The 72,089-nt window shown below is 39.0% G+C and overlaps 2 protein-coding genes across 3 annotated transcripts; both read right to left on the bottom strand.

The window, feature by feature from the left end:
* Positions 1-35,562: 35,562 nt before the first annotated feature.
* Positions 35,563-52,731, bottom strand: lacc1 (laccase (multicopper oxidoreductase) domain containing 1). 2 transcript variants are annotated; one of them, XM_018091670.2, is made up of 6 exons: positions 52,610-52,720; positions 45,726-46,320; positions 43,282-43,463; positions 41,969-42,134; positions 40,024-40,249; positions 35,563-35,946 (listed from the first exon to the last, which is right to left on the bottom strand). In XM_018091670.2, exons 2-6 carry the CDS (start codon positions 46,306-46,308, stop codon positions 35,772-35,774), a joined length of 1,332 nt encoding a protein of 443 aa, XP_017947159.1. In that variant the 5' UTR covers positions 46,309-46,320; positions 52,610-52,720; the 3' UTR covers positions 35,563-35,771. The 2 variants fall into 2 exon arrangements, with proteins under 2 accessions (XP_017947159.1, XP_031752991.1); XM_031897131.1 differs by lacking the exon at positions 40,024-40,249 and having other exon boundaries at positions 52,610-52,731.
* Positions 52,732-55,940: 3,209 nt separating this feature from the next.
* Positions 55,941-62,625, bottom strand: ccdc122 (coiled-coil domain containing 122). The gene is made up of 4 exons (XM_031896365.1): positions 62,457-62,625; positions 60,156-60,554; positions 57,270-57,386; positions 55,941-56,568 (listed from the first exon to the last, which is right to left on the bottom strand). The coding sequence occupies exons 1-4, from the start codon at positions 62,565-62,567 to the stop codon at positions 56,416-56,418; spliced, it is 780 nt and encodes a 259-aa protein (XP_031752225.1). The 5' UTR covers positions 62,568-62,625; the 3' UTR covers positions 55,941-56,415.
* Between the last annotated feature and the right edge of the window lie 9,464 nt (positions 62,626-72,089).

Genomic DNA, 72,089 nt, shown 5'->3' with positions numbered 1-72,089 from the left:
CAGAAGTGTCTGTGCCTAGGCACCCCAAAGGGCCTTAATACAATAGTTTATACATCATTGATATATGTGGCTGCTGATAAGGCCACTATAATCTCCAAAAATGCAAGGCTTAATATACATACTCTGTTTGAAGTCTTGAAGCCTTCCCCCTCCCCCTTTAATCAATGACAAATAGAAAAGAGCAATATGTAAGAAGAGGCACAAAGAAAAACTGTGAATCCGTATATCAATAGCAGGGAAGCAGAGTCCCTGCGGGTCACAAAAGTTGGCACCCATTTTGAGTGACTGGGGGATTGCAAAATATGGTGTTGCCCAAGATACAGCCCTTTAGCTGTTATTGAAGTGCAGCTTCCAGTCAGCTCCAGCCAGCAGCAGTTCCTTAAGTACTGTGTAGTCATAAATCATTTGTCTTAATTTGCTTCTACATGATTGGTAGACCTTTTGCTGCACATGGAACACACAGCGCTATCTCATATATTTCCATTCTGCACTTCTTCTGTTGCCACAGAAACAGGAAATGGGTTACACAAAGTCAGTAAGGACAGGGCAGGTTGTTACAGACGAGACTTAATTAAATCCATTGTGGTCCTCGGTCAACATGCTGGTCGTGCATTTTATTGTTGATTCCTGTGTGCTTGAGTACAGGGGCACAACATTTACATTCACGCTAGAATAAGAAGTCATTTCCATAGGAGATACACCACTGGCTGAATGCAGTTCTTATTGCACAAGCACAGGCGTAGTCTTGGTGATTGCTAAAAGGCCTTTTATGTCAAACCCTTAATGTTTGTAACTAATAATTCTAATACGTACAAAAAGTTATCCTCTACTGATATTTTTATGTAGCAGTGCTCCTTTATAAGTCACTAGTGCCCCCTAGGTGCATTATTGACTTTTCGATCAGTCCAGGCCAGTGCTGTCCAACTGCTATGGTACCTAGGGCCGGCATTTTTCTGGCTTACGTGGTTGAGCGTCAGTAATGGTAGTCAGTTTTGACTTTTTCTGCCAGTTTTTAAAGGTGCAAGGGGTCAAAATGAAGTCACAAGTAATGCAGCATAAATAAAGTAATGCTTTGCAAAAATAACGTATTAAAGAGAGTGTCAGAGTGTGCACACCCTGGGTCATTACAACTTTCTCCACAGGTAGCACTAGTGTACAGAAGATAGTCCGTAGACCCTATTCTAAAGTCATGTTTTTTCTTCACCACTGAACTTCGCCTTTAGAGGTGTGGGAACACAGAACATGGTATTACAAGGCCCACACATTGGTTACAATGTGTGGGGGTCACATAGTCATGCATGTAACTTTATGGATCCCTTTAAAGAGTTTATGGGGAATTAAAACTCTAAAAAATATAAGATTCCTTTTTATGCCAACTTTTTCTAATTGGACCAGTGTGGTTAGTGGAGTACCGCAGGGGTCAGTCCTTGGTCTTTTGCTTTTGAACTTGTTTATTAATGACCTGGAGGAGGGCATAGAGAATACTGTTACTATTGTAACCCTATTTTGGCTACGGTTGTACTTTTAACACGCAATCACCTGCGTGTGGCGCTACAGAAGCCCTGAGCCCCCGCTTATTATGGGGGACAGGTGTAATATAAATGAATGGCGTGCCTCCACCCAGGGTAGGTATAGGTAGAACTATATGTCTCCTCCCAGGGAAAACTCTATGAGGTCCTCCTTGGACCCGGATTCCCAGCAACTCCCGGTACCTTGCCCCTCCCTTGGGGTAGCTGCTTACCAGGCAGTTGAGGATCCTCAGTATATGAACCACCAAGACACTGGTTAAAATGGTGAACCAGATGAACTTGTTTATTGATGCAGGCAGAACACTTCAGAGGATGTTACACAGACGGCTCAAGTCACACACTCTCTCTTTAGGCTACCCCCGGTACTCCCGCCGGATGCTTCCACCTAGGAACTCACCCCGGTCCACGCGTAGGGCCCCTTCACTGGGAACACTCCCAGGTGCTGACTTGGCTCCCCTTACTACACACTACAGGTCCTGAACTCCAGCCATGAATGCTGGGGGGTCTTAACCCCTCTCTCTCCTGTTGGGGCTATCACTGCCCGTTCTCTCTAGCCTGCCTGTCACTCCTAGAGTGACCTATTACAGTACCTCCTGTACTAGAACACAAGCCTGTTATACGCTTCTTTACAAGAAGCAGTCCCAGGACTAAGACCTGCACAAAATGGGTGTCAGCCCTTTTTATACTTTTAGCACAGCGACATCTAGTGGTTGCTGTTAACTTGCAGGGAAACTCCCTTTTCACACATAAACACCTAGGACCACCTTTAGGTGTCCAAATCTCATAAGGCCACCCTCATGGTGCCTGTCTAAAGGGGAACTAATCCTGGAGGGGCCCAATTCTTTGGGGTCCCTACACTATTTTTGCTGATGATACTAAATTGTGCAAAACCAAAAGTTCCATGCAGGATGCTGCCGCTTTGCAGAGCGATTTGACAAAATTGTTAAACTGGGCAGCTAAATGGAAATTGAGGTTCAGTGTTGGAAAGAGCAAAGTTATGTAGAAATAATATAAATGCAAGTTATACATTAAATGGGAAGGATCTGGGGGGTTTTGTAGATAACAAGTTGTCTAATTCCAGGCAGTGTCATTCTGTGGCTACTAAAGCAAATAAAGTGCTGTCTTGTATAAAAAAGGGCATTGACTCAAGGGATGAGAACATAATTTTGCCCCTTTATAGGTCCCTGGTAAGGCCTCACCTTGAGTATGCAGTGCAGTTTTGGGCTCCAGTCCTTAAGAAGGATATTAATGAGCTGGAGAGAGTGCAGAGACTGCAACTAAACTGGTAAAGGGGATGGAAGATTTAAGCTATGAGGTTAGACTGTCGAGGTTGGGGTTGTTTTCTCTGGAAAAAAGGCACTTGTGAGGGGCATAATTGGTTATTCGGCAGGCATGGATTCAGGGCGAATTTCTGCGTTTCGCCATTGGCGGATTGTTTTGTGAAATGGGCGACAAAATTTGGAGTGTAAAAATTCAGTGCGCACCAAAAAATCATTGCCTGGGTTAAAAATGTGTTGCGCGCGACACGGTTTTTTCATGTACAACATTTTCGCCATTAATCGATTTTTTCTTTTACAATGTTACAATTGTTTTGCAATATTACAATTTACAATATTAAATATGTTTGCCCGTTGTGATTCAATCGGGCTCATTTACAAATGCAAGTGCACTGTGTCTATACAGAGAGATTTAACAATAGGCAGAGAAATATTCTAAGGTCAAGTGTAGAAAAAGTTCAGTTTTGAATTTTTGTGATGCAAAGACAGTAATAAATGCTACAGGTGCCTGTCTTCTGCATTTTTTTCTTCTTATATATTTATTTCATTCCTGCAGTTGAAATGATCTTAGCTGTGTTTGTGCATTAAATAATAAGGAGTGGACCAAAGTTTTAAATAACTATGCTCCATTCAACTTTTAAACTTTTATTATGGCTATTGGCATTTAACCAAAATATATAATCTTTGGCTGTATCGCTGAGAGACAGCTGTATTTTCATGCTTCCTTCATAAACGGGAAAATATTTTTATTACTTTTTGGCAATGGATGTCAAGTGCTTTGAGTCCTCTAATCTTCGTGCTGTTGAGCTCTGGCTCTGGATCATGCTTTATAGCCCACATTGGCCCTGCCAAGGAGAGTATAGAAAGGGAAAAGTAGATTCTCTTTGCTAAGAAATCCTTCACTTTAGCTTTACTAAAGTCTACTTTATCTTTTAACATTCTAACCTTTATTGATAATGAAGGAAAGTTGCAAACAGGCATTGTAAGACAGGTTGTTGCATTACAGAGAATCGATCATACAATGAAGAACGCAGTAGATAGGGTACAGAATCAATAGAATCAACCATTGTAACCCTTCCTTTAAAAAGTATGATTTAATACCATTTTTATATGCTGAAATCCAGCTGCAAAGCAGTCCTTCATTTTCTGCATCATTTGAAATCCTGGTATGGGAGGAGGGACTAAAACATTGATGTTACAAATTGTTACAACTTCTCCACAGCTTACAGACAGCATGCAGGAACTACATAACCCACAATGCATTGTGCTGATTGTTAGAATGCATTGATGTTCATCAAGTGTGCAGGGAATTGTGGGATTTAGAGGATGCAGACTGAGGCTAATCTACTGTAACTTTTTTTTTTGAGTCCTAAAGTAGTCAATAAGATTAGCAGGAAAACAGGGGGGTCAGGCTGATGTAAATAATTCAAACCATATTAATATATTGCATATATAGACTGCATATTTTTTAATTGATGTAAATTGCAAAGCTACATGAAACTGAAAAAACATTTTTTTTGACTACAACAAAATATGAAAAGGCTTCATTTTTATTAAGTGACTGCAGTTGAAAGCTGCAAAATAATCCTGGCAAATGAAAGTGGCTGAAAGCAATGTAATGGCTTTTTGGTTTTGGACTTAAAAGAGCTTGACTGTACTGACTCCAATATCAGAGAATGAGGTCACAGATCTCCCCAGAATCTTTACAGCTCATTGACATACCTGGCTTATACTACTGGCACCAAGCAAGAAACTAAGTGGAAAAAGTGTGTTTATTGTGTTTCTATAGCAACATTATGGGATAAAACTCATTAGTCTATTCTGGCTTTTTTTTTATTTTAGAATTATTTTTTTCTCCTTCAGTACATAAAGTGACCAATAAGCAGTTGTATAGTATTGGCAGTGGATATTTGAAATTAGCCCCAGAACTGAAAACCGGTGACTAAAGCAGAGAAATATGCATGAAACTACTCTGTTAGTTCTATTAGTACTCTATGAGGTGGGATCATGAAGTAGCGGTGCTAGAGGTGCTCCAGCCTCAGCAGCCCATAGCATGCATATGTCCATAAATTTCACTTCTGTACAACCCTATGTTGATCTGTAGGATGGGAAATAGTTATTTTATTTCAAAACACCTTATTCCCCATCCTAAAATAATCATGAATAACTCACTTGGCAGAAAATACTTCTAACTGTCCATTCTCAACCTGTAGTCATAAAGAGGCAAGCAAATATTAGACACATCCTTGAAAATAATTGACAACATTGTCTACCCTTTTTTTGTAAGATAAACAAATGCAGACACACTCCATACTCAGGGTGTGGTTAAAGCAATGATAATGCAATAAAACAATAAATAACAAAAATGCATCAAGTTTTGCATAGGAAACAATGAACTTCTCTTGAGAATTTATCAATTTGTTATACAGATATTTGGATTCCAAAACAATAAAGGTGAATGCAAGGGTTCAGGGTTAATGACATGTATTCCTTACTAATCCACTCAGCATTATAGGTGCAACAGAAACTAAAAAAGAGTAGGAAATACTCTGAGTGAAAACAGGAGTGAGACAGCCAAGAAAAGGCTGAGCAAGTTGAATAAAGCCTTACTTTAATGGGGTATATTGATAAGACCTATAAGCACAATTTTGGTCAAATTATAAAATAAATACTCAGTGGTCATTTAATATCCAGCGCACGTACACTAATTTTATTTAATAGCAACTAATTTAAAACCAAAATGTCACAGGAGCTTCATCTAATGAAAATAGGAAACTTTTAATCTATCTTTTAATAAAAGGTGCCAAGTTTTAATTAAACAATTGCACTATCTGAATATTAAATGATACCTGATGATTGGTTGCTATGAGTAATTTGACTAGTACAAGTATGGGATCCCTTATCCGGAAACCCATTATCCAGAACGTTCCAAATTACGGAAAGACCCTCTCCCATAGACTCCATTATAAGCAAATAATTCTAATTTTTAAAAATGATTTAACGCAAAACAACCCTATTGGGTTTATGCAATATTTAAATGATTTTTAGCAGACGTAAGTTATAGAGATCCAAATTATAGAAAGACCCCTTATCCAGAAAACTCCAGGTCCCAAGCATTCTGGATAACAGGTCCCATACCTGTAGCAAACTTTGCACTTTTTTTTACATTAACCCATTGCTGTTTCAGTTTTATTTTTATGGACAGTTAGGGGCTGATTCACTAAAGGCCGAAAAAACAAGTGTTATTTTTATCACTTCTTATATTTGTAGAAATAACGATCGATTCACAAAAAAGACACTTGTCTGAATTAAGAAACAATTTTATTGTCATTTATGTTGCGATGACATATTTTTAAGCAATATTTTAAAGCATACAATCTATTTATGTGTTATTTCGTAGCACTCAATATTAGCGCACACTATTACGCACGTAACTGTTACTTTCTGAAAACTACCATTCTGAAAATGACAGGTTCCCTGAAAACTCGAGGATGCATCACTCTAGGACGATCACATACTTGATCCTCTTCTTCCCAATCCAACAAAAATCTGACTGCAAACTCCATGTTGTCTTCACAAACGCTCACAAACCGCAATGTTTTTTGAGTAGGTGTTAATATTAGCAAAAATGATCATGATATTTCATGCGTTTAATGCTTTAAATATGTTTGTGAATTATGCGTTAGTATTATTTCTATTAGATAATTACGCAATGGAAATAATGATTTGCGATAATTGGGATTATTGCACATGCGATATGAGTAGTAACACATGCGAAATGACTTTGATGAATCGGTACTTAATTAACAAACACTATTTAACGCATTAAACTATTCGTTAATTGTTAACGCCCTTTAGTCAATCGACCCTTTAGTCTGAATACATCATGGGTCTGTGCTCTCTTTGCCTAGATGATATATTCGATTTGGCCGTACTTAGCTCTAAAAAGTACTTGTCCTAACAGTGTTGTATGTGTTGGTAATTTGGGTCTTTAGTAATTCTTTAGGAAAGTTATATGGCATCCGTTTAATTAACATCTTGACCTAGTTTGTCTTTGCAACATTCTCTTCCACATTCACATTCAATGTGCGTGATCATTTTCCTACATATGCTGATTTATATTTATTCTCCTCAACTCCATTAACAATATTGACATTGTTTCAGAAATTATTATTTTGCCAAAAAGGAAAGCTGTAGGGAGAGAAAACTGTTTCCAGAATAATAGGCCAATTCTCCAGTTAAATGGACTGTGGTGCGGTTGCAGTGGGAGAAAACAATATATTTCACATCTAATTAGATATGTTCCAAGAAATAACCTGTTAAATTTTACAATAGCAGTATTCCATTAATAAGCATATAACCCTTGTTATCATTGGCAGAATAGGGGGCACTTATCTACACATGGAAAGTCTATTGCTAACCAACTCCAGCTGCACCACTGAAGTGTTAACACATTTCAACAGATTAAAATAACAGGATACAACTATAGTTAAATGGACATAAATCAAATCTGCTTTTAAAGTGTAAGTAATCATACAATTTGTCTTTAGATTTGTTGTTATATTTATGGGGAAATGTTCAGTTTCTCATAGAGAAGACCTGTACATAACGATTAAGGAGCCACTTTATGGAGATCAAACAGAAGGATTTCCAGAAGCTTGATCTTTTTTAGGATTTGTTAAAACTTTCATGACAGTTTTCAGGGAAAGTTTTTAAGAACTGACACAATAAGCACATCTAATACCTGTGTGAATTTGGTGTATAATTATGAAAAGTCCAACACATTTATTTTCTATCAATTCATTCAATTCGGCAGATTGTCTGAACACTAAAACCAATCCAAATTTTTGACTGACAGTGCCAATTTATTTATTTAATGATCTGGGGAGGTTGTTTTTTGCTCTGGTTTTTTGCTCTGGAACAAGTAATTCCGGCCTAGCAAAAAATTTTAATTGAAATGATTGGTAATTTTACCACTCTGTAAAAATTGCTGACGTGATGAATTGATCTCCATAAGATAAAATACAAGTAATTACTTTATCAATATTTGACTATTGAGTCTTTCTCTAGAGAAGGTTTACAACTCAGCTCTATGCAGAAAAGGGTAAGCCTTTGCCACCGTCAAAATTATTACCTCCCAAATGTACTTAACTTAGTGATATAGTCCCAACTGGTTAAGGAGTCCCATGTATATAAACAGGTTGTGATAAATACATTTGGGGGATGCCTGCCAGCATTTGCTGGAGGTGAACAGGACCTACAAGATTATATAGTTTTGTTTTCCTATTATGAGGGAATACTTTGTCAGTAAATTCCACATTTACAGGATTACTTTTCCTGGCTAGAAAAAAAACACAAAAAACTGTGCCTTACTCTGAATAGAATGTAGAACTAATTCTCTTACCACAGCCTATGTTACCCCAACAAAGCCACCAAAGCAGCTTCCTTATGGGAATACGAGACATTATGTATTTATAGTTTATGTATGTGAGTGTATAGATTGGTAGGTGTGGGTTAGGTGTGCTGGGTTTACTTGGATGGGTTGAACTTGATGGACACTGGTCTTTTTTCAACCCTATGTAACTATGGAACTATGTAACTATGTAACATGCCCAACTGTTGCACTGGCTTAGATGTGTTACCGAAAAACTGTAATCCAGTGTCATTGGAGATACTTTGCATAATTTTTGTCTTGATCTTGCCAACCAACAACACTTTCTGTGAGCAAAAGTGGAAGTTAATTTCTCAACAACCTAAGAGTGCGGCACCCAGTCCTACTACCATGGAAATACATCCTCCTGCAAAATATCTATGGTTGTTCTAAACTCTACTGCTAAATCAGGATAGTAGTAATACTTTGTCTAAATGCCTATACTTACTTGATTCAGCTACTGCAAACACACAGTTTGCCTTACTTTCACTTTTTTATACACCTATTATCTTCACCTCTATTCTGTCACCAAATACTTTGTTTTATTTTAAATTACTTTCAGTTAAGACGGATAAATTTAATTAAACACATGAAGAGAAACTGGCTGAGTGTAAAACCTTCATTTAGTCCTTCTATGCTTTTTTATTCAAAAAGTAAATTCATCTGACCTCTTTTTTGCAACAATGTAATATTCACTGGAAACTGCTTGACTTTTGTATGGTACATGAATGAACTGATAATAAAGTATTTGCAATGAAAGTATATTAATTGTAAAATATATTAAATGTAAAACACCAGGAGATGTATAAATTATGGTGTATGGAAAGATATTTGTGGGGAAGACTATCCAATATCCAGCAGAAGAGGGACACGAGTTGAATTTCTGAAAAATCAATTTTTTTTATACTTTTTACTCCAAGGTGTTCAAAATATATTTTTCGGCTTCCCCTCCCACTACAGTATTGTATATCTCCGAAGAACTAGAAAAACCTTGGACCCAGCTAAAAGTCTAGGCAAACTATGTCCTCTTAAAACTGACAGTGCTAAACAGATATATGGCTGCTTTTTTGAATGACATAAATATAACTAAGAGTAACAATGCTATTTACATATATAAAAATGTATACTCATTAACAACATATTATGCTCTAGAAAAAAATTCTGCTTAAAGGTTTAATAAGGTTATGGTAGCTACTGGTCTCTGTGAATCTTGCTAGTCCTGCTGGACCAGAAGCAGAATAAGGAAAATAAATGAGCAATTGAGGTTTGTAAAGGTAAAGGTTTCCTGTGCCAATGAGAGCTGGAAGCCAACGCCAGACAGGCTGCCCTCTGTAAAGTTCTGTGTGAGTAAAAGGGGCACTTTAGGTAAATGAGGAGAACACACTGTTCTCTCTCAGTGTATATCCTACAGCACTTCACCTAAATAATTTAAATATGTAAACATGTTTTATCAATGGGAACACTTGTAAAGAGACAACATGACACAAGAATTGAAATATCAGAGTAGACTTGAAGTTGTAGAAGTAGTATAGTTGCATATTTGCTAGCTTTGCGGATTAAGGCCATCTAAATGGCTGCATTGATATACTCATTATAGTAGTATGATACCAATTTGACAGGTTACCTTAGAAAATTGACATGAAGGCAATAATCACTGCTGGCTGTATGGCAGCCCACTGTCATGTTAGCTGTTAATATATTATAGCTCTCCAAATGAAACTTTTACCTTTACCTTTTTCCAGACAGATGCTTCAAACAGTTAAATATCAGACATATCACCCAGACGTCTTATGCAAATGTGTTTGGTAATGTTTTATGCGGATGTAAGTACACTGGGCTTGTAGCAATGTTTTCCAAGATACACATTCATGTAAGAAAGAACCTCAAGCAGACAAACATGAATATATTTTCCTTTACTCACTGTGTCATTTGGGGTTGATACACTTTCTTTCCACATCCTTATTTACTTCACTCAAAAATATTTCTGTTTTTTAGAAGTGAATGTTAACTATCAAAGGTGGCTTCATCCGTCTGCTGTTAAAGAAAGCTGCTGAAAACAAGGACAGTAGTTCTCTACTGTACAAGTCACATGGAAGATTGCCACTGTGACACTCACATCCAGCTGGACAGGAGAGTTACTCCATAGCCCATTGTTTAGGAGACACTAATCTGCACTCTACTATAGGCCAGCATATTGACTGCATTAATGCTAGTTTGTATGCAGCCTATCAAGGCTTGCTGGGACTTGAAAGGAAATGTTTAATCACTGGTGCGTGCTAAAATGTCAGACACCCCACCAGTAATTATAATCACTTACCTGAAACTACAGATTATTCTGTTTTCAAAAAACAGGAACACCATCCAGTTATTACTATAGAAGCACCATGTTGTCATTTGCTTCATCTTCCTGGGTCCTCTCTGTGGTCCGGAGCCAGGCTCACATGCACAGCAGAGTGAAAAGCTGGCTAATTTCTGCTTCTCAGTCTACTGTGCATACACAGTCAAACCTGGCCATATAGAGGGTCCAGGAAGAAGAAGATGGCAACATGGTTCTCCTACAGATTTATTATGAGTAGGTACTGTACCTAGTCTTAATTAGTATTTGCAGTTCTCTTTTTCTTGCTTTTGCCAACAAGCTTTTCCCTTTTTACTTGCCAAGTTCTATATGAAGCAGCAATAAGTCTATTTTTGTACATTTTCCAAAGTATCAGATCCAGAAATGTTTGTATGACGCTTCCTCTTAGCTAATCCCAAAATATGAAAGCCTTTGCTTTCAGGTCCTGAACTCCTCTTTTATCCCCTTTTCAGTCATTTTTGGCAGGAGCTGCTTAATGGTATGAATATGATGTAAATAAAAAATGAATTTATGATACAGATGTTACATGCCCAGTAAGCATCTGCCTAAGCCTTGTTTTTAAAATGCCAAACTGAAAAAGCTATATTTTTTTGTTAGTAGCAGAATATTGTAAAACTCCCTCTACCAATAGACTTTACACCACTTGATTTAAAAAAATGCAAATGTAAATGGGTTCCTGTACAATGTAGCTCTGGCATCACATGGTCACTGTATACTTTTTGGGCAGAAAAGAGCATTTAGTGTAAATATATGTCAAAACAACAGACAGGTGCATCTTAAACCACAATTCCTGTACACTTGATAAACTTGAAATTCAGGGTGAAAAGCTGGAGTGAAAGCTGCCCATTGTACACAAACTCATCATAGATTTATTCATTTTATAAAACAACCTGCCCCACATTGCATAAGTAATAGGGACATGAACAGAGACAGGGTCAGTCTGTTACTGCACAACATTCCACTTCATAATAGCAAAAGACTAAAACTGAGTTGCATTACTGGCTGCACAAGGCAGATAATTACCTGGTAGCTGATCTGATATTTGTATATATATATGTATGTGTTTCCACAAGACTATGTTTTTTTTTTGTTTTTTTTTTAAAAAAGGGGATGCCTGTGTAACTACTGTGCTGTGAGTATTCTCAGTTCATCGTTCTACTACTCCACCCATCAACTAACAGTATTTTCACTGGTACCAACAAAGTCCAAAATACTCTCTAGAGTTGTGCATTGCTAACTTGTTAAGACTCAAATTGTTTTACCAAGAAAATCACTGACTCAGCTTGTTGTACTAGGAAAACAAGAGCCTAAAAACAAAGATGTTGACCCAAAAGACTTAAAACTAAAGCCAAAAATCTACAATTAGAAGTCTATGTGAACACTCAGCTTTAAAATATCTCACTATCCAGAGTATTTTTATAAATTGCAGAGATGCGCAAACTGTAATATTGTAATAAGCCAGTTTTAATGCTGTGTATGTGATATTATCCATGGAATTATTAGTAATAATTCCATTACGTTTGGAAGAAGAATAAAGACATACGGACACAGACTGTCACAGACAAACATGTGGTTGTCCTACAGAAGAACTCATGTTGTTGTTTCTAGAACACATGTAGAAAGTATCAATGTAGCAGTCACCAGTGTATCAGTCATTCAGTCATATGTTTATGAATATCTAGGACAGCAAATACCTATTTACCCCAAACCTCACTGTAACTGAACTTTAAGCTTAGCATTCTGTTGTATCTAGTACAGCAAATGACCATTGTCCCCTAATCGTGCCCTAAATGGCCTTCAAGTTAAGCTGCCCAGCGCCCAGTTTGAAACATCAGGGACATGTCTAGGAAATGCACCTAGAAACTGTTACTGACTGTATTTCATTCAAACAACATAAAACATATTTAATCTGTAATGCTGTCGGCAATTGCTACGATTCTCCCACTCTGCTACTTAAAGGGGAGCTGTCATCCTATAAAATAATTCCAAATTCTTTTCTATTGTGTTTGTCAAGCAAAATAAACTTTATTTATACAATATAAATTATTTAGTCTTGTCTCTTTCATTCTTTTGGAACACACAATTACAGCATACAGGCAGCCGCCATTTTATGAATACTGTTTTTGAGGCAAGCTTTGCATCATCCTAAAATCTTGTTTATGCAGCAGAATGGGGACCTGATGTCCATGTGCTGGCTACAAAAATGCCCCATGAGAAGGGAAAAAGTGTAAAAAGTGCCGTAACATGTTGGAAATGCTGAATAAAAAGTGAGGCACAGAGGCAGGCAGGCAATATATGATTGACAGCTATGATTTTTAAATACCATTATAATTTATTTAAAAAAATTGGGTTTAATGTTTAATTTGAAAATAACTTTTATTATACTACTTTTTAGGTTAAGGTGACAGGTCCCTTTTAATTCTATTAAAACCTGACAAATAAAATATAGTATTATACTGCCACTTAAAAGGAGAATCTCAACAAATGTAATGTGGTGCACATGGCTGAGACCTTCGGTGTGAGGTGGTGGCATAAAGGGTTAATTTGTGGCAGTTGGCTAATTTGTCACTATAGGGTTAACATTGCTTCAGTGTAGTTCAGGCTATTGTTTGGGTTAGGGGAAGATTTACAGAAAAATGAAAACTTATTAGGCCCTTTTTTCTTTGCCCCTTGTAAGCATGCATAATTGAAATGATATAATCTTACTGTTAAAGGAACAGTAACACCAAAAAATGAAAGAGCTTTAAAGTAATAAAAATATAATGCACTGTTGCCCTGCACTGGTAAAACTGGTGTGTTTGCTACAGTAACACTACTATAATTTATATAATAAGCTGCTGTGTAGCCACGGGGGCAGCCATTCAAGCTGGAAAAAAGGAGAAAAGGCACAGGTTACATAGCAGATAACAGATAAGTTCTGGAGAATACAATAGTGTTTTATCTGTTATCTGCTATGTGCCTGTGCCTTTTCTCCTTTGAATGGCTGCCCCCATGGCTACACAGCAGCTTATTTATATAAATTATAGTAGACTTTCTGAAGTAAACACACAACTTTTACCAGTGCAGAGCAGCAGCACATTATATTTTAGTTACTTTTATACACTTTCATTTTTTGGTGTTACTGTTCCTTTAAAGAATGACGAACAGAAACTCGCCCTAAAAGTAAACCACGTTCCAGGATATACTCGCAAGCTATCAGTTTTTATATCCTTCTTACGCAGCTATAAACTGAAACTGTTGCTATGGTGAACAGGTAAAACAGTTTGCCTAATGTCTGTCCCATCTGACTGTCTGGGATTTGCATGTAACAATACACCCACACACTAAGCTCAAAGTAAATGTTGAGGCTACGCGCCGTGGGTTGAGAAGATGAAAAGCCTAATGATTTGTCTGCTTCTAATGAGCACAATTATGCTCACAGTGTTTGCCAGTTCAAGGAACATATACATGGCTTTTAGTGACAATACTGATATTTAACACCCCAGTTGTCAGTCTCCATTGCTCTGTGATGTAAATAAGATTGGCAGTTATACTTCTGGATAGTTCAGCCATGCCGATTGTACTTGGATAATGTGATACAGAGATTTTGTTTCAACTGGGCTCATTATACACAATGTACAATGTAGCATTAGTGCTAATGTCAGGGCACTGTTGGCCTTTCTACAGCAGATCCCATTATTACATATATGTCAAACACAAGGCCCGGGGGCCAAATCTGGCCCACCGTGCTGTTTTATGTGGTCCTTGGTGAGTGTGTCTAAACCATCCAGCCTGATCAATTTCCATTTTCCTCACATAGTAACTAAGACTATGGGGTATATTTATCATGCTGTGTAAAAAGTGGAGAGAAGCATTACCAGTAATGTTGCCCAATGCAACCAATCAGTAATCAGATTTCAACAGTAGCAAAGCATTTATTGCCTGCTATGAGCAACATCCTGGTAATGTCTTACTCCACTTTTTACACATTGTGATAAATATACCCCTTAGTATCTTACTAAGTATATTAATAAAAAATTTGGCCCGCGACTTAGACTGTGTTTTAGATTTCGGCCCCCTTATGTGATTGAGTTTGACACCCCTGGATTAGTAGCATAAAACCATTTATGGAGAGACATCACAGGGAGATCTTATTCTCATTTGTGCATACAGAATATTTGAAAACATGGATGAACATAGAAGGGTGGTCTAAGGAACAATTTCAGACAGTAATGGGAAAACTCATAAAATGCGGTATAAATTCCAACTTATATTCCTTCACATACTGTAAAAACCCTGGTTTCACTGCAGATCTCTAGGTACTGCGCCATTCCATATTATTATGGGTTGGTTAGTGGCAAGCAAGTAAGGAATGGGAGTGATTGGAGAGGTGAGCAGTGCTAGAGGAGGCTCAGGAGGCAGGGGCTTGTAGGAAGCACTAATTATTTTAGGGACAAGGTCCCTCTTCCTTGTCTTGGTGACACTGAGAACAGCATAGGTTAAGTTGGCATGGGGTGTTGAGCAGCCGTATGGTTTGGGTTACTTTATTTGTCACTACTTGGAGAAGTTCTTGCCATGGGGCAGGGGACATATGCCCCTGACATGTGTGTAATGATTGTGCCAAGGCTGGTGTGTGATCTCCCAGGTAAAGGGTCCCAGGAGGAAGCTTTATGGGTGTCCACTTTAACGTCCCCATTTGACGCTGATATGGGAGGTGGCAGCATGTCCAACTGCAATTTTCTGCAAACATTCCAAAAGGTTGCATGTATTTTTCTTTTTCATTTCATTAATTTATTTACTTAATTTTTATTATATCTTTCTCTTGTTTGTAAATAAAGCTGTGGCTTGTTTCGTCTCAAAGGGTAAAGGAAAAAAGGGGAGTGGTTGCATCTAAAAGGGGGTTTATGTTTAAGTTCATAGACAGGGTTCCAGACTGATGCTACAGTCACAGAATATATTTAACACCAGCAGTGAAAGTCCGATTCCATTCAAGCAAACGAGAAGCAACACGGCCACATATGGAGGCTTCTGTGCTAGTGTAGAATATATTCCAAGTTCCATGAGGTGATTTACCCCATTTTTCTCCTTTAAAGTTTGGTTAAGTGCTGCACACTGTGGCTTTAGGCAAGGTACTTACCTAATAGCAGGAAGAGCGCTGGGGGAGTTCATAGTAGAAAATGATTACTCATTTTTATTATTTGCATTAGATAAATAGAGAGGAAAGATAAAATCTATTGCTTCTCTTCCCTGTAAACAGTTTTTAATTTAATTCACAAACACATCAAAACCCATCAGATCAGCTTTCAGAGAGATTCGCAGGCGAGATGCTTACAGTTCGTGAGTCATATTCTCCTCTTCCTTAGCCCAAGATGAAACAGTAGGCTATATTGTATATCAATAACACTGTGTGTGTATCCCAGCCACTCCTAAGTGGAATAATCTGTCACTGTTACGCACACATTGTTTTCTGCTGACTTACCAAAACCTCAAGAAAATTATGAAAGGAAATCCTGCACGCAACACTGTCCATGTTTGCAACAAATGATTCAACAATATAAACATAGGAGTCTGTGAGAGAGTGACCTGAGTGAGGGCGGCAGCCAGGACAGCCAGGACAGCCAGTACAAATGCTATATTTAGACTTCACGAAATGCAGCCAGTGGTTTCTAGATTATTCTGAGGAAATCTGTTTCACATTTGTTGAATCTGGAAACAAAATAAACCTTGAGCTTTAGTCATGAAATTAAATGTTTCAAAGTGATTCCCTATTGAAGACACATTATAATTTACATTACTGATTTGCAGTGGTAGCAGACAGCACAAAATGAGTGGTCATTTTTTAATTAAATTATATTGAGAGTCAGATCAACCCTTTATGTGAAGCAGACTGTAAAAGCCTCTGTAGTGTTGCACTAAGGGCCCATTAAAGAACCTCATACAAATGGCTTACCAGCTACTCAGGAGCCTTTATATTTTTTCTTCTTTCTAAGAAAAACTCTAGTACAGGTATTGGACCACTTATATGGAAACCCATTATGCAGAAAGTTCCGAATTACGGAAAGGCCATTTCCTATAGACTCCATTTTGATCAAATAATTCACATTTTTAAAAATGATTTCCTTTTTCTTTCTAATAATAAAACAGTACCTTGTACTTGATCCCAACTAAGATATAATTAGTCCTTATTGGAAGCAAAACAATTCTATTGGGTTTAATTAATGTTTAAATAATTTTTTAGCAAAAATTACGGAAAGACCCCTTATCCGGAAAATTCTAGGTCCCAAGCATTTTGGATAACGGGTCCCATACCTGTATTACTGATGTGTGATCTGCACCAGACCCTAATGCCCTCTCCCAAAATAACCAATCCGACAAGCCCCTGTTCCTTATATACCCAGGCTCCCAAATCTTACATCACAAGAGCTAATGCCCCTAGACTATGGAAGATATGTGATCCAAATAATTATAATCCCAGATGTTTCCCAGCTTTGGCTGTTCATGATTATATTCTTGAAAAACGTGTCTTTTGCCTCTTTGGTCTTTGGTTTCTCTCTTTTTTGCTCTTTTGGTAAATATAGCCATGTCTAAGAGCTCAGTCTCCTGTACTGATATTTCATATCAATGGATAGTAGGGTCCCCTATTTGAGTGCAGGAATTACTACTAGGAATCAAGAAGGGATTATTTCTATAATACAAATTGTTTCCAACAATCCAAGCACTTTACTGAAGAATTGCTTTAACTAGCAAGTAATTTAGTATGGCCTTAGTGCCACATCTAGTGCTAAGAATTTAGACTTGGACATATAACTCCTTGCTTGGAATTGCTGCACTGGGGAGTATTAACCCTATAAAACTAAATAGACAGCTGCTTATCCCTGCAATATATAATAAAGGAAATGTCTCCTGGGGTGAGTTTTAAGGCAAAGCTTAGTAAAATTCCACTAGTAATTAAAGTAAAAAGAAAAGGCCAGTGTGCACTATATCTGCAGTAATTGCCTAACAGCAATGTTCTCACCTCAGTATAAGATAATTTGCCAACACTATGCCTAAAAATAAATCCTGTACATAAACATCCTTAAATATGAGAACTTTGTGTCTCCCGTTGACTTAGTGGTAAACAGTCCAGCATGCATTAAATAAACACTGGAGAGTCTCACCACTCCGGTAATCATTGATTATCTGAAGCCTTATTCGTGCTAGCCTTATTTCTCAGCTCCACACAAATAGCTGCTGACTTAGCATTTTACACTGAAATATAGTAACACAAAAAGGCATTCCCCAATATGTAATAAAAGGCACTATGTTGGCCCGGTAGCAGTAACCCATAGCAACCAATAAGATTTTTGCTTTTAAACAGGTGACTAGTAAATTCTACCTGCTGATTGGTTGCAATGGGTTACTGCTCCTAGGCAAACTTGGTGCCCATTAGATTTGTATTCATATATTGCTTTTCTGAATAAACAATATAAAATGAATTCAGTATGTTATTAATGTTTGCAGACTTGAATTTGGTGTTTGCTTCTGGTTTTCAAGGACCTATTGCTGTGCTGAAGTTAATATTTGTAATCTCAATAGCTTTACAGCATGACCCATGATCCATGTATATATTATACTTATATTATGATTTATTTGTGGCTAATATACATATATATATACATATATATATATATTGTATAAACAATGCAGAAGAACGGCACCCACAGGATTTGCTGAATTAATCTTCCAAAGTTTTATTTTACTCAACGTTTCAGTCCCCCACAGGGACCCTTGTCAGAAGTCAAACAGTGCACTATTTGCTCCTGACGAAGGTCCCTGTGGGGGACCAAAATGTTGAGCAAAGTAAATCTTTGGAAGATTAATTCAGCAAATTCTATGGGTGCCGATCTTCTGCATTGCTTATGTTGTGTTTCAGCTCAGGCACCCAGGTAAAACAACCGTTTATGTTGTGCACCTTACGTCTCTCTCTATATATATATATATTGTACGGTATATGTATAATTTTATCTCCAGATGGTTAAATAAAGGGGCTGTTGTCAAAGTGCATGCCACATATTCACTAGCATGCCTGAAAAAGGTGATTTTTTGCCAAATTATTTTCTTTTTCTCGCCCCCTTCACTCCTTATGCCTTTTCTTCCCATGTTTTATTTTGTTCCATTATTTTTTTAGTCAACCTTTCTTCCTCTCCTGTCCAAATATATCTCTCCTCATGATTCTGTGCTCTGTAGACTTTTTATTTCATCTTATTCTTTAATGACAATTTTCTCTTTTCTGCTTACAGCTTTATTTCCTTTCCATTTCTTTTTCTCATTGCATTTGCATTTTTCTGTCCCTCTCTTCTTTTCCCTGCAGCTTTCTCAGCTTTTTTTCTTATGTTTTGTTTATTTGCTTCTTCTCCCATTTTACTGTTATTCCTTTTTTTATCCCACTATGTTCCAACATAATTGAAACACTTTGGCCTAAACGATTTGTCACAACAAATTTCTTACTTGTTGGATGGTTACTTTACATAAAACTATACGTTAAAGATAAAAAAAGTAACTAGGCAGGCAACCCTAGCCGACCCTGCTTAAAATATTACCCCTTGAGAGCCAATGTGCACAATAACTCTTACTCTAACTTTTTCCAAGTTTATCTATGCACATTAACTGTATGGTAAAAGCTAATGTAAAATGAATAAGAATTTCCAGCTACTGAGATGGTAGGCGGTGAATTTTCTGTCTAATTATTAAAATTCCATTAAATACTGACTTAGAACAAAACTGTGCATTATGAAGCCACAGTAGGAAATGAATACAAAAAGGAAGGAACATAATATATCTTTGAAAGCATGTACTCTTTTATGAACTCATTATAATCTGCTCTGTATCACCACAATCTTTTGTGTTGTGGGCATATTTCAAGAGGGAACATTTAGTGCAAAGTACCTGTAATTAGCCCATTGTGTTATCAAGCTTTGCTTTGGGTCCTACCAGTAGAACATGATCTAGTGAGCAAGTGAAGTGACAGGCGGGCGGCACAATGGCAGATATTCTGTCAGCTGCTTCTGGAACAGCAGTGATGCCAAGGAAATTATGCGCCACCAACTCACATCTTCCGATTTTCTACATAACCGCTATAACAGATCTGAAAGACATGTAGGCATAAGGGTCCATAAATTGCAGTCAGGGCTGCAGTTCTGTGCGATCTGACATAGGTAAAAATGAATTGCAGAAACCAGTTATCAGTTTATAATTACTTCTTGCTTAAAGCACATAAGTGATTGAAACAATGGGCCTGATTGCAATAAAAAAATGATTGCACGCTTTTTTGCGTTAAATTTGTCGTGATAATTAGCGCGCGATTCACCATTGTATTATCGCGTGCGATAAGTCGCCATATCGCATGCGTTATTTGTCGTGCGACCGCATGCGCTAGTTTTAACACATGCGATAATTTCCGCGCTGAAAAGAATATGATCGCATGATTCACTATAACTTTGGCGCGCTAAATATCGCATTCTGCTCTGCGAAAATTAACTCCTACTACAGGCAGGCGAAAAATTATAGAAAAGTACAGTAAATGAGTTTTTGGCAATAAAATATGGACTTACAGTGTTATTTATTCAAGTATGTGTCTTTTTACTCAATTTTACTAAAGTCTTGGCATGTATGGAATTTCGCTACTAATATACAGTACTATAGCGGTGAATATGTTGTCGCCAAAATATACAGTACTATAGCGGTGAATATTTTGTCGCGATAATATACTGTACTGTAGTGGTGAATATTTTGTCGCGCAAAATACATTACTATGTATATTTTGGCGATTTTTTTTTTGGCACGATTTTGTAATCTCGCGACTTGCGGACATTTTGTGGCGATTTTGTAATCTCGTGACATGTGCGACTTGGGGCCATTTTGTGTCATTGAGCCTGCAGCCACACTACAGAGAGGACCATGCCTGGGGTTTCTGATCTGCTACCAGGGGAGAGGCGCTACATTATCAGCGTGCTCCTGCATTCAGGATATGATGACCCGCCACTGGGGGACTTATGGGTCCACGAGAGGAAGAGGGCAATCCTGGGCGAGCTAAGAGAGGGTTTGCTCGCAGGGTTTGCCCTTGATGTGGACCCCCGCCAGCTCCAGCGTCTGTGGTCTGACCTGAAGCGCAGGAGTCCAGATCTGGTGGCTGAAATTGCGGAAGGTAATTATTGTACTTTATTATGCTGTTACAGTATACGTTCAGTAAAAGATTTAGCAAGTAATTTGAACTAAAGGTAAAAATGTAGGAAATGTCAGGGATGATGAAAGTAACATAGTAACATAGTAAGTTGGGTTGAAAAAAGACATACGTCCATCACGTTCAACTATAATGCCAGTGAGGAACTGAAACGTTGGTCACAATAAACCTCTGAATATTATTTCACGTCTTTGTGACTCCTTGTGAAAATCCTGTGTGTGCCATCACCCCATGCCTGTCTAGATTTTGTTTTGCCACAGGCACCAAGGTATTATTGTTCCTTATGGTGTGCAGCTTCCCAGCACTTCCTATTGTATATATATAAATATATACACATCTATTTTCAAATACATATGCATAAATAAATTTAAAGTAGGGGGGAAGCAGCAGGGAGCGGCCCATAGTATGAGTCATTTGGGGAAGGGCCACGAATGTTATAGGGGGCCATGGCTAACAATGTCTGTGTGTCCTTTGTATTCATGTGAGGGTTCACAGGGGGAGGGGCCATTGGGGGCGTGGGAGGAGGGGGGCCCAAAAAATGTTGTTGTGAGGGGCCCCGTTATTTATGATGGTGTATGAATGTATATATATATATATATATATATATATATATAATATATTACACAAAATAACATCTTGCAATACTATCTCACAGAACTTCAGCTGGCGCCTCCTCCCCAGGCCCAACCCCAGGCCCTCCAGGCTCCTGTGGCCCAGCAGGCTCCACTGGCCCCCGAGGCCCGACCACCGGCCCCTGAGGCACCACTGGCCCCCGAGGCCCGACCACCGGCCCCTGAGGCACCACTGGCCCCCGAGGCCCGACCACCAGCCCCTGAGGCACCACTGGCCCCCGAGGCCCGACCACCGGCCCCCGAGGCCAGACCTGCGGCCCCCGAGGCCAGACCAACTGGCCCCTGAGGCCCAAGAACTGGCCCCCGAGGCCGGACAATTGGCCCCCGAGGCCGAATATGCCCGAGGCCCCAGACACCCCCCCTTGATTCCTCCCCCAGTTTCCCCCCAGGCCCCGGACTCCCCCCAGGCTAAGCGCTGGGCGCCAGGTTCTCCTGCGCATGAGGGACCATCCGTGCAGGAGGACCTGGCCAACATGAAGGCCGAACTGGCCCAGCTCCGGGGGGAGGTGGATCAACTCAAGAGGGACATGAGAGAACTCAAGGGCAGCAAGCCCTAAGTTTTTTTCCCCCCCTTTTTTCTTCTTTTAGTAAAATTTTATATTTTTCTACTTTTGAACTGAGTAATGTCTCATTATTTATCCTTCCTAGATTTGGTATTCTATACTTTCATGTAGTTTCCCCTACACTGCCAACAATTTAGTCTGTAGCCCATTTTGCTGAATAGTAAAACTTGCGTTAATTAGTACGTAGCGTATTTTCTGGCGAGTGTGATAACTGCCAATCCAATGTTTTGTTGGCAGAATAATTGCAATATTATATTTGTCCCCATTTAATAAAGTGCCCATAACATATTTGCCATTTATTCTGTGTCTAAAATCTCGCACTTAATTTAAGCCACTTTAGCAAACGGACCCCTAACTATTTGGCTAAATATTCTTAAATGCCCCCCTCCCCTATTTTATTATCTCTAGCACTTCTTTTTTTTTCTTACTTAGATTTTTATTGGTTTTTGGGGTTTTTTTTTCCAAATAAACTTTTATACAGCAACTCTCTAGCACTCTGTGCTCTCCAAGGGCAAAATGTCGCCAGTTTTATGCTGCCGATTGTCGCGTGCGTAATGTCGCGACAATTAGCGCATGCGATAAATAGCGTGCATTTGGAAAATACCGCGCACGCTATTTATCGCGACAAACCTATCGCATGAAATACCATGCGTAAAAAAGCGCAAGTATGCTTATAGTGAATTGTGCAAAAAGTCGCGAAAATTAAGACGCAATAAAAATTTTAACGCACGCTATAAATAGCGCACGTTTTATCGCACTTTAGTGAATCAGGCCCAATGTCAGTTAGGTAGCACTGGAATGAAATCAAGTTTGAAGCATGACTTAAGTCCTTATTTCACACCATGGCAAGAATGCTGTGTGTATCGTTGAGGGTAATCATAATATTAATTAGTTTATTCACAAATGACCTAGTTTAAGAAGGGTTATGTAAGTTCATCTAACAGTGCCTGACAAGATTTCTCCTTGTGTTGGTATTTTGTGACCCAAAGAAGGATTCACTTCCTTGTGAATAGAGGGAGCAAAGCTTTGTTTGTTGGGCAGGAAGACATAGAACTTACTGACTGAATCTTTTCTTCTGTCTGCTTCTGGCTCTTCGCCTTAGGAATCTTTTTATTCTCTGCCAGCTCTTTGAAGCTGCTAGGCTTTTAGACAGTGGTATGTTCTGATCTCTGAACCTGCAGTACAGTAGCCTATAAAAGAATCCTCTAATCCTAATGACAACTGAACAATTAGAAACTCCCTAGCAGAAATTCTAGAATGTTCTAAAACACTACAGTTGTTTTTAATTGATTCCCAAATCAGAGGTAATGCTGTAAAAGAACATTAGGCCAACAAATACCTGTATGTATGCGCACTGCTATTAATCATAGATCACCTATGGATTGGGGGGGGGTCTAATAAGTAAGTCCCTTCAACCTAATCATTAGATCATAAATGTCACATTTGGAATCTATATAAGATGCAGATCCTACTAAGGTGAAGGTCTACATAGACATTAGATTAGAAATATTGTCTATAAGCCTCTTGAGAGATCAAGAAGAACTTTAGGCTCCAAAGAATCTTAATCCAGTAATCTATGAAAGTATAGATTACTAAGAGTGGTGCTAAATGGAGCATTGCCTGTCGTTGCACTTTGCTTTTTAATTTGTTCATTAATGACCTGGAGGTGGGCATTATAAGTACTATCTCTATTTTGCTGATGATACTAAATTGTGCAAAACTATAAGTTCAATGCAGGATGCTGCCACTTTGCAGAGAGACTTGGAAAATATTGATGTTACAAATTGTAGCAACTTCTCAGTTTACAGACAGCATGCAGGGATTAGTTAACCCGCAATGCATTGCACTATGATGTTCATTTTCTTATTGATATCACTTGTGCAGAATGTTCCCGGATGAGAGTGCTCTACCAACTCAGACAATTAAAGTTGGCTTATTAGTTTACATTTTTGAGCCTCACCCCAACTCCAAAAAAAGTTGCTACAATTAGAAGGAATACATACCCACAGTTGCTCAATGCTTTAGGGTAAAAAATATTATTTATTCTGATGATAGTAGCAGTTTAAAAAGGCAAGTATATTTTTTTAAATACTTAGTGCGCTGTTATAATCATTTAAGGAGTATTGTGATGATTGGCTGGAAGCCACATTTTATTTAATTTAACAGGAGGAAAAGAGTGATGAGGATTATGGGGCTTCATTAACCAGCAGTCCCCTTCCACTAGCCCAACCATAGTAGCTTGACACATATAAACATGCAGCTGCAGAACTGATTTTTGTGGTATCGTAATAAAAAAAAATAAAAAAGAAACATGACTTCATCTTGAGTCCACACAGGCCTTTTAAGATGAAAACATTAGCAGATGTGAGCCATTTAAAGGCAAAAAGGCATACAACACACTCCTTATCTATGAACCTTTTTATAGATATTGTATAACTGGTTTTCTTAAGTCTTTATTAACAGAATTAAGTAATGGCATCACCAAAACCTCTTTGCAGAACTGAATTGATCTGGCAATGGACAAGAAGCCAAGCAAGCACTGGGATAATATCTGTTATGTGTCTATTCAATTTTCTTTCCATGTTCCTTTGTTAAATATCTGCAAATTTTTGGAATTGTTAAAGACCATCCAAACACTAAAGCTATATTAATGTAAACTTACTCAGAGTGCTTCTCTTGCACTATACATACATTTTCTGTTTTTAGTGGTTTCTGAGATATTTGCAGTTTTTTTGCTCATACCAGCCTTTTGGCTCAAAGCTCTCTTTGAAGATCAACATGGCAGTGACCCAAACTGTCTATGCACTTTCCTGCGTGTGTATGATCATTTTAAATGGCTCCCATTTGTGAATAGTTACAGTGGAGGAAATATACACAGTGGTGAATATTTTCAAAATAGATAATAAACATCCTGATAATCTTTTAATAAGCTTTGTCTGAAGTGAATGGAAAGGACAATAAGGTTGGGGAAATGGAGAAGTTTGGGATGAAGGGCAGGAAGCAGCACTGTGAATACACTTACAGATTTCGATGTCTCAGACTATTAGGCTAATGTCCCACAGGGAAATTAGTCACCTGCAGTAAATATCTGCTAGCGTGGGCAATTAATCTCCCCAAAAACTCTTTCCAATAAAGTGATTTGCCGGTGGAAAGGCCTGAAGGCTGTGGGACATTAACCTTATATGTGTTTATGTTGGGCTGTAATAACCTATAGAGGCTTCCAAAGTGCTTAGATTAGTGGTTGTCAGTCTTTTCCAGTTGAAGTCCCTATTGAAGGGTCAACCTGTATTAAAATTCCCTCCTTCCTTAGTTAATAACAAGGTTTGGAGTGACAGCTTTTGAAGCTAGGCTTTTTGGTATCTGTATATCTAGGACAGCAAATAGTTTTTTCCTCATACATTACATATGAACTGCCCTAGTGACTGGGCCCCTTTTGCAAGTGTTTAAGCCCCCAACCCTTAGACCCAGAGTTTGGGGACCGCTGCCTTAGATAATCCACTGACTCCATTCCTTTAGTTTCACATAGTCACACTCACTGCAAACTTGCTTAGAGGAAATGATGAGAAGGGAGCGTGGGCTAGGGGTAGGCAGGAGAGGTTCCTCTCTGGCGCCCCCCAATCGTTACGCCCTAGGCAGCTGCCTCTTCTGCCTACCCCTAGTTCCGGCCCTGCCTTGATTATAATGTAAAAAGTTTTCAGGGAAATTCCCATAATGTTGCTGCTGCTTGTTTATGGGACAAATAGAGAGTGAGAAGACACTCAAAGTACCAATACAGCTTTCTTACCGTGTCATGCAGTAAGCTAAGTGTTTCCAGAAGATTAACTTTCAGCTTTTTATAAATAAACCCTTATTTACTACCTTGCAGCTAACAGAGACAAAATACATAAATCATTTCATTTATTCATTTTTATAACATTAAAGAGCTGAGGAAACACTGTTGCTATTGTAGGGACCCATAGGGTTAAATGGTCCCTATGGCTTTAAATCCCTACAGGTTCAGTTCCCTTAGTTGCTGGGCAGAAGGGAATGTATCTAAGTGAGTTCATTAACATGTGTGCTATTGGTTAGAAGGTATAGTGACCACATCCTGCCTGACTTTGGTATAGTGTTGGGAGAGGAGTGGCACCTTCCTGTTGTTTGCTTCCACCTTAGGGACAAGGTGGATGTGTGCTGAGAGCCCAGGGCATGGGCCCTGGCCCAGTAAAGTCGGGGAACAGGGCCCCGTGAATGAGGCATTAGATAGTGGCAGGTGTAGCTCCCTTTATAGTACACTCTAGGAGTGTAAGGCAGTTAGGGTTGAGCTAGAATGAGCAGCATGAGCTCCTGCATAGGATTTGCAGTTTTTCTGGAGATAGCTCTCCCAGGCCACATTGCCTGTAGTGTAGGGATCCAAGTGAATAGGGAATCAGGATAGAGAATTCCCTGAGGGATCCACTACAGGGTGTGTCGCAGAGGTGAAGGGAGATTCCTGCCAGTCTGCCAGCAGGAGAGTGTTAGTCTGAATATACACTCGGTATGTGTTGCATGTACCAATGGCCTTTGAAGCTGTATTGTGAGTAACCCTGTGGATGTTCAATAAATACTTATTACTTTGTTATTTGCAAGAACCTCTGGCGCCCTCTGTTTTCATTTTTCTGCATAGCAGCAAGAGAGGTGTAGTTGCACAACACCCTCACCTTCCTCTTCCACTTAGCGAAGGCCCATTCTGGGTAAGAGAGTACAGTGTAACCCATGTTCTACTGGTACTAGTCCGGGAAGGCAGCTATTGAGCTGAAATAGAGGTTACATTTGGCGCCCAAAAGGCGTGGGGCTCGAAGGTTAAGCTGCTGGTGCATGTTTCTTTAATTTTTGTGACAAGCGCAGGCACTGCTGGATGCAGTAGAGAAAGGTGCTTGGTCACTTTGTGAAAGGCGCAAAGTAATTGGCCGTGGGTTCGGGTTCTGAGGTTCTTGCCCGTTACTCCCATTGGCTGCAGTTACTGCCTGTCATTTAAGTCTCGCGTGCATATGTTTTGGCGCGAGTGAATATTTTTGGCGCGAGTTGACCACGGAGGATCCCTGATGTGAGGTCATCGCCGCCATTTTGTGGAAAGCAATAGAGGAAGACTGATGTCTGGTGATTGCTCTGTACCTGGGTGTGCGCATTATCTCTAATCCTTGCTGAGGAGAGACTGCTGCATACTGTTTCTGTACCTGCATAAGCTGTGGGACTGTGAGAGTATCTTTCCAGTGACTCTGTGTGCATCGGAAGGCCGTAAGCCCATACCCACGCAGAATGGCGGATGCCCTCTGGGATGGCTGGGAGGAAAAGTATACTCCAGCTGGAGTTTCCGGTGGTGCCACAGGGGAAGTGCCGGTGACTGATATTGGCCAGAGATACATCTGGCGCGGCACATTTGGAACAAAGCCTGATAGTGGCAAGCGGTATGTCTGGCGAGGCACATTTATACAGAAGTCTGACAGTGAAGGCAGGAGGGTCATGGTTCCTTGCTGTGGGAAGTGCAATGCGGAGGTCACCAGGGAGCTGCGTGATTTTGCTGCTAAATGCCCTCAATGCCAAATGCCCTGCTGGGTGGGACCCTTCCAAGCCATTGGAAAAAGCAAAGACTCTGAACTGAGGTCTGCCCTGATTTCTGCTCTGGAAGGACTGTCAGTGGTGATAAAGGAACTGGAATAGGGGGGAGGCCTGGTACCCCATTCTGCTCCAATGTTATTGATTGCACTGTTGATATGTTGCAATGTTTAAAATGCTTTGCTTGTTTTTCAGTGACCCATTGTTACCCGGTAGTGCTCTGGAGAGACTACCAGAAGAGGATGTCATATGATACTATGGTATTCTGTGGGTAATGTGATATGTTTGATATTGTACCCCATTGTCGGGACGAAATGGGTTTTTCCCAGGGGTGAATGTAGGGACCCATAGGGTTAAATGGTCCCTATGGCTTTAAATCCCTACAGGTTCAGTTCCCTTAGTTGCTGGGCAGAAGGGAATGTATCTAAGTGAGTTCATTAACATGTGTGCTATTGGTTAGAAGGTATAGTGACCACATCCTGCCTGACTTTGGTATAGTGTTGGGAGAGGAGTGGCACCTTCCTGTTGTTTGCTTCCACCTTAGGGACAAGGTGGATGTGTGCTGAGAGCCCAGGGCATGGGCCCTGGCCCAGTAAAGTCGGGGAACAGGGCCCCGTGAATGAGGCATTAGATAGTGGCAGGTGTAGCTCCCTTTATAGTACACTCTAGGAGTGTAAGGCAGTTAGGGTTGAGCTAGAATGAGCAGCATGAGCTCCTGCATAGGATTTGCAGTTTTTCTGGAGATAGCTCTCCCAGGCCACATTGCCTGTAGTGTAGGGATCCAAGTGAATAGGGAATCAGGATAGAGAATTCCCTGAGGGATCCACTACAGGGTGTGTCGCAGAGGTGAAGGGAGATTCCTGCCAGTCTGCCAGCAGGAGAGTGTTAGTCTGAATATACACTCGGTATGTGTTGCATGTACCAATGGCCTTTGAAGCTGTATTGTGAGTAACCCTGTGGATGTTCAATAAATACTTATTACTTTGTTATTTGCAAGAACCTCTGGCGCCCTCTGTTTTCATTTTTCTGCATAGCAGCAAGAGAGGTGTAGTTGCACAACACCCTCACCTTCCTCTTCCACTTAGCGAAGGCCCATTCTGGGTAAGAGAGTACAGTGTAACCCATGTTCTACTGGTACTAGTCCGGGAAGGCAGCTATTGAGCTGAAATAGAGGTTACACTATCAAAATGCACGACTGTAACTGCAAACAGTTGGAAACACCATGTAATTGAGGGCTTGGTTCACTAACCAGCCTTTCAGCTATAGTTCCAAAGGAAGCAAATCCATGTTCACAACAAATATCAGCTTAATTTACCTTTAGACTGGGTTTCTGAAAGTATCTAGAAGTACAAATAGCTGTTCTCCAAAATCTTGCCCCAGTAGCTTTCAGGCTAAGCCTCAAGCTACTGCTTTCAGCCCCCTTGGGGCAGCCCTACTTTTTACGAAACCCTGGCAGTGGTGTAATTTGTCGCTGGGCCCCACAGCAAATTCAATTTTGGGCCCCAAGATATTGGTAAGTTGACCTATTCCACCAAGCAATATTGAAATTGCTAATTAATTAGGATCTCACTGGGCCCCTGAACCCTGGCTTATGGAGGTTAAAAGACTCTGCAAGTAGAATAAATTAAATTATTTAAGGTGCACAGAAATCCAGAAGTCCAAATATTATACTATGCACCTCATGTTACAGTGTCTCCAGATATTATATGATATGAAGAATGCACTTGTCAAATTCTTAATGTGTTTTCACATGATAAAGACAGGAAACTAATGTATGATATTTTTGTCTATTGTTAGAAAAAAACATTTTTTTGCACTATGCCCACACGTGATAACAATTCTAAAGGCGCCATCAAGTGGTCTGCAGTGACATAACTTGTTAAGGGATATTGGTCTAAATGCAGCACTTATTGCTCTTATTATGTGAATTGTCACATGTAATGAACATCATGAAAAGAAACATATTTCTGCCTTCAGCCATTTAAGATAAATGAAAGGAATAAGTAAGGAATAAGTGAGAATAAGGTGTGGTGCAATGGTGAAAAAATTACAATAATAACATCAAAAATAATATAATTTATATTAAAATGAATTCTAGGTTAAACAGTAAAGTCAAGATAAAAAAGTAAAGTCAAAATAAACTGTGAAAATATAAATTAGTTTAATAAATATTATGAAAATGAATATATGACAATTTTTTGTATGATTACGATGTTCTTCATACATAGATTAAACTAAAAATGAATGGCTAGAAATGCCATTATTTACTGAGCTTATCGCACCAACCTAAAGGTTCAACACTGCTATAGTAGTAATGATCCAGGTCTTCACAGTTTTCCACAGGAGTTCCCCATATTGGAAAGTGTCTGTGACACGCACATGCTCAGTGGGTTCTGTGCAGCTGTTGAGAAGCTGAGCTTAGGGGCTTTTGTGAATTATCAAGCAGAAAATGTGGCGTGCTTGTCATATAAGCTGATGCTACAGGGCTGGTTATTAAATGCTGATGCTAATTGCACTGGTTTCTAAACTACCTTGTACTAATAATCTGTAGTAATTACTAATCTGTCTTGTATCGTGGCATTAATATTATATACATACAGTATATTGTGAGTCGGTCCCTAAGCTCAGTAAGTGACAGCAGCACAGAGCATGTGCAGGGAATCAGCAGAAAAGAAGATGGGGAGCTACTGGGGCATCTTTGGGGGCACAGATCTTCCCTGCTAAAGGGCTGTGGTTGCCTTGGGCTGGTACAGAAGCACAACACATAGCACAGCACATAATGTACTTGTTTAATTAAGCTTTGATCCTGCTTTAAAATGGGAAGGGGTAGAAAGAAGTAATATAATGTTTTTAGAAAATAATTTTATAAATATTTCTTCAAAAAGAAAATGGAAATCATACTTCACGGTTTTTACATGAAATCACGTTATTACACGTAGGTCCTGTCACTATTTATTTAGTATGCTAACTATTCAGGTAAGAAGGCATCACCTTCCAACAACTGTAAATACAAGTTCCATTCTTGTTTAAGTTAATTTAAGTGAGTATATTTATGTTTAAAGGGGACCTGTCACCTTAAGAAGTAATTCCAAATCCTTTTCTATTATTTTAGATAAGCAAAATAAACTTTATTTACACTACATGAATTGTATAAATCTTGTTTCCCTCAGCACACAATCACAGCAAGCAGGCAGCTGCCATTTTGTTAAAACTGTTTGCAACATCCCAAAATCTTGTTTATGCTCCCCACCTGATGCCCATGCCCACATACAGGATACATAAATGCAATACCATCTAGCAGTGCTGTCCAACTGGCGGCCCGCTACCCCCCTCTGTGTGGCCCCCCACCTGTCTGGCTGCTTTGATGGCTTACTCTTGTGTAAGCTTTAAATGGTATCAGTACTGAGATTAACTGGCCCCCTGCATGGTTCTCACCTCAGATTCAGGCTGTAATCCTCCTGTATTGTTTAAATATGTATTCCCCTGTACTGTTCACACCTTTTAATCTCTGCATTGTTAACCCCCTGCAGTGTTCACACCTCAGGCTCAGGCTGTAATCACCCCCATTGTTCCCCTGTTCACGCTTCAGGAGCAGTAGAAACCCACAAATAATCCCTGCACACTACAAAAAGAACATATACTGAGGTGGTACTGCAATTAAAAAGTTTTTTAATATATAGTTATTGTGCAGACTGTAGGAGCAGTGCCAGCATTGTGTCACTGTAGGCTGCCTGTGTGTGCCATACACACAGGCAGCATAGGGCAAGCAGAGTATGGCACACACAGGCAGGGTAGGGAAGGCAGAGTATGGCACACACAGGCAGAGTAGGGCAGGCAGAGTATGGCACACACAGGCCAAGTTTGGCACAAACCAGTCAAGAATGGCACACACAGTGAAAGTATGGCACACGCAGGCAGGGTAGGGAAGGCAGAGTATGGCACACACAGGCAGGGTAGGGAAGGCAGAGTATGGCACACACAGGCAGGGTAGGGAAGGCAGAGTATGGCACACACAAAGGCAGGGTAGGGCAGGCAGAGTATGGCACACAGGCAGGGTAGGGAAGGCAGAGTATGGCACACACAGGCAGGGTAGGGAAGGCAGAGTATGGCACACACAGGCCAAGTATGGCACAAACCAGCCAAGAATGGCACACACAGTGGAAGTATGGCACACACAGGCAGGGTAGGGAAGGCAGAGTATGGCACACACAGGCAGGGTAGGGCAGGCAGAGTATGGCACACACAGGCCAAGTATGGCACAAACCAGCCAAGAATGGCACACACAGTGGAAGTATGGCACGCAGGCAGGGTAGGGCAGGCAGAGTATGGCACACACAGGCAGGGTAGGGAAGGCAGAGTATGGCACACACAAAGGCAGGGTAGGGCAGGCAGAGTATGGCACACAGGCAGGGTAGGGCAGGCAGAGTATGGCAGGTTTTTGCTGTACTACAACCATTAATATGGGTATGATCATGTGATAACATGGGTGTGGTTTCAAGTGGGTGTGGTTTCAAAAAGGGGAGTGGTCAAAACTGGCTTCCATTATCGGCCCTCCACCACGTAGGTCGGAAAAATTCCGGCCCTCGGTACAACAGAAGTTGGACAGCACTGCCATCTAGGATGTGCTGGAAGTGAATGGAAAGTGAAAGTAATTGCCTGCTCTGCCTTTATGCCTGAGACATAGAGGTGGGGCAGGCAATATATGGTTGACAGCTCAGATTTTCACATAAAAGGAAAATAATTTGGTTTTCATGTTTAATTTGCAAAGGACTATTTTTTTTTTACAACTTTTTATGTGTGGGTGACTGGTCCCCAGTAATTATACCATTTTGTAATGGTTGTTAAATGAGCTGGATAAATAGGCCAATGCAGCCAAGGGTGATGGCCTACGGGAGATTAGTCACCTGCTGTTAATCTTGGCTACCACGGGTGACTAATCTGCCTGAAATGCCTTTCCACTGCAATAAAGTGAATTGATGGTTGATAAGCACATGCGTTATTTTCCAAAGTCTTGTAAGGTTTCTACCTACAGGCAACTTTATGCAACTTCATAAAACAAAGCAACGCATAACCCTGTCCATCAGCAATTCACTTTATTATAGTGGAAAGACATTTCAGGTAGATTAGGCAGTTTTGGCAGATACTGAATAGTTATTTAAGACCACAACATCCAAGCTCTATGTTTGCGTCATTGCACTGTAAATCAAACAGATGCATTTGCCTATCACTGACCATAATTAATTTGAATCACATACACCCCTGCCCTATGCAACATGATGCAGGTCATTGCAACAAATATCGTCTGAGAGGAATTAAACACAGTACTACAATGAAACTACTCATTCTAGCAATACAGGGGTTAATTAGTGGGGGGGGGGGGGTGACGGTGTGGCTGTTCTAATTCACAAATAAATATTTATATGGGTGTGGTTAACAGCAATTTGCTAACATTTGCATGCAGAGTAAGAATTCTGGGTACCCTAGTGTGGGAACTTGTTCACTGCTGTTTTATGGGAAACTTTATGGAACCTAAAATGTTCCAGAAAATTGTAATGTATTAACTTTTCGTTGCATGATCGGAAGGAACTGCCAGGGCTGGGTTTAGGGGAGGCAAATGAACCCTTTAGTTTTCACCATCAAAGGGAGAATCTTAAGCTAGACACTTAAAAATGTTGAATAAACTGGATAGTCCCACAGAACTTGTATGTTAGAAGCAGAAATTGTTTATTTTATGTAAATAGTGTTATTTCCATTTCAGTCATTAAATGACACTGCTAGGTAGGGGATCCCTCTGTGGAGATTCTAGAGCAGGTTTTTCTCTGTGGGACTTGGATTGATTGGACTTGTATTGATTTCCCTAGAGAGGGAAGGTAAAGGGAAGGTATAAGGTATAGAGCAGTGTGCCACTTCCATTTTGGCTGATGTGAGCTGTGTCGGACTAGGATACCAAGGGCCCACCAGAGTAGCCGATAGGAAGGGACTGCCAATAATTAGAAAAGCAATTTTTTTCTTGCTGAGTATGCTAATTATTGAGAGGTTATTTGTCAAAACTTTACTGATAAATATATCCAAGTAAAGTAAGCATTGGCTATGAAAATAATTTGCTTTCAAGGATGGAAAACAATTTATACAGAGATATTAAAGCAACCAGTGTGGCAGGTTACACAAGTACAGATTCTTGGCAGCTGTGTGTTTGTTGTAATAGATCAGTGATCTCTAAAGGTGGCCATACCGATATTATTGCATGAAACTTCATTTTGTAAGATAATCAGTGCGTGTATGGTGCGAGACAAGGCGATTGATATCGGTAAAAGCCTTGCAAAAAGGACCTCAGAATTATTAGTGATGTGCAAGAAAGAGTGGGCAAAAATCCCTACAACAGAAGTTGAAAAGCTTTGGAAAGCTGGATACAAAAGGCACTTACAGGTTGTGAGGGTGTTACTAAATACTGACTTCCCTAGGGTCCTAACTGTTGCACATGTCACAATGACTATTTTCTTAGTTCCTCTGTTCTAAACAAAATATTTAATTTAGCAAAGGGTGCCCAGACTTTTGCTTTCAACTATTTACATTCCCCTGGAGGCTAAGTGCCATTTTTGGTGTAGCCTAAAACCAGCTGTGGTAACTACAGTCAGTGGAAGGACTATAATGTACAAATATTATCAACGCGGAAACTATGTTTTCTTTGTATATGCGTTTGTGTGTGCTCACAATACTGGAAACGTTGGAGCAAACTGAACAAAATGCCTAATAAACCACTAAAGGAGTGGTTGAGCCTTTTTGAGCTAAAGGTAGGTGCAATAGGTCTTACTACTCAGTCACATTCTTTGCTGGGGGACTTTATTTTAATTGCATCACAGACTCATTAGACAGTGTAGGACTCACGTACAATGAGGGGCCTTGACGTGGCACGTGAGCTTACATATTTTGGCCAAAGTGTGGTACTAACACCTAATTTTTTGTAAAAATTATTTTTAAAGGCAAACTAAGCGCTGGCAAACTTTCTTTCTCTTTGTGTATAATTAATGGCTTTTTATCATTTCTAGCAGCTGGTCAACTCCAGATTGTGGGTTAGACCGAGCGCTGGCACAATAGTGTGTTTCTAGCAGCTGGTCAACACTACAGCGTGGGTTAGACCGAGCGCTGGCAATTTCTTTCTGTGTTTTGTGTACAAATTGTAGCCAAATTTTGCTTCTAGCTGCTATGTAGCCTTTAAACCAATGAATCATTTTCATGTGTGTGCTAATGAGCTGGGGCTTAAAAGCTCCCTGCTTTTCCACTAGAGCCTTTTTGAGCTAAAGGTAGGTGCAATAGGTCTTAATACTTAGTCACATTGTTTGCTGGGGGACTTTATTTTAATTGCATCACAGACTCAAAGTCATTAGACAGTGTAGGACTCACGTACAATGAGGGGCCTTGACGTGGCACGTGAGCTTACATATTTTGGCCAAAGTGTGGTACTAACACCTCATTTTTTGTAAAAATTATTTTTAAAGGCAAACTAAGCGCTGGCAAACTTTCTTTCTCTTTGTGTATAAGTAATGGCTTTTTATCGTTTATAGCAGCTGGTCAACTCCAGATTGTGGGTTAGACCGAGTGCTGGCACAATAGTATGTTTCTAGCAGCTGGTCAACACTACAGCGTGGGTTAGACCGAGCGCTGGCGATTTCTTTCTGTGTTTTAGGTACTAATATTAACAGCTATCCTTTACTCCTTTTATTTGAAAACAAATATCTGATTGGTTGTTGTAGGTTACTAGACCTGGCTATGCTATGGGTTTATTATTATTACCCTGTCAGTAATAGCTAGTGAGAACTAATTAATTTCTTACTATAACATTTGCAAGTTGGATATACTTGATTTGCATTTTGTTTTCATTTAAACATGGGGCCCCAGTTTTCTTGTGATGCTATAATGTCTGTCATGCTTGTTATCAGGTCAATCTAATATTAATGCCAATATGTTAACAGTGCACTTAATACTTTTAAAAAATAATAGTCCAAAATTCAATAAATATATTTATTATACCTTCATCATATTAGTGTTCACATAATCACTTGCTACTCATTCACTCCATGCACCAGTTTTGCCATAGTTTCTGTTCATTTATTGGTTTTCCTAGCTGCAACCAACAGAAGAATATCAGGAGCAAATGACTCCACTTCTTCATTATCTCCTGTAATTGCTTTGTGAGGCCTCGCTGCAGAGGTGCAGTTATTCTCTAATTGATATGAATCCAATCTGTGTCCCGAAATTGAGGCCATCCCGCACATGAGAGAAAAACTTGTCTGGGTGGCAGGAGGTGCAGAGAGTGACATTCTGGCTCCTGTCCGAAACCGTATCATCCTGAATGTTCTGTGGCAGAATGCCCCCACGTTCCAGAAGAATTCTAAACCAAAAAAAAAGCAGCTGTGATATACACCAAAATGGACACACATCTGTACCTCATAGGGGTCAATTCATAAAAGTACTAATACTGAGACAAAATAAAAGTGGAGATAAGAGTTCTATCCCCACTTCTGTGAAAGAGACAGTTTTCCAAATTTGTTTTCTGCATAAAATTTTAACAACACTTTTTCTGAACGTTCAGCAATGTACAGCTGTACCTGGGCCTTGTACTAATGATAGTGGGTTACAGAGAAAGATTCCCTGCCACTATAGTCGAACAGCTTTAACACCTAAAATTTGTTATATCTAGTAGGTGTTGTCTACTGTTAAAGGGGAAGTAAAACCTCTTCTGTAGTTCTGAACATGCTTTGAAACACAGATAAAGGTGGCCATACACGTTAAGATGTTTCACCAATATACCCACCTTGAAATGGGTGATATTGGACTAATTCAATTGCTTGGTCCTAGGGGATCAATGACGGGTATTGGAGCTGTTAGGCCAAGAACCTTATCAATGAGCCATTGAGGTCCTCAATCTGATGGGAAACTCAACCCTGCCCGATCACATATGCAAAATGTTTTACCAGATATCGGTCAGGGAGGCCCATCGAAAGGCCCCATACACATGCAGAAAAGCTGCCAAATTGGTCTGAAAGACCCGAATCAGCAGCTTAAATCTGCCTACAAGTACGGCATGTTCGGGGGGCTGAGGGCTGTGTACTGGTACATGGGACACTTTACTTCCTCTGTAAGCATTCATACTACTGTATGATTTAGACTAGCCTGGTTTAGCATTTGTTCCCTCTAGCTTCATTAGAGAGTTACACATAAAAGTCCTCCTGGATTAGTTCCAAGAATATCTAGGGGCAGCAAATTGCTCACCCTACATCTCACTTTAATTTGACTTCTGGCTGGACTTCAAAGGAATTCTAGGATGGCATGAAAGTATTTACTCCAAATGTCACCAAGGACATGAGTAGAAATATCTGTGGAGGTAAGGGACATAAGAAGACAATTTGCAGTCCTCCCAGCCTGCCCAACACTGTCCTACAGTATCCCTTTCTCCTCACTAGGGCAGCATCGGACTGATCCATGTTGGCCTTGACCTTAAGTGAAATGTATTTTGAGGCAGTTAATTTTTGCAGAAAGCATACCAGCTCTGTTTATTGGTAATCATCATAGGGATTTTTTTTCTTGTCAATAATATTGCTATTATTACAATATACAGGTATAGGACCCTTTATCCAGAATGCTCGGGACCAAGGGTATTCTGGATAAGGGGTCTTTCCGTCATTTGGATCTCCTTACCTTAAGTCTACTAAAAAATCAATAAAACATTAATTAAACCCAATAGGATTGTTTTGCATCCAATAAGGATTAATTATATCTTAGTTGGGATCAATTATAAAGTACTGTTTTATTACTACAGAGAAAAAGGAAATCAGTTTTAAAATTCTGGATCCGGATAAGGGATCCCATATCTGTATATATAAAGTGCCCAAATATTTCACAGCAGAGTTTCTTTAGACTTATATAGACCATCATGAGATGGTACTGTTCTAACATGTTTCAAGCCAGTGTTGGAATGTTGAACACAGCCACATAAGTATCTCACCAAAACTAGATCTGATAAAGGATGGGGAGTGTTGGCTTGTAAGACTCAAGACATCACAACATCTACCGACTGGGGCATACTCAACAGGATGGGCTACTCCTAAACTTTTGTAATAAAACCCGTTGCTTGATTTGTGGTTTACTATTACCCTATATCCAGTAATGCACATTAGCTCTTTAGTGCTTACCTCATCTGGCCCTGAACTGATAAGTAGGGATGGGTGAAATGTTTCGCCAGGCATGGATTCGCGGCGAATTTCAGCGTTTCGCCATTGGCGGATTGTTTCGCGAAATGGATGAAAAAATTTGCCGCAGAAAAATTAGCCGCATGTCCAAAAACTGTCACCGGCGTCAAAAGAATAGCCTCGCGACGAAATAATAGCCGCGGGCGACAAAAGAATAGCCGCGGGTGACAAAATAATAGCCGCCACACAACATTTTCGTCGTTTCGCGAATTTTCCACAGATTCGCTCATCACTACTTATAAGGCGTTGCAGGGAGTTTTTAGGTATGACCTATCCTCATAGGCAGAGAGATTGCATATTGTCAGCAGTAGGTAGCACTTGTTTTAGAGTTTGCCAGGAATGGCTATAGGGCAGCAAAGAGTTCTGGGATGTAATATGCAGCCAGTAGCACAATATCTATGTAGTTTGAGTAAGCTTTATACTGAGAAAATAAAAGGTATAAGATGAGGCTTTGAGAGGAGACAGGGGGGTATTTGATATTTCCTTTTATAAAGATAGTATTTTTTGTTGTTTTTTTGTTTTGTTTTGTTTAAAGTCTTTTCTTTAACGTCGTGTGGCATATTTACTATGGTGGGTAAGCCAACATCACCAGTGATGTTGCCAATAACAGCCAAACAACAAACATTGCTTTTGTTTTCTAACTTGTAGGTGACCGTTAAGTCTAATTGCTGATTGGTTGCTATGTGCAACAAAGCAGTGATGTGGGCTTACACACTGTAAAAAATATGCCCCTGTCAGTAATTCCCCAGCAGGTCCTCTTACAGACATCTACCTATATTATCATAGTATGGAGCATGTATTAAATAAGGTTTGTTTCATATATTTACCTCCTCTGCTTAATTAAAGTTACCCAATGTGGCCATACCAGCTTGTTTAGATGAGGAGCAAGTTGCACAGTTTTAGCTGGGGCATTGCTATGGGAGTTGCAGTAAAGCAGGCCTTGGAACCTCAACAGGACAAAAACATTGATGTTTCATGACACAAAATATGAGGGCTTGTGCCAAGTTAAAATCTTACATGTAGGCTGTACCACAAGTACTGGTAAGCATTTTGGTTTTATGTCATTTTAGCTCTAAAAGGCATATGCCCCTGGCTTTAACTAGCACTAACCTAAAATAAAATTAGTTTTTTGTGACATCACTGGTAAAATTCATATATATATATGTCACCCACTGTGACCTACAGCACTTACGTTTGCCCATTTGTGTCTGTTAGTTACCCTCCCATATAGATTGTAAGCTCTACGGGGCAGGGACCTCCTTCATCTTGTGTTTATGACTTTTATTGCAACTGTACCTTGTATTTATTTGTATTTATCTTTAACCCCCTGTTTGTATTAATGTATTCTACTGTACAGCGCTGCGTACATAAGTAGCACTTTATAAATAAAGATATACATACATACAGTACATACATACACCCTATACAAGTCCAAATGCCCTTGGTGCAGGTCAAAAACAGAAATATAATAGAAAGAGTGCCGCACACACAGGGGCTTGATACAAAACAAAAAGTGTTTTTATTGAAAAAAATTCCACCGTTTCGAGCACAACCAGTGCTCTTCCTCAGGGACAAAATAATTTTCATAAAGGTCATGATCACACTCCTTTTGGCATGGCTGTAGTGTAACTTATTTATGAATCCAAAATGCTTCTCTCTTTCCTGATCTATTTATTCTTTTTCTCTCTTTGTATAAGAAAAATATTGAAAATGTAGTGAGAGAAAGAGAGAGAGAAAAACAGTTGCTACCTGCTTAACATACTGTGAATGATTTGTATTTAATGGAGCAAAACTTTTAGCTTGGTCACATGTGACTGCATTAACATCTGTATATTACATTTACACACAAAGGCTCCTTGTGGTTACATTGGTTACATATTAATTGTACATTTTGTACTAGCAAGTAATTATGCACTGCTCATTTGTGTTAGAGATATATTTAATGCTTAATCACTAACACCACAAGTCAGCAGTGGGCGGCCAAAAAATACCCTTACCATACCTTAACGTTTAATACTTTGAAACAAAAATAATAATTACAGCTCATTATAGACCTTTTATGCATTATATACACATACACACTCATTACATACACATAAAGGAATTTGTTCCGCAAAGTATGCGGTTATATAATTATAATTCGTCAGGTACAAGGAAATAGGCGTGTAACACAAAGAGGAGACATAACCAGCACCTTGTGACTCAAATGGAAAACTCACCTTGTTGTTCTTCTTATGTCTACATAGGGGTTTGGTGAATTAAACTCACGAACACACTGGGGGTCAATATCATTAAAAGCTCTGGCTTCTTCCTGTGTCAGTGTAAAGCAGCAGGGACCAACAGAAGGACCAAGTACAACCAAGATGTCCTCAACATGACATGCATACTCAGACACCATTGAATTAACTGTGGCCATTGCAACACCTAGCAGGGTCCCTTTCCAGCCTAGGGGGAGAGAACAGAAATACCTATATACTGTACTAAATAATTTATAGCAAATTAATCTGGTTATACTGATTGTACTGAATATTTTGCCAAGGGAAAATGAACAGAAATGCATAGCAATTACATTTACATATCACTTTAAACCACTGCAAAGTTTTAATGAATGTTTATTGGAAAGTTACATTTTTTTTATGCAAAAAACTGTTTGCAGGTATAGATAACCTTTAAAATATTTAAACGAAATGATTGTTCCAGACCTTTTCATTGAGACAATTGTGTTTTTGCCCAATTTGCTATTAGATCTAGGTATCTTTATGTGTGATGGGTTTGAGACTGAGCGAGAGCTTGCACTGCCACCTACTGGAATATAAAGCATTTAGCACATGGTCGCCATGTTAGTGGCAATCTTATTTATCGTATGTGCATTTTCAAACAGATAATGCAGATACTGGTGGAGTTTTATAGATAATTGTTATTACCTGGTATCTAAACACAATAAGATATTTCATATCATATGTTAGTGTTTATTAATACTGCATGTTATATGTTCCCTTTGAAAAGGAATTCATTATAATTATATATATATATATATATATATATATACTTCCCACTACTAGATATATCAGGGTCTGAATCAATACACACCTGCTCCTGCTCTGTTATTTCTCACCCCTGAAGTATAGTCAAGTCCATTCCATAGAGTGGAAAAAGCAGCAATAAAAACAATATAATGATTATGAAGAGTTTCATTCATCCAGCTCACGGGATGTCTAGTAGAAGTAAATCTAGCACAACTGGACTTGCTGAGTAATCAGCATAATCAAACGTCTTCAATGATTACTCAGCAAGTCCAGTTGCTCTAGATTTACTTCTACTAAATATATCAATATAATGACTTTCTGCAGCCACAGAGAGGGAAGAGATGCTTGGGGCTGTGTTGGAACATAATTCCTTATCACTTGTGGGTCAGTGTGAGAACTAACATGTTATCTTGTTCTAACACATGCACGGGGTGGGAGTTCTCTGCCTTCTGGCTCCCTGACTTCCTTATCAAGAGGGACACACTTACTGATATACTGATATACTTTGTACATACAGTCACATAATAACACTGAATAAAATGTAACTTTACTCTTGCTTCTCTCAGCATATAATGACCTGTTGATCTTTCTGGCAGCCAGGCCTGGACTGACAATCTGTGGATTCTGGCCAATGCTGCTGTAAGATTCCATAGGCAGGCTCTACTTCTTGGGCATACAGGGGGCTATTTGGGCCTCTTTGTTCTTTAAATGCCAGGGTCTGTTTTTGAATCCCATTCCAGACCAGTTGGCAGCTACAAGAGAGAATACATTTCCTAAAAAATGTCCTTTGGAATACTGCAAATGAGATATTTTTCTGCTGTAAAACATCATTAAAGTTGAGAATGCTTTTGTTGAATTCCCAGCACAGTCTTCCAGACTGTCATATTGTCAGTATCCCTATTGTTAGATATCTGGAGGACTTAATCAGTTTTATATCATGTGACACTAATGTTTATTGAGAGCCTACCACAGCCAGAAAGTCAGCCCTATGGCTGCTACAAGTTGCCAGCTAGATGGTGGCAACTATGGAGTGACTGATTACAAGAACTGGTTTCAATCTAAATAAACTATAGGGCAACTTGAATTATGTAGTGCATATGAGAAAGTGGCAAAAATACAGATCCACTTATATATATACCTGAATGAGCTGCACCACATGCTTTACGGACAGGGTCACAAAACAGCATTGGGATACAATCTGCCCCGGGTGCTGCTATTGTGACTCCTTTCTGGTTAGTGACAATTCCATCGTAGCTGTCTGGTTCACTTTTACCCATGATCCAAACATCACTGGCATGATCAACCTACAATTAAAGTGAAAGATAATAAAGCATGCTATTGATATGATGTAGCTTGGTTCAATTAAAGGGATTGTCTACCTTTACATTAACTTTAAGTATGATGTACACAGTGATATTCTGAGACAATTTGCAATTGGTCTTCATTTTTAATTTGTTTCAAGTTATTTAGCTTTTTGTTTAGCCGCTCCATTTATGGTATTTTAGCACCTATCTAGTTACTATGGTCTTATTTTCCCTAGCAATCAGTCAGTGCCTTGGAATACCAAATAGGTAGAAAATTAATAAACAGAAGCAATAACAATAAAATTATAGCCTAACAGAGCAATAGTTTTTGCCTGCTGGGATCAGTGACCTCCATTTGAAAGCTGCAAAGAGGTAGAAGCAGAAGGCAAGCAACTCAAAAACTATAAAGAATAAATAATAAAGACCAATTGCAAAATATAGAATGGTGTAGAGGAATACACCATTCTATAAAGTATTAAAAGGGGAACTTAAAGGTGAACCACCCCTTTATTAGTTATTTTTCATTTGTGATTTTATATCATCCCATTAGTAATAGGTAATAAAATACATCTTCATATTGTTTTTTTTCTCTATATGACCTGCCCCATCAAATGTGGTACCCATGGGAAATATTTAACCTTAGCAATGCAAAAGCAAGTAATATGGCAGGTAATATGGTCAATGCAAGCAGTTTAGTCTTTCTACTGCTATTCTAATGCCTTTTTTAGGTATAATATATTTGAGACAAAATATTTAACAGAAATCATTCAGAAAAGGCTGCAAGTTGCAGATCTGATACATTATACACCCGTTTCTGCTAAGGGTGTGTCCAGAAGCCACTGGGACTGTTGTCCTTATTATAAACAAGTCTTCTGTCTTTTTAAGCTAGTTGGGAAATACGGGAGAACACACTGGGAAAGATTTATGAATGAAGACAAGTTCCAAGTGCTGATAATGAGCACATGCTCATAGGGAAGAAAACCCTTCTTACAGAGTGGATTTCCATTTCAGACACTTACAGGTTACAGTATTACTGCTACACTGTTATCCTAGGCCCATGTTAACAGATGTTCTAAGTAAAACATGGCATAGATTTGCTGATTAACCCTAGCTGGGCCCAGAGTAGGAGTCAATAATGTAATTTTACCTTCACAGAGACATACGTCTTAGGATCAAACCCAGCGGCTTTGCCTAACCGGCGGAAATTCTCTGCAACAACCTCCCTGGGGTCTCTCCTCTTAGAGCTGCTAAAGAGGTTAAGGGAGCTGAGCGTTGGTACATATGAGATGCCGCCTGTTCTCGTGGTAAACCCATGCAGAAAATTAGTCTCTACAAAGAAGAAAATACATTTGTGCACATCACTAAACTTTCCTGTAAAGGATGTAAAAGTACAGCACTGGGAATATAGTGCTTATTTTTGCAATCACAAAACCTCTTTATCACATATCTTGTTCTAATGTTAAAGTCTTATAGTATTAAAATCTTCCTCTGGCAATAAAACTGTAAAATATATTTTGGATTTTTTTCCTTTCCTCTCTTAAATTCATGTTTTTACATATTTTGCTTTGGAGCACCATCTAGTGGTTCAGACTAAGTAAAGCACCTGCCATGTAATAAAAGGCTGTCAAGACTTATTAATAATTTAACTGTTAAAAACTAATTGTATATGGGTATCTGGAATCCAGAGGATCACTTTCTGGTTAAGGACTCTTTCTGTAATGGGGAGCACCATCATTTCTGTAGGCTACTAATACATTTGAACATAACAGAACATGGGTTGTAGATTGTAATCTCTTTTGGGCAGGGCCCTCTTCACCTCTTTTATTGGTTATTGATTGCTTTATATGTTACTTTGTATGTCCAATGTATGAAACCCACTTTTTGTACAGCGCTGCGGAATATGTTGGGGCTTTATTAATAAATGTTAATAATAACATGATAGCTTACTGTAGTTAACATCGAGTACAAAAGTGCTGTCTGTATTATTAGAGAAAAACTATTGAATATTTCATATATTTGATAAATTTTTTAAAAAAGACACAATGGGGAATGGAATTTCTGTACTACTGAGCTTTCTGGATAAGAGGTTTCCAGATAACAGATTCAATTCCTGTGTGGGAGCAGACTTTATATAGATTTTCTAAAGTTAATGGTAAGAGCATTCCATTTCAGGCTGGACTTTTCTACCTTCCTAAAGTGGGCCACACATAGTGACCAGGTCATCCAAACCAGCCATTTGCAACTACTCGGTTTATGTTTTGGAAAACAGCTGACTGGATTCCTCAGCAAACCAGAAATAAGAACTGCTGTCTCTGTTCATGTTTTCTAGCATTATGGGTAAAAAAAACCTGACTTGTTGGGTTGTTGCTTACTCCTAAAAGTGCTTTAGGATTCATTTTTGACAAAAAAAGATACCAGTGCTGGTGGCATGTGCAAATTCAGGCTGGAGATAGTGTCATGAGTAAACCTTCCTACTCACTTATCACCAGTGCAGTGCAGCTAATAGCCTAAATCTGCCAGGGGCAGGGGCATGGAACAAAGTATCCATAGTTAGACTGCAGTGGAATGCCATTGCAAACCAACAGCAGGAACAAGCAGAAAGGAGGAAGTGGAACTATGGGGGCATCAAGTACATGGTGAGTAAAGGCTGAGAGTGTTTCATGCAATTCATGTGAACAAATGCACAGAAGTGAATAACTAGACTGGGCAGGAATCATTAAGATCCACGGAACAAGGAGACTTAAATAAGCAAGCATGGATATTTGTGGCACCCGAATACTTTAAGAAAAATAGTCCTAAAATAGAAGGTTGTTGAGAGACTTAGGTGTGGGGGAGACTGACAGGGAGGCAAAACTCAGCAAAAGGGGCTAATAAAATCTGGTAGATTTGGAGTAGGGATTAAAGCATTCAGGTTAGTGGGGATCCTAAGGGTACAGCAGGGAGGCAGTATGGGAGAAGTTTGGGCACTGTACTGTTGGGGAAGCTTATGTCGCTAATGTCACTCTGTTAGTGCATTTACTCACTACAGCTGGCACTGGAGACTTCATTTGAGGAAATGAGAGTGAGATGTATGTGTGAGAGGAGAAGAGTTTATTAGTGAATCTTGTGTATTGAAAAGTCATGCTTCCAGTATTCAAGTCAGTACTGGTGCCAACCCTGTGAGAGTTGTTGCAATAAAATCTGTGCCTTGATCAAGGGGCATATTTATTTGCTGTGTAAAAAACAGCGAGAAAATTCGCCACACATCGCCAGGCTTCGCCGTGTAAAAATGGCGTAAAAACGGTGTAAAATCGGCGTAATTGTTTCACGAGTTTTTTCTTCCACCGGAACTCATGGAAAATAACTGCGTAATATCCGGCGATATACCCGCGTTCAGATGACGATCATTTCCATTTATTTTACACAGCTTTTTATTCCGTTTTTTCGGCGAATTAGTTTTACACAGCATAATAAATACGCCCCTTATTGTATCCATGTGTTCCATATCTGCTTTTCGCAGTGATGGGAGTTTACCAGCCACTGGTAGACCTGTTACAAGTTATTTTACTTTGGATTTAATTTGGTGAAGGAGATAAGAATACCAGGACTTACCTGGAATAAGGTATGATTTAAGAATAACAATATTCCCTTTCAGAGCTGGCAATGTTTCCAGGTGCGTTCTGATGCTTCTTACAGTTATGTCTCTTAAATTCCCATGAGAAATATCATCCCCAACGTGTTTTTTGCCAGATGTGCAATTTAAACTGTCTTTTTCTGCTTGTATTTCAAATGGTTGAAAGGTAAACTTGTATAGGTCAGTAAACAAATAATCTACAAATATGTCCATTTGTGCTCTTCTGTTCTTGGGCATGATAACAAGAATTTTACTCAAGTTTAAAGCATCTATATCTTGTTTGATGGAGTACAGAATAGCAGCCATACTGGAGTCACTCACAATTTTAGATCCATTTCTTAAACCCTCCAGATACTGGATAGAAGCGCCATGGAAAAGTTCTTGAGCTTCAGGTGAGCAAGATGAATCACAAAAGCACATTATATAAGTAAATGGGAGATTTCGGCTGTAATATTTTTTAGATATGTCCAAAACATGTTCAATAGGCTCTGTATAGTTATTGTTGTATAAGAGATACCCTGGATCAAACAAGTCAACAAGTACAACTTCTTCTGTGCACATTTCTTAATCTTTCTAGAAAATAAAAATAAAACATAGTTGTGGTACCAAGGAAACTTCCAACCAAGCAAAATAGCGTGTTTTGGTGCATCTACCAACCTAAAATACTCCATCAAAAATCTTTATGTAACATAAAGATTGTGATTAATTGCATCTATCGACAACCCTTGCAGGCAATGTGACATAATCAAAACCGTAAGTTTCATACATAAAATGTATCCCTTTGTTCCCTTTTAAACAAGCAAGTCCTATTATATACAGTGCTTTATGTTGGTATCTCGAGACCACTGGCCAAGTTTCTGCTGCTGACCTGATAGCAGATGTCTCTATTACTGAGATAGGACACAACCTCCATTTTAAGACTATGCTGGCTAGGGTAGGAAATATGGTGGTATTGTTAAATACAACTTGTCCCTAGCCAGCCCACTTTTCTGATTGTTGAATACAGAGTAAGACAGTGGTTCCCAAACTGTGGTGAGATTATTGTGAGATTTGGGATTAGCATTTATTTGCTGTCCTAAATACTCTTGGAAGAATGGCTGAATGATTGATATATACATATTGTCCTATTTCTCTAACTTGTATATGACCAAAGATCAAACTTCCAAGGGGGCTTGAACCAAACAAGTTTGAAAACCACTGGGATACATTCACACAGGAAACCCAAGGACTCCATGAAATTATCCACCAAAGTTCATGCAACTAAAGTCACGTTTTATTTTAGAAATAGAAAAGTATACGGAGCAGCCACAACATTGCTGAATAAAATCCACATTTATTGCATCCATTAAAAACACATTATGCGAGTGTCATACAAGGGCCATACTCTTGACGGCCATATGCTTGAAATGTTGTTAAATGTGTTGGTCATTTTTTTCTATTCTTATCCACTTCCCAGTGATTTGAGTTGGCACCTTTATGACCCTTTAAAGACTTACTCATATTGGCTGGGTGAACTAAGTATTGGAGAGAGAAAGTGAAAGCACATTTCTACATCTCTATTTCTAATAATGTACAGTATGTAACATTGGAGCATACATTTTTGAGAGAGCAGTTTCACTCATTCATTCTAAATGTGCAATCTAGAGAACTTAAGCTATAATGAATCTCATATTTTAGAATATACTTTGCTAGTCTGGTCTACCCTTAAAGGGTGCCTATTGTCAAAAAATACCTTCCCCCACTGGAGGTGCAAGTTAATAGAGACCCAAAGCGCTAAGCCACAATGCAGGCAGTAATGTGGGCTGGGGGAAACAGTGTTTTGACTACTGGTGCCCTTTAATGGATATATCACATCTATATCATATCTATAGAGCAGCTGCTATTTATTCTTCTCAATTCTGGCAATTGGGTTTTGTAAGTTTGTCCATTGCTATAAATTAGGATTCAGTGTTAACCTACTTTCACTATATACAGGTCCATTTAATGGGGCACATTCAGGTCATTTTTAACTTAATGTATTCAATGTTCTCTCCATTTTTCAGAAATTCAAGAAAAGCTGTAAGGTACATCAATTTCCATTTAGATTGTAAGTCCCATTTAGATTGTTAGCTCTACTGGGCAGGGACCTCTATCCTCTTGCCTCTTTGATTCTTAACTTATTGCAACTGGACCTTGTATTTATTTGTATTTATTATCATATTTTGTATTTATCTATTATTATTTTAATAACCCCCTGTTGTATTAATCAATTCTACTGTACAGTGCTGCGTACATAAGTATGCTATATAAATAAAGATATACATACATACATAGAATTTACAGAAGAGCCAGTATTCCCGCTCTCGTCAATACACCTCTCCCTGCTTCCTGTATCACGTAGAGCCTGGGGTTAAGTGTCTACACTTTCATTTCCCATAATAGAACAGAGAGTAATTGTTTACTTATTTCATTTATTGTTCATGAATCAACATTACAGTCTCTGACTGCTCTGTACAGAGCTGCAGAATATTCAGATTTGAGTACAGGTATGGGATCCATTATCTGAAAACCCATTACCCAGAAAGTTCTGAATTATGGAAAAGCCATCTCCCATAGACTCCATTATAAGGAAACAATTCTAATTTTTAAAAATGATTTCCTTTTTCTTTGTAATAATAAAACAATACTTTGTATATGATCCCAGCTAAGATGTAATTAATCCTTACTGGAGGCAAAACAATGCTATTGGGTTTAAATGATGTTTAATTGATGTTTTAGTAGATTTGTGGTAGATTATGGAAAGATCCCTTATCCGGAAAGCCCTTGGTCCCGAGCATTCTGGATAACAGGTCCCATACCTGTTATCCACGTAAAAAAATTGCACCAGTAAAAGAAATATTCAGTCACTTGACATTAGGTGATCATATTGGGCTTTTTACCTTCAAAAAGCTATGGACTGGGCAAAATCCCAAACCACTTTCTATATTTAGAAATAAAAATGCTGATTACCCAAAATGCTAATTAATGGCAGTATGAGTTACTAGCTTTTAAAATATATGGTGCTATGATATTTGCCTGATTCTTGGCCAGATATCAGTTGGGAAGTCCCAGATGATGGTTCCATACATAGGATTATAAAATGTGACTCAGTCTGGAGGTACAGCTTCTATTGTCCTTTGTATAGCCAGCTGAACAAAAAAAAAAAAAAAACTCTTTTTGTACAATACTGCCAACACTAAGGGGCTTATTTACTAATCCACGAATCCGAATGGGAAAAATTCGGATTGGAAAACGAACATTTTGCGACTTTTTCGTATTTTTTGCGACTTTTTCGTAGCCGTTACGGCTTGCGCGAATTGTCGCGACTTTTTCATTGCCATTATAAATTTTGTGAATTGTCGCGACTTTTTCATAGCCATTATAACTTTAGTGAATTGTCGTGACTTTTTCATAGCCATTACAAATTTCGTGAATTGTTGCGACTTTTTCATAGCCATTATGATTTTCGTGAATTGTTGCAACTTTTTCATAGCCATTAAGACTTTCGCGAATTGTCGCAACTTTTTCGTATTGAGCGCTCGAAAAAGTCGCAAAATACCGATACTTACGAAAAAAACGCATTTGGACGCTTTTCGGACGTTCGTGGATTAGTAAATGTGCCCCTTAGGCTAGTGCCACACTGGGCAGATTCTCAGCCTGCAGATGAAATACGCTGCTTGTGCCTGCACCCAGGCAGAAGCAATGCTTCCGGGGGCAAGCAAAACGATCTGGTTTTTAAAGCACTGGGGTGCACCTATCCACAGGTTGAGAATCTGCCCCTTGTAGGATATACTGTAGCCTTAATGTCCAACACCAAAGGGTCATACATGGACTGATCTTTGCAGAAGGCTTGACCAAACATTTACCGTGATAAAGATCTGAAGCAGTAACTTTATTGGTCCAGGAATTTATTGGCCAAGGTGCATAGATATCATTAAGTCAGAGAAACTTGTTGGCTGCCTTAACTATATAGGTGCTGGAAGTGCTTACTGTTGCTTTGTATTTGGAGCAATTGTGTAAGGTTCAAACGTCTTCTTCACAGCAAACTATACCTGTAGCTCACTTTAGAACTCAGAAATATAGTATTCCACCCTGTAATGTTCCCTAGGCAGGTGCCTATCCTGCCCACCCCTAGTTTGGGCCATAACTTTGCTATTACAGTACCAGAGAGCTATGCTTGGACTGGTGTAGGAAGTGGGGTGGGGAATGCGACAAGCAGAAAAGTAAGTAGAAAATAAGAAAAGAATAAATTAATACAAAATAGAAGGTGTGTATTATTTATTTATATTAAATGCAATACTACAGAACTGAATTGAAACTCTGGGTTGTTTGATTTTAGAAATCAAGTTCTGGGTGTTGTGGCTATATATTATATATCAGGGGTCCCCAACGTTTTTTACCAATGAGCCACATGAGCAAGACAAACATAAAGAAAATTCCTGGGGTGCCAAATAAGGACTATGATTGACTATTTGGTAGACCTATTCATTGGCAGCCTACAGAAGGTTCTGTTTGTCAGTACACCAGGTTTTTGTGCAACTATAACATACCTCCAAGCTATGAATTTAAAAATAAGCAACTGCTTTGAGGCCACTGGGAGCAACATTCAACGGGTTGATGGGCAACATGTTGCTCACGAGCCACTGGTCAGGGATTATTGTTTTATATGTTGTATTATATATTTTGTCCATTCCCCAGGAGATGTGTTGATCCCAACAGTTATTTTTATTGTGGAATCTTTGAATTTAACATTAATTTGGAAGTGTTCATCAATATATTTAAAGGGGAAGGAAAGGCAAAGTCACTTGGGGGTGCCAAAATGTTAAGCACCCCCAAGTGACTTTAACCGCTTACCTTGTACCCCGGGCTGGTGCCCCTGTTAGGAGAAAATAGCACCAGCCTGGGGCACCTGGAGCGCAGCGCTTCCTCCTTCCGCCTTCCACTTCCTAAACTGCCGGTGGCCGGGCATGCACAGTAGAGCGAAAAAGCCGACTTAAATGTTTAAGTTCGGCTTTTCACTCTACTGCGCATGCGCACGCAGCGAAGCCGGAAGGAGCAGCTACCCCGGGCTGGTGCTGTTTTCTCCTGACAGCGGCACCAGCCCGGGGTAAAAGGTAGGCGGTTAAAGTCACTTGGGGGTGCCTAACATTTTGGCACCCCCAAGTGACTTTACCTTTCTTTTTCCTTTAAGACAAGATTACTTTGCCATCCTATTAGAGTGCTGATTCAAGTGTAGGGATGGAAAAATCCGCCAAATGTGGTATAAGCTTAAAGGGGGCCCTACACGCACAGATAAAATCGTATGAAACAAAGCTTTGGAACCTGCTCACTTTAGTTGGCCCTCTGATATCCATGTACTATGGTATTAGTCAGTTCCGGTATCAGGCAGGATTGAATATTTCAATATTTTCAGTAAACAGGAGTTGCAGCTTCACTACTGTTCTGATCATTTGTGAGCTTGGCACCAACAATCAGAATAGCAAGGCGATGTGTAAAATATACCAGCGCTACAAAAACCTTAAAGTGATAATGTCAGTAAAAAAGTTATCTATAGGTCATGCTAATCATTTTTCACCAATAGGGCTGCTTTTTCTAAGTAATTGTTACTTGAAGTTCGTAAACCTGACTGTTTTGCCAACCTGACTGTCCCTTCTCAGCCTGTCAGTTACAGCTTCTAATGCTAACAGACTCCTGCTGCACAAATATGGCAGCCCCCTCATAGAAGGAACATGGGGATCTGATAGGAAATGCAACCAATAACATTTTTCTTTTAAAAAGGTGACTAGTGAACAATGGCAGGAAGCAGTAGATACTGCCTATGACTATTTAATCTCAATAAAAGATAGGCTTATACAATACAAATTTCTCCACCAAGTCTATATTACCCCTCTAAAGCTGCTAAGAATGGGTAGAAGGCAAGATGATCTCTGTCCCCGATGCAATACCCCAGGTGCTAACTTTATACATATGATCTAGTCATGTCCCCTTATAAAGAGATTCTGGAAGGATATAATGGGGACCCTGGCCCAGGAACTGGGCATCCCCAAAATAGTAGATTACCTACGAATGCAGCTAGAATCAGACTCCACACTCTTATGTTCTATGCAAAAAAGACAGTGATTATGCACTGGATGGGGAACAACCTGCCCTCCTTGAATTTCTGGAGACAGTTGGTAGATAGTGCCCTCACGCTCATCAAAATAGCATATGAAACATGTGGAGCCGTAGACAAATTTGAGAGAGTATGGGGAGACTGGTGTAACCCTGAACCTTTGGAATCGTAACCTCTATCACAGGCTAAAACCAGATACACTAGTGTACTTCTTTGACATACGTAACTGCCTCCAATACTAGACCATCCTAGTAAATATTGTTCCGGTAATGGCACCATATTGCAAAATCGTTATTGACTTACTTGTCATGTCTTTTATTTTTGGTTGATATATGTACAAACTCAAAATAAAATTCACCTTTAAAAAAAAGCAAAAAAAAACGGTGACTAGTATATGCTACCTGCTGACTGGTTGCTATGGGTTGCTGCACCTGGGCAACCTAAATGTTTCTTTTATTGCAGAACCTCATTGGAATTCAGTGCATATCATTCACACTCAAACTCATGAACATCTTGCTGCATGTAACATCCCAGAAAAGAAGCTCGTTTGAAATTGTTACAGTAGATTCAATTAGAAAGCAGTAGATTCAATAAGAAAGCAAACCAAATGTGTACCTGCTGCACTAAGTATAGATGAGGGCAGGGCACAAAGCAGCCCTGTGTCTCACAGTGTTTGTGCAGCACAAGTACTATTTGGTACAGTTGTGCCACTTAGATTTTAATACGACTTACCATACAACTTGCTGCAGCATTCAGCAGATCCTGAGATCGATCCTTTGTACTTCCTTTAAATGCAAGTCTTTTCAATGACATCCTACACACGTAGCAGCAAATCTCCGCCCAGTCTTAACCAGAAGGGTTGTGCTAGAATCTGACTGTATGGAACTGGTTTAGTATTACTGCAGCCACTGCCTCTCCCTTGAATACTGTCTTTTCAATGGCAAGTTATGAAATAGTTTGGGTTTTCTGCATAGTTTCAAAATAATAGGGAGGAGGAAGTAAAAAGTAAAATGTATTTTAACGGCTTGTCTTAGTACATGGTATATTGCACAATGAGGTTACGCTGAAAAATTAATTACTGCTATTCTTTAGCAGCCATGTATACTACTTTGCAAATAAATTGCTATATCTTTTGATATACAAAGATCTTTTGAACTTTGTAATAAATTCAATTTACTTGCACTGAATTTGTGTGCAGACTGCATTTTCTCCAATGGCATAAATAAGGTTACCAGATTTTCAAAGTAAAATCAAGGGATGCCTATAAGGTGTTGCCCACAGACAGATTTGAATTTGGTTGATGATCACACTGATGAAGGTGCTACGTTTTCCCACCACTCACAAGTAGGGTTGCCACTTTTTGGCCAGTACATTACTGTTTGAGATGGTGGTGAGTCTGTGACGTTAAGGGCATGGTAATGACAGAATCAGGGAAGGGACATGCTATCAGGATCGCTATAAGAGCCAAACACAAGAGATGTGCAGGTAAAGGGGAAGCTTAGAGATGAGATTTGGGGCAGATTGGGACAGGATTAGGGATCAGAGCCATCCTGGGGTTGGAGGACTAGTTATTGAAAATTTACCAGAAAGAACATTGCTGTAATTTAATAGTACTGGCCCCTGCCATGGCTGATATTTTACCAGCTAGGCCAGTGAAATATGGGCCAGGTGGCAGCCCTAGCCAAGAAGTGTAAGTAACACTGGAATGATATCTAACGGCAAGGAATTTAACTTTACACTAGGCAAAAAAACAAAAATAGAAGTGAGCAGAATATAACTAATAGCTCTACAGTGCTAATAAGTCAGAACTCATCTATTTTGAAAGCTTGCAAAATGCATTGCAAGTATAGGGGCATATTTATTATATAACGTCCACCAACAACAGAAAACAAAAGCAAAGATCTGATCTGGTTGCTATGGGCAACATCACCGGCGATGTTGGCTTACATACTATAATAAATGTGCCCCATGGTGTCATCCCAGCATTTCACTTGTTTAAACAGTCCTTGTTTTTAGCATTGCTATTAAATATATCATTTGGAATTGTTTGCCTCGTCTGAAAAATTATTCTGTCTCAGTTACTCTCACTATTTAACTCTTTTTTAGGACAAGAAAAGGTAGAATCACTAGAAAGTTTCAAATTGTTAGGTACTCTCCACAGAGGCACTCTTCTTCTTCCAAAAAGGCACCAGTGCTGCACATTTGGTTTCAGTGCAGGACCACCCTACTCTTCTGATGCCTCACAACATATTAAGTGCAAGTTAATTTATGCTATAAATGGTGTAAAAGTGATGTAAAATAAATTCCCTATTTATCAAGCTCCATTAAGTCTGTATACATGAATTAATTACAAACATACTGTTCACAAAAATAATCCATTACTAATTGCCATACACTAAGACTGTAACTTTAAACAGCATTTTACACCACTTGACTTGGGAACTCTCATATTCAGGCCACAAGTACATTCTGGTGTATAAAGCAATGGCACTCATGTCATGTTTTACGCAGCTTGTTTTCAAGTTAATGCAGCTTCTCTATGCTGCAATTCTACATTTGGACATACATTTGCATAAAAAAATTACACAGTTTTATAAATATGCCACATTACAGTGTAATGTTTGACATATTTCTATGACATTTTTTTACACAGCTTAAAAAACAGACCAAACATCAAGATATGCGACACAGTGTAGAATCACACACAGTGTATTATTACCCAAATACTGTGTTTGGCATAATGAAAGAAAATGTAATTCTAAGCAACCTTCCAATGTACATTAACATAACACGTTGGTTTTTTTTTTAACGATTCGTATAAAATTGTAATTGAAAGCAGAGTCTGTCTAGCTGCACTACTAGTTCTAACTCCTGAAACACTGTAGCATGATAGTATCATGAGTCAAATCCAGAGAACAAAAACAGATAACATTTTCAAATAACTTTAAAGCCTTTCAACATTTTTGCTTGTCCCTAGAGAGCATCCCAGCAATTCCCATTCACATTAAATGGAAGGAGCATTCTAGCATTTTGTCGCTTCAAGGGAGGGGGACGAAACACATCTCCTAGTGTGCCATTAACCGTAAGCTGTGTGATGAGTTTTATGTTAATTTTTTAGATGAGTACATTCTGGTTTAGAATTAGATAGAAAAAGCTTAATAATAATAGCAATGGGTGCTGTCACATTTCCCAGGTTTTTATAGCACTCTTTATGCCTGAATGTGTCCCTGTCATACATGGCACTAATTCACTTGTAAGGACAACAATGGAGCTTTATAGATAATTCATGTATTTTATGCCACTTTTTAAAACTGTTTTGTCACCAGCATCTGGCAGGTAGCTATAAGGACAACAGTAAATCTGTCACAAAAATGTCTCTACGGTCATTGTCATGCTGTATGTTTTAAGGGAAATTCCAGAGTACACATGTTTTAACCACTTGGCCAGGATATTTTACAGTAGTTGTGTAACCCGCTAAAGGTTCATTTGTTCCTCATTTTATGCAAGTGCCTGACCATTGCATGAGAACACTGATGTAAGGAATTTACAGCTGAAAAATATTTGCTCTAAAAAAAAATTCCAGTGTACATTCGTAGATGTGTAACAGTTTCTAGTATGGATGGAATTTCCATTTCAAAACCTCAACATGAAAGCAGAACTTAGTAAGTCAAACTGCACAGCCTTTCTTGCTGAAGGGAGTGGTGATCAAAGCACAATGTATGAAGTGTGTATGTGCATATAATTATATGAGTATATGAGTATGTGATTGGAAACATAGGCATTTAAGGCACCAGAGAGCACAGAGAGCCTATAAAGTGACACAGCATACCATGTTTTACCCATGATGCAGCCATGTTTCCCAGCTCCTGCATGCAGGGATGCCTACTAATTTGCAAGCTGCTAAAATATGTTGATGTTTTGCAAAGCTTTAACCTCCTCAGACCTCACTGGCTATGACTGGGGACAAAGTAGACCAGTAAATATAAGAATTATATAATGATAAAGTACTTACAACAAGCTATAACATTGTAATGTTGCATTCAAGAGTTACATTTTGTTTCTGTTGAATCGTATTCTTTTTTATTTTAAACTTTATACTTCTGAATAAGAAAAATATTCCAGGCAATGAAACAAACTGTGAAGAAAAGTTACACTTTAGTGCTAGGCATTCTGAGGCTCAAACTTATACATTTATATAACTTCACCTTATACCCCACCCTTTGAAACAAGTGCTGGTTAAGGAGACATAAAGGCTTTATATCTTTAACAGCTATTTGAAACAGCTTTGTATAATAATAATAATAATGTGAGGGTGACGAAATAGGGCCACCATCAAATAGTCTTTTACTTTTGCAGCTGCTCCAAGAAGTAACAATGAGTTGCTATAAGTCAAGTGACGTATTCAAGATCAGTTACACAATGCAATGGCTGAATTTAGGAAATGAATTTTGTGATTTCCAAGTCATTTTTTTGCAACACGTGCAGCTGTATGCATCATTACATTCGTTATACATTCCAGTCTTTTCCACCCTAGTGTATCAGAACTTCATGGTCTCAAGTTTCTGCCTAAGATTCATAGCCTGGGTCTCCATCTGATCAATCTGCCACTGGTAATGTCTTCTGTTCATCTTGACCTTATTTATTTGACTGTGTAGGCGCTTCAAGATGGCATCAAATCTCTTTTTTTGTACCTGGAAAATATAATCAAAATTGGAAAAAGGAGTCCATGATATACATATGAATTGAACATCTGGGTCATTTACAAATCAGGCCCAGGTAAAGGGTGACAAATTTTGGGGGGGATTGTGGCATGACTAGTTATCATACATGGCTTTCTAAACTCAGTTTAGCCAGGTTTTTTAACCCTGTTTCCTGTACCTGACCAACAGACCCTAGTTTTAATAGGAAAATATCAAAAGCATTAGCAGAATTATAGCAGAGAAGAACTACTCAACATCAGTGTCCAACATCCTACTTATTTTGTTGTAAAAAGGATGCAGTTTACTTGGAATATTCTGTTCTCAAAAACATATTAATGGAACTTCTTAACAAACCCATGACAGCTTAGGCTGCAATAAATGTTGAACTACTGCTGCCTGGCCACTGACCTCCCTCTCCATCTGCAGTGGAGTGAAGGCTCTCCATTGAATCTGTTTGATCAAGAGGACATGCAATCAAGCATAAGTAAGCCTGACTGCAACAATCAGTTGCCCCTCTTTTCCATACGAATAAAACAAGGATAAAATAAAACTTTTGCGTGGTTTGATGGGGTACAGCTCATAATTAGTTACTACAGACTATTAGAAAATAAAATCAATAATTTCTCATTTACTGCTATTGGGCATAATCCAATAAGGGAAAATGTGCAATACAGTGTGAGAATTATTCTTGCCTCTATTTCTTTCTGAAGTTCGATGTGTCTTTCTTTTTCTTCTTCATAAACCTTGTTTTTTAAGGTTATGCACTGCTTTACTTCTTTTAGTTTCTCCTCTAAATTTGCCATTTCTTCCTGTTACGGATAAACAATAACACGTAAATTCCTTTGCCTTACAATGATAGTAAATGTAAATAATATTCCTGGGCCTACCACGTTATTAAAGAATGTTTTTAGAGCTACTGAAGTTTGAAACTAGTAGAACATCACAAACACACACACACACAAGATCAACTTCATTATAATTAATCTTCCACATTGTTTTCGGGGGAAACTAGAGCACCTTCAGGAAACCCACATAAAACATGTATCAGGCTTGTTTACAAGGCAAACTTACATATTGCAAACAATCAGTAATTAGCTTTGTTCAGGCAGCTATAGGGTAGGGAAAGTTACATTTGATTGATGTTGCATGGGTTGATGCACCAGTGCAATTTTGTCCACTGTTAGTAAATGAGCCCCGACTCTATGCAGCACCTTGAAGCAATCAACCCAAGATTTGAGAGGCAGCAAATGCTAAAATGGTTATCTGTATATATATTGATATATATAAGTTTACCTGCAGTTTGGCTTTTTTTAAATGTGCAGGTTAAAATTCATGTGGACTTGAAAAAAAGCAACATTACATTACCCATTACGATACCCATTAAATACGTACCAGGGACATTTCATTGTCCCAGATGCAACATTTCACAAAACACTATGAAAAATTGGATATGAACTAGACACAGTTAGGAACCACATATTCATGAATTATACTCTATGCAAACTTAGATGGCAAGCAGTGATCCCTTAATCCTGTGAAATATAGGTCATAGGGTTCTCATTCTGTAGTAAAACAGGATACATACGGTAGTCCTTGACATCTTCCTTTTCCCGCCTTCTAATTTTCATAAAATATCCTTAGTTTGTTTTCCATTTTTAGAACGCTAACCTCACATCCTCTCTCTGTTTGAAAGACAATTGAACCTCATTATATTTTAAAGGGTACTGGCACATGGGAAGATTAGTTGCCCACAGTTAATCATTGCTACCACATCTGACTAATCTCCCCAAAATGCTTTTCCACCGGCAATAATGTAAATCGCCTATGACAAAACATATGCAATGTTTTGTTTTTCCAAAGTGGCCCCAAGTTTCCTCAAGAGGCAACTTGAAGCAGAGTGCAAGGTTTCCCACAAGTGATTTACATTATTACTGGTGGAAAAGCATTTCAGGGAGATAAGTCGCCTGTGGAAGTGAAGATTTGTACCTTAGTAGATTAGTACCTTAAGGGCAGTGGCACACGGGGAGATTAGTCGTGCGAGACGAATCTCTGTTGTCATGGGTGACTAATCTCCCTGCAGTGCCATCCCACCGGCTAGAATGTAAATCGCCAGTGGGATGGCATACGTGTTGCTGCGATGTCGCCCGCGACAACAAAGATTTGTCACGGCACGACTAATCTCTCTGTGTGCCACTGCCCTAAAAAGTCAACATAAGAGCTGAAGTAATCATTGTCAGGGACATAAGGAGCAGTGTTGTAAGAACAAAAAATGACCTTTGCCCTTGTTGATATATATTTATCATTTTAACAAAAAAGGCAAAAAGTACAATCTCTTTAAAGAACTAGTTTCATCAACTTAAAAAGAAATATCATAGGCTGCATTTTTTTTACACAGAGCAAGAATCACTACTACTCATGATCACCAGCTTCACACAAAGATGCCAATGTCCACCCAGTGAGTGGACCCGTATCAACAGGTGGATGTTATTGTATTCAGTGGATTTAGGCATTAATGGTAAGGGCAGAAGGATGATTGTTTGCAAAGTGAGGGTACCAGCAGATAACTTGGGATGGGACAGCTTATACTTGTAGACTAAAGGTCCCCATACATGAGGCGATTGTAGCTGCTGATATCGGTCCCTTGGACCGATTCGGCAGCTTATCGGCCCGTGTAGGGGCAATAACGAGGGGCATGCCGACCGATATCTGGCCTGAAATCGGGCAGATATCGATCGAGCAATTAAAAAATGGAGTCAGATCGACTACTGACTGCGCCAGGGCCAAATGACCAAATTAGCCTACATTCGCCCAATATCGCCCACCCGTAGGTGGGGATACTGGGAGAAGATCCACTCACTTGGTAACCTCGCCAAGCGAGCGGATCTTAATGTATATGGCCACCTTTACATTTAAAAGCTGGTACTTTTTGAGTTTGCTAAGCTTCCTTATCTGTACTACAAATCAGTCTTTGTTCATGTTTTTTTTTTTCAGGCCTAAAAATTCTTAGATTCTGTTAAAAAAGTTTTACTGTAGGGAATGTGCTTTTATCCTATTTTTAGTCGTTCTAAGCGCAATAACTGAGGAATAGAGCATCTCCTAGAAACCATATTTTAATGAGCTTTTTAGCTTTAAAACATATCCGTTTCCATAGACAAATTGTATTATTATACAATTATTATTGTATTATTTTTTATACACAGTAATACAAATTGTGGTACAACTACTGTTGTTTAATGTTAGACCTAAGAATTACCAATAGCTGTCAGTCAAAGCCAGTCACATAGTTTTGTGCCATCAGTCTTGTGCAGTGTTCATTACATAGTGTTTTCTGTGCCTTGTTCCTTACACTGAATGCTCTGGCAAGAAAAAGTTATCAGGTGTTTCCTAAAACACATAAAATAGTAGGCCCACTCTAATCCCTGATTTTACTTCCATTTTAATAAGGCCAGAAGTTTTTGCTTAGCTCAGCCTTACAGTATTCCTTTAATGTTTAGGTAAGAAAGTATTTCCTTCAAGATTAACATCAACCTGATGAATGCATAGTCAGGAATGGCCTTTTAAAAAAATCAATTTCAAACCTGCACTTGTTTTATTGCTATGCTCTCTGGGTTATGTAGGTCTTGAATCATTTTCTCCTTCTGCCTCCTGAGCATTCTGAGCACGTCTCTTTTATTAATAAGCTCAGTCATGACTGGCAACGTGTTCTCTGCTTCCAAAAGGCATCTGATATTATCCTCAATTTTTGCATGATATGCATTATTTCTTGACAAGATAGCTTCAAAATCTTCTTTTTGCGTTTCCAAGTTGAGTTTAAGCCTAATACTCTCAGAATAAATTGAGTGATTCTGGGCCTTTAGGATTCCACAGAGACGTATTAAATTCTCTATTGTGTCTTCCTCATGGGAAATCACTTTTTCAACTGCCTTTGTTTCCAGTAAAACTGATCTCAGGTCTGTTTGGAGCTCGTTAGCTTTAGTCTGAAATAGATTGAGTTTTGTAAGATCATTCCGTATTTACATAGTGCAATCAGCCAATAGCATACATAGTAATAAAACTGTGACTACTAAATCATTTATCCTCACTCCAAAATTATAATGTGTTTCTTCAACCATCAAGTAAAACGTGTCTGTGTAAATGTTACAGTCAATAATACTGTTGAAATATAATTTAGATATATTTATACAGATACAGTATGTTGTGATGCTGGTCAGTCTGGAATTTATATGTTTACTTTCACATAGTGGAAGTGGGAGTAAAATTAGTATTACCATATGTTTCTATATAGTTGCATAGCATACATTTTTCCCTTAAAATGCATGCTCACTGGCCTATCCAGTAAAGAGGGTTGCTGTACTTAGGAAGGTACTTTAGTTGCACAAGATAATGAGGTTGTGTAGAGCAGCTCCAAAAATGAGTGGTTTGGGATGAGTGCTTTGGTGGTACCCATACTATAGGAAACCTGAGCTGATAGTAGCAAAGGCCAAGTGTTCTATGCAGTGGAGATAATAGAAAGAAAGTTAGATTTCTCCTGAGAGAATCTGTAAAAAAGGTTAGGCAAAGGGCTCATACTATAAGATTTGATGGAATGGTTCTACCTTGATTTTATAATTGGTATAATAACTCAATTGTCAGGCCTTCAGTATAGCAAGAGTCACATTTTTAATGGCGTAGCCCTTCACAGAATGATTCCATATTTTAGTGCAAAAGAGCACCAGTAATTGGGCACAAGGGGGTATTTTCATCAGCTTTAATGTTTTCTACTCTACAAGTCTATGTCTAGACAGATAATAACTTTATCATACCTACATAATTCCCCTCTTCCTTGCAGCCCTTTTCCTTGGATAGTTACTAATTTCAAACTAGTTGTAAGGGTAGAGCCACCAGTTTGCCAGAAAGAGCAGTTTCTGATCTATAAGTCTCTTTTTCTGATTACTACTTACCGGTAACTTGATACTTAAAGCAATGATACCATGTGCTCCAGTCCTATACTGCCTGAAGCTCTTGTATATGTCTTCCGCAGGGAAAAGACTCTATAAACTCTGTATTTCAACCCTCTATATTTAGGCCTCTGTGCCTAAGAACATGCTTCAGCTCATGTACATTAACTTTGTTTTTCTTTCACCTCGTGTGGGCTCCAGTCACTGATTTTTCCCAACAATCTCTTCTTATAAATAACACCTACATGCGGTTTTGGTTTAGTGGTTAGCATTTAAGCATTGCTGTACTGGGGTACCATGTTGCAAATCTGTATGTTCGCGCTTTGTCTCCTTGGTATTCCTGCAGCACTCCAAAAACATGCAGTTCATAAGAAAAGTGACCCTGATTGTGTCAGAGTAGTAGGGTAAATTGTAAGCACCTCTGAGGCAAAGAGTGATATGAATGATAAACAATCCCTGCAAAGCACTATGCATCAATAAAGTATACTAATTCTATTATTTAAACTCACATCCTGAATGTGGTCGAATTTTTAGCCAATTACCCTTTTAGTTTATGGTACACAGCAAAGCAAATATTAACACACAGTACACAGCAGGAGAAAAAAACTAAATAAGAACATAGGTAGAAAGATTACACATGGTTACAGAAGCTGCATTTAATAGGGACACATAACAAAGACTTTAGCTGCCGTTTACTGAGTAAAGGAAAAAATAATTTTGTTATGGAGGACATACCCACGATAAAAAGGTGAAATATGACCGGCAGGGAAAGAATCATTAACAAGCTGATAATGTAAGAACATGTTCATCTTTTATCACATTATAAAGAATCAAAACATTCCTTGTTTACAAATGTATAACACTAGACATGTTCTCTTTGTTTTAATTCATAAATGCCACTGACTTATGCCAGAAAATAGAGATATCGCTTTCATGACTTACCTGAAATTGGATTTGCACTGTTTGGCTTTTCTCTGCTTCAGAAGCTTTTGTTTGTTGCTGCTGTGCCATTTGTTTTACCACATCAGTTATTGATGAAACTTGGTTAGCCATTCCTTATGCAGAGAAGAGACATTTTGTGGAAATCACCAAAATAGTACCAATGTAGGGTAAATTAATCAAAGGTTAAATCTGTGTTCATATTTGCATTTATATCCAATTCAATGTAGGTAAGGCCCCATCCTCCTTTAATACATCAGTGCGATTATATTTCTATGAAGACACCTACTATAGCTAACACATGCAACACCCAGTTAGTCATATGTAGCAGTATTACTTCCCAATCTAGATAGCAATCTTTTTTATCATATTGATTGTTCTCAGGTTAAAAGTCCTAAAAAACGGCCTACTCTCAATTAAATAACTTATCAACATATCTCATGTAAACATACTCTGCAATGCACTACAGCCCACTCAAACTCAATACAACAATACAATAATATGCAAAACACAAAAGCCATTTGATGAAAGGTAGGACATACAATAGTCGAGCAAGGCAAAAGTGAGAAAGAGATATAGGAAAATAATGCAAGGGAAAGGAGATTATATTACAGAGCAATGCAGATACATTTCAGGAAGGAAGAGGGAAAACAAGGGGACATAAAATGGATCAGGCCAGACAGGTTAGTTACAAGGACAGACAATAGACAGAAAGACAATCTGACTGGTAAATTAAATTTTCTTAATGCATATAAAAATCATCCCAATATATAAAATGGTTATGTTTTCTGAGTTTTCAGCCTAGATGCAGACACATAGGGCAAATTCTGTGTGGAAACACATATCAAAATCCAATTCATGTGCAGTGCTTCTCGGTGCAGACACAGGACGGAGTAGAAGCCAGAGGATCAGCTGAGAATCATCCCCACATGTCAGTAGCCTAAATCAAAGTATTTACCTATTGCATATTTTTAATGGTAAAGTCACACATTACTTTCCTGTTCTATTCAGTAAATAGTGATTTGAATGGGTTTATCATGTCTGTAACGGAAGTAGAAAGCCCATGAGACCATCCTGCACATTATAAATGATGTGTACTTACAATAAAGCAAGTTCATTTATCAAAGGCCTTTATTCTTTTTAGTCATGATTTCTTAGCGCTAAGGGAGGAATTTTCAAACATAATACATCAACTTTCAATTTAGAAAAGGGACTGTTTTTGTGAAACTGGCATTGTTTGCCTTTATTTTTTTCTGGCTGTAATTGAAATTATTCTGCAATGTGTAAAGCGATTATACAGTACCTGTAGTAGTAGGCATTTATTAATTTATTATTTATTAGGTATTTCTAATTCCCATTTAAAAACCCTTCTGCTCAGAGTGTGGTTATTGATTAGCCGCTTATTTTTACTTCTCAACACTTCCAATTTGAAATTGGAAGATGATGAAACCCAAAACCCATAAATCTGCTTACTTCCCAGTAAGCCCTGTCATTTTTTACACCTGATATTTGGAACTGTGCCAGACAAAACAGAACAGCTCGCAGGATTGTGTTACAAGGCAGGAGACAGCATGTAAACTACATTTAGAACTGTATTAGTACATAAATGAGGAGAGACTGCAGGCTAATTTACCAACACTAGGCAAATTTGCACTTGAGCAGTGACCCATATCACCCAATTGGTGGTTAGTTTTTTCAGCCAGCTGCAGGTAAAACAATTAATACCAAAATCAGACTGGTTGCAGGTGTTATTGGCCAGTTACAATGAGTTTATGAGCTTTTTGCCCATACCAATAACACTCCCCCTGACATGTTCTATTATGCCGCCACCACCATCTTGCTCTGTCCATGACGTTTTTTCCTTCTTCTGCCCCAAATTAAAAGCCTGTCACTCTATCAGAAACAATCAATTTCTATAAAAAAGTGTCACATTATTTAAATGTCACAAACTGGCGGCTATACCACACTTGCCTGACCTTGCTATCTTCTTTTATACACTATTATCTTGTTTTCCAGTTCCAGCAATATCGTTTGACTTTTAAAAATCCGTAAATATTTCTTTAAAAAAAATTCCAAGAAACAAATGCTGTGTTTACTGTATTGACAATCTATGTGCTGGCCAGTGTACAGCTACCTACAGTGTCATGTGACTTCCTGTTTGCCTGCTGTGTACCCATGAGGTATATTTGAAATCACAGAAATTTCACAGACACAGTTGCCTGAAACAGGGGAGGGGGGTGATATTTTGGTTTGGGAAGGATACCAACAGAAGGCTTTTCACCACGGAGCTTAAAAGAGACATATTGGATAAATGGGGAAAACCCTAATTTTGTAGGCAATTATGAATAATATATGGTGCGCGTTTCACTTTGGGCTAAATCACAGCCGTGCAGTCAGACAAGCATGCCTCATTAATAAAGTGTTACCCCTTATCCTGAAGGAGTCACATGTTAAGGTTGAAGCATCTTCTAGATTTCTGATTTCTAGGGGCACATTTACTAAGACACGAATTCGAATCCGAATTGGAAAAATCCGAAAACAAATATTTTGCGACTTTTTCGTATTTTTCGCGATTTTTTCAGCGCCTTTACGACTTTTTCGGAAAAAAACGCAATCGGACGCATTCGGCCGGTTCGTGAGTAAGTAAATGGGCCCCTTAGTGTTTGTATATCCAGTACAGGTAGGGGATCCCTTATCTGAAAAACCTATTACACAGAAAGCTCAGAATGACATGAAGGCCATCTCCCACAGACTCTATTTTAAGAAAATATATATATTTTTATATCTTGGGTTTATGGTTACATGATTTTTATCAAATTTTAAGTTATGGTGATCAAAATCAGCAAAATCTCTTATCCGGGAAACCTAAACATTTCAGATAAAAGATCCTGTACATGTACTCATAAACCCCATTCTATATACCTAATTTCATATATTTGCAGAATGTTAGCAAAAACGGTCTTTTAGATCCAGAATGCACAGTTTATATTACTATATTATTCCATTATTTTATAAAAATATAATATATGCATTTCCTAAATGTATCCATGCTTATGGATCCAATCAAATTAGGGTATTCATTTAGCATAAATTAATTAGGCGGTATGCCATTGATTATTTTTTTTCTTGTTTTTAAAGAATATTTAATGAGAATTATAATCTATGTTTTATTGTTGCACACAGTAGTACTGAGGCAAGCATTAGGCCCGGTGTAAAAAATTAACCTCCCAACTACCTCTGGCAGTTCCCACTGACTCCCAGGGATACTGTGCAAAAGTGCGGGTGGGGGGGATTTTTTTAACTCTAAAATGCTTAGGATGTAAAAGCATTCATACGTGCACTTCTGTTAGGGGTTCTCTATACATTTGTGTTCAGTTAGGTTAAAGGGGTAGTTCACCTTTAAATTAACTTTTAATATGATGTTGACACTGATATTCTGAGACAATTTGCAATTGGTCCTCTTTTATTTTTAATGGTTTTTCGGTTATTTAGCTTTTTGTTCAGCAGCTCTCCATTTGGTATTTCAGCAGCTATCTGGTTGCTAGGGTCTTATATACCAGGTAGTGGTTTAAACAAGAGATGGGAATATGAATAGTTAAGGGGCCTGCGTGGAAAAATAAAACTGTAGCTTCACAGAGCAATACTTTTTGGTCAGTGACCCTCATTTGAAAGCTGGAAAGAGGCAGAAGCAAAAGGCAAATTATTCAACAACTATATAAAATTAACTAGGAAGACCAATTGCAAAGTTGCTAGGAATAGGCCATTCTATAATATACTACAAGTTAACTTAAAAGTGAACCTCCCCATTAGATGTGCTTAAGTTAGCTTTATAGAAAGTGAGGCAGCAGGTACTGACATCCCAGGCACATTATATACAGCGAGACGCAGTCTTTATATACAAACCCAGCACATTATATGCCATGAGGAGCAGTGGGTACAGATGGCAGATATTCAGGCCCTGCCACTATAACACTGGCACTGATACACAGCATTGGCCCCACTGTAACTTACTATAAATGAAAAAAACAATGACAAAAGTAAAAAAAAAATAGAATGTGCAAAAAACCATAACAAATATATAAAAGCACAATGAGCTTTGTCAGGGGGAAAAATTAACTTACTCTCCATCTGTTAGGGTAGGGGATATTATAAATATCAGATGACAGATGACAAAAAACAATTTAATTCCAGCTAGTGGGTCAGTCTTTAGAACATATACAGTATAGTACCTGTGGGATGAAAACTGCAGCAAAGTTCAAAGCTGGTTCATGGGTAAACTTACAGTCTGCAGATTCTTCTTTTTTAAGTCTTCATTTCTGCAGTTTGCAAAATTTCCCGATCCCTGTCTGCATCTGTGTCTTGATTGGTCAATTTTACTGTCTGTCAAGAAAGCTGTGCTCTGATTGGAGAATATACAAGAAGAAAGATCCAATCAGAGCACAGCTGGTTAGAGCAGAACCCTGAGTTTGCAGGGACAGGAGAAGATTTGCAGCACAGCGCGAAACAGAGCCAGGTTATTTTATTTTATTTTTTTATTTTTAGGGTGCCAGAGCAGGTTTGGGAAAGCTTAGCCTCCCCTAGCCTTATTGAAAATCCGCCTATGAGTGTGCCGTTCTGACCTTTCAGCATGATTGTGTAGCATATATTGAAAAAATGTATGACACTAGGAATGGAAGTTTGTGGCACAGTTTGGTCTAACACACAGGTCCCTGACAGTGTCAGCCTGGCCCACCAGTATACCATTAAAATTACCAGTGGGAATATGGATCAGAATACACTGATAGACCTGGATATCTTACATTCTGACCATTTGCTGCAGTGTAGTTTTGATGTTTCAGCTAAAAAAGATTCTACTCATTGTCCAAAGAAGGGAGGTATAGACTGGGAAGGGAATGAGGGAGTATGGGGGTAGGGAAAAGGTCGGAAAATATGCAAAAATGCTTATTCAGAAACCTTCGCCCAGATCATTCTATATAATAGATCCCATACCTGCATAAGGAAAGGAAATAAATATGTTTCTGTTTTTAATCCACACTCATATAGATTGTAAGCTCTACGGGGCAGGGACCTCCATTCTCTTGTGTCTTTGACTCTTAACTTATTGCAACTGTTACTGTATCTTGTATTTATTTGTATTTTTTGTTATACTTTGTATTTATCTATTATCTTATTAACCCCCTGTTTGTATTAATGTATTCTACTGTACATAAGTAGCGCTTTATAAATAAAAATATACATATATAAATATTGCAGTAAATGTAAATCAGAACACAGCAGTGTATGGAGGCAGCCCGAAAGCCACTTACATCATTTCGAGAGCTGCGCTGCAAAAAAAGTTTGAAAAACGATGTTCTAAGGGAGCTAACTACTAGCTTTCCACTCACGCTGATTTCATTTAAAGTTCCTTCTGCGTCACATGACTTCCTCTCTCCTCTTCCTGAAATTCTGGCCAAAATGAAAAAAATCATATGTAAATTATATTTACGAAATAACAATCCATGTTAGCTCCCTCCCAGGGAATTACACCTTAGCTATTCGCAATGTGTAAAGATATTCCCTGCTTGGTAAATTGCACACAAATTGGTGCAACTTACAGGTGTGCTACATCATGAGCATAAAATGCTTAGCCATAGGTAAAAATAATGTTTTTAATTAATATATAACTACACTACCTCAAATAATATAAGTTTATATTGAAATAAATGAGGGTGGGACATGCATTGCTCAATGAGTGAAACAAGTGTGCCATGTTTGAAGTTGTACACATCTTGCCTGACATATAATGAGCTGGCAGGTGCCAACCCTACAGCAGAATCAAATATCCTTGTATTCTCAGTTGCTCTTTATGTCTCTTTGCCTAATTTTACTCCTAAACTGTAAACCTTTGTCTATCCACTTGTCCATGGGGTGTATTCGCCTGCAGCCCACTCAGAACCAATAATAAGTGATTTATGCACAGGCAGAGATCTGTTGTACTCCATCAGGTTACCTAATTTACCCCGAAATATCATAATGTTGCAAATTGCTTATTAATGGCTGCAGGGATTTGCCTGCTAAAAGCAAACCAGGTGCTGTATTTAATGCTTCACTGCCACAAATCACCTCACATGAGTGTTACATTTATACTTAAAGGCACTAGATGGCACTACTCTACTGTATAACTAATCTATAAATTATTCTGCACTAAATAAATAAAGGTAGTATGCTTTTGCAACTAAGCATTTAGCTTTACTTGTGAATGACAAAACACTGCAAACATTTACACATGTTATTTTCTTGTATTAAGTAAATGCATAGCAAAGTGTACAATACATACCACCCAGCAGCAAGAACAAAAGACTGCCAGAAAATTGATACTCTTGGGTAAGTGAGAATTAGGGCTTGTACTCAGGAGTGTTCCTTCCTGCGTTCTCCTGTGGGGACGTTCTCCTGTGTTCCACTATAGGGGAGTATAGGAAGGAACTGTACTCACAAAGGTGCATGTAAGTGCCTAATGCAGGTGAAATTTGGGGCCTACATTTGTTCCTGCGTTCTTCTGTGGTGCAAGAGAATGTCACAACTGGGTAAAGCAGAAAGAAAAGTGTGAGTGCAACTGATTTCATTTCCAAAACCCAGGGTCAGATTAGGGGCCAGTCCCCGCCAGTCCCCCATACCCCCCAAACCCCCCCCCCCCCCCGCTGAGCCTCCCTAAACCACCACAGGGTCCCCCACCCAACGTTCTTCCCTGAGTGTGCGTAAGTTTAACGCATCATGGGAGGAGCGGTCGGCCGAGGGAGCCCACCGGGTTTATTCCGGTGTCCTGGCAGCCCAGTCCGACCCTGCCAAAACCTCTCTATACAAACCCATGATTCAGCTCATTTCTTAGGCTACTGGATTCTTGGCCTGTGGATAAATCCAGACCGAAAACATGCAGGCCAAAAATGTGACACTGGCACCACCCTTCTTCCTGCGGAAGTGACGTCCGTGATGCCACAAAGCCGGTAGTGAGGAACATGCTGTTGGCTGTACATGTTTGGTGTTCTAATTACACCCCCTAAACCCCCCCTGCTGAGCCTCCCTAACCCACCGCAGGCTCCCCCACCCAACGTCCTTCCCTGAGCCTGCATGCTGTTTGTGACATTTTCAAAAACACTTTATAAACATATTTCTTTTTCATAATACCACCTGTTTGAGTGGTTTTCATCACAGAAATGCATACTCATGTTATCGAGCCAAAATCCACCAGAGGAGCTGACATAATGGTTCTGCGTGCAGGTAAGGCATAAGGGCTGCAGATTCTCAGCCTGCAGATAAACCACCCCTACACTAAGGGGCAAATTTACAGTACTAATCCACAAACACTCGGAGCGTTCATTCACACGCTCCGAGCGTATTTTTGGCGACTTTTTCATACCTTGTGCAACAATTTTGTTGCTTGCGCAACTTTTTCGTACTTTGCGACTAAATTGTTGCGCCAAGTACGAAAGTTTCGGATTCATTCAAGCTTTGTTATTGTGACTTTCCTTGGGCCAGGTTGGAGCTGCAGAGTGCCATTGAGCCCTATGGGAGACTTTCCTTGGGCCGGGTTGGAGCTGCAGAGTGCCATTGAGCCCTATGGGAGACTTTCCTTGGGCCGGGTTGGAGCTGCAGAGTGCCATTGAGCCCTATGGGAGACTTTCCTTGGGCCGGGTTGGAGCTGCAGAGTGCCATTGAGCCCTATGGGAGACTTTCCTTGGGCCGGGTTGGAGCTGCAGAGTGCCATTGAGCCCTATGGGAGACTTTCCTTGGGCCGGGTTGGAGCTGCAGAGTGCCATTGAGCCCTATGGGAGACTTTCCTTGGGCCGGGTTGGAGCTGCAGAGTGCCATTGAGCCCTATGGGAGACTTTCCTTGGGCCAGGTTGGAGCTGCAGAGTGCCATTGAGCCCTATGGGAGACTTTCCTTGGGCCAGGTTGGAGCTGCAGAGTGCCATTGAGCCCTATGGGAGGCTTTCCTTGGGCCAGGTTGGAGCTGCAGAGTGCCATTGAGTCCTATGAAAGCCCATTCGGGATTCAAACTCGTGATTTGGTAAATCTGCCCCTAAGTGTGGCACTAGCCTTAATTCAAGGTTTTTTAAAATATCTAAGCTGTGGCCTGCTAAGACTGTTTACAGTTGTGGAATCCCCACCTGTATGGGACCAGTGACAATAAATCCTCTGCAGATACATTGCAGTTATTTGGCACACAAACACATCCCACCCATTACGCATGGTATATCTTACCTGCACCCTTGGCATGTCGTTAACTACTTCTTACAGCTCTAGCCTGTAATTTTTTTTCTTTAGAGGAATATTCAAATTCTAAAAATATTTACATCTAATTAAAATGTATAATATTTATTTAATAAGGGTACATTTTATTCTACCACCTTCCAGATGTAGGATCCTGGGGGGGGGGTGTAGTAGATAATTAGGCATGATCAGTGGTGCTTATATAAATTACTAATGATTTCTTTTACTTTTAATTTCCTATCCCAACCCTGCCCCCACTGCTGTAAATTCTGTGTTTTTAGGTTGCCTGTTAATCTATTCTGCACATGTGTTTACTGGTAACATGCAGCATGGCAAGAACAAAAGAACCCAACATTTACAGGGTTAAACTCTGAGAAGATTAGAAAAGCTAAACAGATACTATAGCCATATGCTTCCATTTGTTTTTTAACCCATCTCTTGATAAACACATCATTGGGCTGCTGTCTTGTTATAAAAGCAGAAAAACAATATACTGCCAGCCACTGAAGTGAAAAAAGTTGAATTAAACGGTTGCCTATTATTAAGATATGGGCAACTGACTGCAAATGTATTAATGGTGCTTTTTTTTTTTTTTTTTAAATCGATTGGGAAAATGCATAAATGTAGAATTTCTTGAGATTTCAAATGTTGGCAAAACAGCTTTATTGCCTAAATAAGCAGACAGATTTTAGTACAAACAGTGGGGCTTTAAGTAAAAAAAACAAACAAAATAGAGTACCAAGCTACTGGAGAAGCAGATTCCCTGTATGAAGAATCACTGCTCCTACTCTGATGGAATTCAGCAGACTTCTTTATATGCATGCTAATAATGTTAAATTACATCCACTTCCCTAGCAACATGCACTGCTGCAGATGTTCACAACCAATGCTTTATTGCCATTCCCCACTGTGGTGAAAGCAAATTGCTGATCCGAGAAACAAACCAAAAACTTATCAAAAAGAAGTACCTGTCAGGTCCCTGAAGAAGTCAAAGCCAATCAATAGTTCATTGTCATTTATAATCTACAGCTAATGCATCATTCATGCTTAAAATGCTGTCAGGGAGCTCATAACAAGACAACACAAGAAAATGGACACTTGTGTGAAATTTTTCTCAATAGGTAAGAATAGTACTCTAGCTAAAGGAATGCTGATTCAGTTCTTTGCTTGCTGGTGAACTATAACTCCTAGTATCATCCTGACTAACCCATAATTTGCTTTTATGTTCTAGCATTCTAGCAATCACAGAAGCATTCAAGCAAATACAGAAACATATATATATACATATTGTGGTAGAATGGCCCAACAAATGAGAGAAAAGGTGAGTTTTCCCTTCAAGTTCTCCATAGTGGAAGATGTAATCTTTAAGAGAGAGGTTGATAAACAGAG

Source organism: Xenopus tropicalis, chromosome 2, assembly GCF_000004195.4.
Source record: "Xenopus tropicalis strain Nigerian chromosome 2, UCB_Xtro_10.0, whole genome shotgun sequence".
NCBI classification, from domain to species: domain Eukaryota; kingdom Metazoa; phylum Chordata; class Amphibia; order Anura; family Pipidae; genus Xenopus; species Xenopus tropicalis.
The sequence above is the reverse complement of the archived record's forward strand: the minus strand, read 5'-3'. Positions and strand labels throughout refer to the sequence as shown.

Bases quoted from the DNA above. Each gene is read 5' to 3' on its own strand.
- lacc1 (XM_018091670.2), bottom strand. From the start codon at position 46,308: ATGTGCACAGAAGAAGTTGTACTTGTTGACTTGTTTGATCCAGGGTAT. The intron at 43,464-45,725 runs GTAAGTCCTGGT...TCTTCTTTGTAG, and splicing joins TAAATCATACCTTATTCCAG to AGACTAATTTTCTGCATGGG. The intron at 42,135-43,281 runs GTAAAATTACAT...CTTTAATTGTAG, and splicing joins AGACGTATGTCTCTGTGAAG to GTTGATCATGCCAGTGATGT.
- ccdc122 (XM_031896365.1), bottom strand. From the start codon at position 62,567: ATGGCTAACCAAGTTTCATCAATAACTGATGTGGTAAAACAAATGGCA. The intron at 60,555-62,456 runs GTAAGTCATGAA...AATCTATTTCAG, and splicing joins CAGTGCAAATCCAATTTCAG to ACTAAAGCTAACGAGCTCCA. The intron at 57,387-60,155 runs GTTTGAAATTGA...TATCCGTAACAG, and splicing joins TAGCAATAAAACAAGTGCAG to GAAGAAATGGCAAATTTAGA.